Below are 70,284 nucleotides of genomic sequence, written 5' to 3'. Positions count from 1 at the left end.
GACATTTGTGTCCCTTTTCAAGTCTTTCCTGCATTCTGGCTCACAGCCCTCAGATTTCAGTGCCAAACTGGCGAATTTGAGGTAGAAAACTCATTTTTTCCCCAAAGCTAGAACTGTTCTAAGATGTCCCTGTTCATAGGGGTGTACTTTAGCCATACTTAGGAGGGAGAGGACTTTGAGTGCTTAATTTAATAACTTGTAAAACCCAGCAAATTTCAAAAACAAAGGGCAAAGTGTGCTCCCTCCTGTCCTCGAGTCTGTCACCAGCCCTGGGCTGGTGAAGTTTTTGCTCTCAGCACAGATGAGGAGCTGCCACAGTTGACAGTGCAAAGGCAAACACAAGGGCAAAGAAGAGGCAGGAGGAGCTGGGGAGGGAAAAGCTCCAGCCCCGGGGCGGCTCAGCACACGCTGGGAGCTGCAGTTTGCTCCTACACCTCCACAGAGCCTCCCAGCACAAAAACAAGAGCAGTTTGCATGTCTGAATAAATCAGCTTCCCGGGGCCAGGTTCTCAGCAGGGCCCAGCTGGCTGAGGCTCCGTGGGTTTATGTCAGCCCTACAAACCGGGGCCAGGGCCTGGGATGGGTCACATCAGGTGACAGGCCAAGAAAAGCAGACACACGATAAACCCTTGGCTTTGTCTTTTGCTTCACCTCTCAACGTGAGCAGCCTGAACCTGGCTGAAGCCAAATCAGAGCAGACTCTGGAGGCACAGAGGAAAATTCCTTGCAGTGTCAGATGATGACTTTTGTGCGGATTGGGAGTAACAAGAGATAGGGCAAGAAGAAACAGCCTCAGGTTGCACCAGGAGAGGTTTAAACTGGATTTGGAAAAATTTCTGCAGCAAAAGGATGGTCCAGCCCTGGCACAGCTGCCCGGGGCAGTGGAGGAATCCCCATCCCTGGAGGGATTTGAAAGATGTGTGGATGTGGCTTGGGGACATGGTTTAGTGCTGGCCTTGGCAGTGCTGGGGAGTGGTTGGACTAGATGATCTTAGAGGGATTTCCCAACCTAAACCCTTCTGTGACAGTACCAGATTTAATCCTGCCTCTGCTGCTTTTGGCTGGGATAGAGTTAAATCCAAAACAGGGTGGTCCTGTACCATTTGCCTGCTGGGAACAGTCCCCAGCATGTGCAGGCTCCTGAAGATCCAAGTGCTTGGCAGGACGTTCCCTGGGACAAGCCAGAACCATTCCAGGGTGATGTTGTTGAAACAACCCGGCCTGAACACTGGGGGCCGTGCTGAGGGTGATGGGGCTGCACATGCTGCATTTCATCCTCTAAGCACACAGCTGCTGCACTTCTTTCCTGCATGGAAAGAATCTCCACGTTCACCAGCTTTTGCCTCTTCGTTGGATAGGTGAATCCTACAGAACCTAAATAACCATATAATGGAATCACGGAATCCCAGAATGGTTTTGGTTGGAAGGAATCTTTAAGCTCATCTTGCTCCACCCTGCCATGGGACACCTTCCTCTATCCCAGGTTGATCCAAGCCACCTCCAACCTGGCCTTGGACATTTCCAGGGATCCAGGAGCAGCCACAGCTTCTCTGGGCACCCTCACCATCCTCACAGGGAACAATTCCTTCCCAATATCCCACCTGTCCCTGCCCCCTGGCAGTGGGAAGCCATTCCCTGTCTTCTGTCCCTCCAGGGCCTCATCCAAAGTCCCTTTCCATCTTTCTTGTAGGCTCCTTCAGGAACTGGAAGACCACAATTAGCTCATCCCAAAGCTTTCTCCAGGCTGAATAAGCCCAGTTCCCTCAGCCTTTCCCACAGCAGAGCTGCTCCATCCCTCTGATCCTCCTGGTGCCTCCTCTGGGCTCTTTCCATCAGCTCCAGGTCCTTCCTGCGCTGGGCCCCAGGGCTGGAGCAGCTCTGCACGCGGGATCTCACCTGAGAGGGACAGAGGGGACAGAGTTCCCCCTCCCCTGCTGCCCACACTGGGGGATCAGCCCCAGATCTGGTTGGTTTCTGGCCTTCATCTTGCTATGGAACCTTCCTGATGGCTTTGCCACCACAACATGGAAAAGGAAAAAGTGAGGAAAAATCTTGTCTGTGTTGGGATGTTTGGAAGCTTGTTCCTTTGTTTGATGAGAAACTGGATTTCACCCTTGAAATGTAATGTGAAATGCACCTTTTGGTTCCAGCAGCGTGTGATGGGATGGCCTGGCTGTGCTCCCTCTGCCTGCTGGCAGCTCATACCCACACTCGTGCCTCCAGCACAGCTATTGCACCCTGTGGGCAGTCAAAAAATTGCTCTCTCTTTTAGGGAAATTGTTCTGAATTACCAATCACGTCCAGATCCAGCACAGACTGGTATAATTAAGCGGCTGGGAAATGGAAAGTGAGGAACAATTATGGTTTGCTTGGCCTTTTCTCGTCTTTAAATTAAACTTTCAGTTTTTGACAGATGGTGGTTTAGATACCACACCCCGGTCTGAGGGGTAGAATCAGACTCTGAGACAATTTGTACTTCCATCATGGGCAGAGATTGAAAGAAAACCCCAAATCTTTTAAAATCCAGGGTACTGAGAAGGAAAATCTGAGTCTCACTCTTTGATCATGTTGAGATTCAGGGTTTACATCAAGAGTGAATTTAAGATTGCACCCAGATTCAGATCACAGATCTGGAGCTGAGGTTCTCCAGAGCATTGAGGGGTTGTAGGGGATAATCTCAAAGCTGATCCTAATAGTCCTGAATTCCTGAAAGCCACGATCCTGAGAAAAAAATTCACCAAAATGCAACACCCAGAACCACCTCTGTAAATAAATCCTCAGGGGACCAGTGGAGTTGGGAAATGCAGCAAGAGAAAGTTGGCAAATCAACATCATCTGAAGCAAAAGTGGCAAAGAAATCTTTAAAACCGTTATTCATTTTTTGTCAGAAGATTTCCTCAAAGATTTCAGAGCTTCTCAAAAACAAATGGTCTGCACAGAAACATTTTCACAAGTGTTGGCCACAAGTGATGTCCCAGCCCCTGTTGCGAATATTCCTGCTGGGACTCACAGGCAAAATTCCAACTGGGCAACAGAAACAAAGCCACGTGTCATGAGTCACTTCCAGTGATTCGGGCCAAATAATAAAGACTTTTCATGCCAGTGAGGAGAAGGGAAGGATCACTGGGAAGAGTGCTTTTGGTGTCTGATTGCTTCTACTCTTGTGAAGAGCACCTGAACTCAGTCTCCAGCTCCCCTGGCAGGGCATCCTATCGATCCTATCCTATCGATCCTATCGAACCATCCTATCGACCTCCAGAAAATCACAGGATACCCTGAGCTGGAAGAGACCCACAAGGATCATTGAATCCATCTCCTGGCCCTGCACAGGACAACCCCAAAATCACTCAATGTGCCTGAGCTGGGTCAGGCCCAGGATAAATGTGTGCCAAAGACCATGATAGCAAAGTGACAGAGAAAAGGTGAATTCCAGCCCTGTGCCCTGGCTCTGGATTTTCCTTGCACAGGTTCCTAGAAAAGACAAAGCATTTTTGTGCTCTCCTTCTCCGTGGCAAGTCCAGCACATAACCACCAGAAATAAACAGATGTGTGAGGCAGGGCCCCAGGCTGGGATGGGAGGATGACTGAAACATGGACTGGATTTGAAGAAAAAGAAAAAAAAAAAAACCAAAAAAACAGAGGATAGACCTGGAAGAGCCAGGTGTGGAAAATGCAATGATGGAAAACACGTGAGTGATGGAAAATACAATGACTGATTGTTGCCTTTCCACCTGGGGCTGAAGGCAGGTAGGAACACGGAGCTTCCCCTCTCTTTCATTTTTTTCCCCTCTTGAAAATTTGTGCTAACAGGGACAGGCAATCACTTACCAGCTCCTTCCTGAGCCACGTCAGAGCTTCGTCGATGCTCTCAAAGCCACCTATTCTCCCTGAGGTGACAGACCCCTTGTCCTGGGCAGGGCTCCCGTTGAGGTGCAGCTGCACCTTCCTCATGGGGACAGTCTCCCCTGGGGTCTTTCTGGCCTTGGTGGCCTCGTCCTCCCCATCTCCCTCAGGCTGGGGGCTCTTCCAAGCCTGCTCCTCCAGCTTTGCCTTCCATTCCAAGTAGGAAGGGCGCCTGGTCTCCAGTCTCAGTTTCTCTGTCAATGCCTTGAGGGTCCTCAGGTGATCATCTGGAGGAGGAACCCCTCCAGAGCCAGCATCCGTGCTGTCCAGAGCCTCTTCTATCTGGATTTTGGGCACAGACATCCTCTCTGGGAGTCCAAAGGCATAGAGGTGGGCTGGAAAGGGCCAAGGGTGGAGATGAGAACCCTCAAGGTTTCACCAGGTGTCACAAGGTGCTCAGCACAGCTCCCTGGAGGACAGCTGAGGTGTGAGCCCCTGCTCAAGCACCAAACCAGCCTTGGATGAACACCTAGAAGGGGGAAAAAAAAAAAAAAAAAAAAAAAGGTATTGGTTTTGAGAAGGAAAAGGGAGTGAGGAAAGAGAGACAGCTCTTGCTGGAACAGGGGAGTGAGGTTTTGGGAGAGGCTCAGTGCCAAGGTGCTGCTGGGGAGGGTGACCTCACCTCGGTTATCTGAGTGCTCAGGGGCAGGAACAGACAGGCTCTGGCTTTTAGCAAAGCTCTGGTTACCTGCACCTCCAATCTTAACTCCAGGGGCCTCAGAAGGATTGCCAAGAAGGCCGGGACATATTTCCAGACCCCCAAGTCCTCTGGAGGCAGCAGTGGCTGATGCTGAATGTTGGGCTGTCTGGTTTTGCTGATTTTCTGCCTGGCAAACCCACATTTCCCCATTTGGGCAAATCAGGTCCAGATGAAATAGGACAACGTGAAAGAGGGGAAGTTTCAATTAAATATTAGGGAGAAATTCTTCCCTGTGAGGGTGGTGAGGCCCTGGCAAAGGGTGCCCAGAGAAGCTGTGGGTGCCCCTGGTTCCCTGGAAGTGTCCAGGGCCAGGCTGGACAGGGCTTGGAGCACCCTGAGATAGTGGAAGGTGTCCCTGCCCATGGCAGGGGGTGTAATGAGATGAGCTTTAAGTTCCCTTCCAACCCAAAATATTCTGTGGTTCTGTGAACCCAAACTTCTCCCAAGAGTTTGAGTCAAAAGAACTGGAGAAAGGGACTTGTCCTTCCCCACACCACACCCCCGTCCAGTTTTACAGGTCTGGGTTTGGTTCTGGGTTTGCTAAAGCTGCAGCCTGAGGATTCAGCTCCCTCCTGACCCTCTGGCTCCAGTCAGGAACATGGTCCCAGCCATGTGAGGAGCTAACTGGGGTGCTGGCACGGTTTGGGTTTAGACACTCAGGGAATCTTGGACTTGAGGTTTTCATCACTGGCCATGTCCAGTTTGTCCGCAGGGAATGGTCCCTTGCAAACACCCCGTGTGAGCAGTGGCACGGAGAAGCCAGGAGCTTCCTCCCCACTTCTCCTCCTGTCAGCACTGATGGAAGCTGTGCCCAAAGCTGGTCTGACAAACCCTGGCACATGGAGGGGCAGAGGACTCAACTCTCGAAGAGTTAAGCTCAGGCAGCTTCCGTATTCATTTGCCGGCAGGATCAGGTAAGAGACATTCTCAAGGTCGATTGCTCATCTATAGCTGAGCTAGGAATAGATCCAGAGCTCTCCTCAGAACTTCAGGCACAAAACAAAATCCTTTTCTGCCTGCCTGGTGAGATGCCTGGAAAACCAGGCAGGATGTGTGCAGCTTCTTAGAGTTACCCAGCCATTCTCCTCCCTGCCATTTCCACACAGGCATGTGCAGCTCTGAAATCCAGACCATAATTACACCTCTCCAACCTTTTCAGCAAGAAGATTCAATTTAAAATAAACACGGAGTGAGAGCGAGACTTATCCCAACAACTGTGTGGGGGCACATGAGCTGAAGGAGGAGCTGACAGTGTACACACAGACAATGTGGGGGTGGAGAATCAGTCATCTCGTGGTCTCCTTCCTGCTCCTATTTACGTTAATGAGAGTTTTACGGGGAGAGGGAGCACTCACAGGCACTCTGTCAGGTTGAAGCCAGCAGCTCTCATGCCTGGAACAGCAAAAATTTTCCTTCTTCTGTTGAAAAAGAGAAGGGGAAGCCGTGGGCTGCCCTGTTGGAGGGGTGCTCTGAAGGGCTCAGGGCATGTCGATGAATTTACCTTTCCTCCCATTCCTCCCCAAACCAATAAAGGAAAACAAGTAATGTCTTTAAAGACTCCATTTCTGAGCTTTTTTTCTCCTGTCCTATGAGACCTCGGTGGAGATTGCTGAAGGTGGCCCAAACCCAGCAGTCCAAGAGTCTGCTGCAGTTCCACACCGGGCTGCTGGATTTGCCAATCTCCAGCAAAGATCATATTTTTATCGTTTTCTGAATGCCACAGCCACAAAACAGAGCCCCACACCAACTCCTTTGTCCTGCTCCTCAGCATGCATGGAATCCTCAGGGTAGGAATGGCCCCTGCTATTCGAGCACTGGGCACAGCTCAGTTAACATTTAGAGCATCGGACCGTGAAAAGAGGACAGCAGCTTGGAGCATCCCCTTTGTCACAACCCCGCTGTCATCTCCCCCTCCCTGTCATCACGACTACCAGCAGCCTTGGAGGAGATTTGGTTTTCCTACCCTAAAAGCAGCATTGATTCAGCCCATCCTTCACTTTCTCCCTGGTCTAACATGAAACGTCCCATTCGCTCTGCAGGGACATCTCCTAAGTCGGCAGCTCTCTTCCCCAGCCTGTCCAAGCTCTGAAGTGACAGAAGGGATCCACCTCTAATTCCCTATCAATATCTTGGACTTGGATCAAAGACCTGCTGTGGAGAAAGAGATCTGAAAGTTGCAAATGTGTGAAAAATGCCCTTGTACTGTAACACAAACCCTTTGGGGCCTGAGAGTTACCCAATTCCCAGGAACAAGCCTTTGGCTCAAATCCACACACTCCCAGTCTCCCTGCCCCAGGCTAGGCTCCCCCTGGGCTGGCCTGTGTGAGGGGATTTAAGTGATTAATCCTTGATTTGTCTCATTACCACACTTGCCACAGGGAGTTCCTGCCACCCCTAATTAGGGGTAACGAGTTCAGCCCCAAAACAGGGTGAGCGTTTGCTCACACCTCCCTAAGAACCTCTGCTCAGGGGTTCCCCCTCCTCATAGATGAATCCTGAAAGCACAGAACACAACAGGTCGCTGAGAAAAAACAACAAAATCCCCTTTAATTTCTTTCTTGGGTTAGGTTTCCGTTGGAGAAGTCAACTGACCTACCCCAAGGGATCAGCAGAAGCACAAGCCTGGGATGGAGAAATAATAGGAATGTTAAAGTGGGAGTTCAACCATTAGCCAAGGTGGAGGTGTGGGGAGCAAATTATTCTTCTTCCTTCGCTATTCCCTGTGGACTGCGCATTCCTGTTCCACTATTTCTTATTGCAGGGGAGCAGCAGTGACTGCAGGAGCCTGTGTTAGAGGAATTCTGCTCCTCTGGAGGCTGGGAAGACAAAAAAGCCTCAATACGAGACAAAACCTCAGCTGACAGAAGCTCTTTTGCCCACACAGACCACGGGAGACACTCTGGCACGGAGCAAACAGGGCAGAGGCAGTGGTTCATCCTGCGAATGACCTTCAAAAAACACCTCAGCCCCTTTGTGCCTCAGTTTCCCTCTCACTGAGAAGTCAGTCCTTTCAACTGGCCTTCAGGGAAGAAGCTCTGGGGATTTTCAGAGATGTACAGAGTTTACCTCTGGTGTCTCCAGGTCTCGTGTGGGTGTCCATGCTCCCACTCCAATCAGTGCAGGGACACCCCCTACGATCCATGGATAGTTTGGGATGCACTTCCCCTGATCATTTGCTCTGGAGGTTTGCACAGGGATCACCCAGATACCCCCCCAGTCCTACAGAGGAAACCCCTGGAGTCAATCCAACCTGCCAATGTCACCATCCAGCTCTGCAGCTCCCAGCAGCAGAGGGGGACCCTGAGCCTGAAAAGGTGGGATGGAGGAACACTGAGGTGGCGTGAGAGGTGGGGGAGAGCACCTGGTGTGCAGGGAGAGCTGTGTTTGCCTCCCTCCTTGCACAGCAATGATACAGGGATGGGGTGGGGGTCACTGACTCCCCCCCGAAGGTCTCTGACCCCCCCCTGGGTGTCTGCGGCAGGTTGGGAGAGGGGCAGAGAGGAGGAGGTGGCTGTGAGAAGGGGTTGCCATAGCAATGGAGTAAGGGAGCTGGATGGATGTTCCGGAGCATCCTCAGGGCAGCACAGACTCAGAGGCCTCAGGAACGGGGTGAGGGAAGGAGAAACCCATCAGGATCAACACTGCAGGCGCCTGGGGCTGGTGGTTCCCTTTCAGGGTGGTTGCACATCACTCATTCCTTCCCCCTGTCAGGAGAGGAGCTGCTGTGCCGTGTGCATTTGGTGAGCTGGGGGATTCCTCTCCCTGCCAGAGCCCCCCCATCCTGCTGCTCTGCAGAAGAGCCCCGCAGAGCTGGAGAACAAATCCCCAGCCACGCCACCAACACCGAGGAGAGCTGGTTTCCCTGGATTTTATTATTTGGTGCTTACCCACCCAATCCTTTTCTGTAGCAGCTGAAATCCTCTCCTGCAGAAAGCCAGCCTGGTCCCAAAGTGACCTTCAGCTTCCCTCCCTTCAAAAGGACAAAGTTCCAGCACCGTGAAGAACTGTCTGGTCCTGAAGCCAGGACATGCTCCAGGGCTGGAATTGGTGCTGTCAGGATCAGATGCTCTCTGCCTGCTCAGGATGGTTGGGACAGGATGGAAAGGGCTCTGCCCGTGCTGGACGAGTCATGGCAGAGCCCTCGGTGACACTGAACACAGTGCCCGTGGAGACCTTCCGGCCACGCTCCTGTCTGTGAGCTTGTTCCTTTCCCCATGGAAAAATGGTGAATCAACATTGATGAGACCAAAATGGGCATTGCAAGCATAGATGTGGATATGGCTTTCACAGAAAAACTGGGAAAATGGGAAAAAGAGAGGCTTTCCATTCGTGTATGACCTGGAGCAAGACTACGGTTTGCTCCGGCACATCCTTCTGCCCAAACGGCCTCCAGAAAAAGCCCTGAGCACTGCAAGGGAGGAGGGGAGAGCAATGGGGGCCACAGGAATTCCATCAGAGGAGTGAAGGGATGCAGAGATGTCTGCCCCAGCCCTGGAATTGTCCAAGGCCAGGCTGGACGGGGCTTGGAGCAGCCTGGGATAGTGGAAGGTGTCCGTGCCCGTGGCAGGGGGTGGATGAGCTTTATGGAAGGGACCTCCCTTCCAGCCCAAACCATTCTGTGACTCTGTGAGATTAGAGCGGACCAGTTTTCACTCCCTGCCTCGAGGCACTTCTCCCTGGCTGATTTCCAGCATCACCGGTGGAGTCAGAACCTGTTTCAATAAACACATCTGCACCTTCCTGCCCGACTACACCTCACCCCTCCTGCGTCCCCCACACAGCCCCCGGCCGGCTCCTGCTGAGGGAGCAGGGCTGAGGCTGCTGCCTGCCTCAGATGGACACTTGCAGCTCCATTTTCAGGCCAGCTGGGCTCCCCTCGATCAGCAGATTTCCAGCCTTTGTGTGGAAATCTTGCATGAAGAAGTGCTCGGCATTCCAGCAAACCAGTCTTCCAGTCGGCTGGAAGTAGCTGCAAACTGGGAAGCTGAATGGGGTCAGTGCTTGCAACCCATCAGCCCAAACCAGGTAGGATTCCTCTTAGGAGGGGAAGGATAAAGGAGCAGAAGCAAAGGCAAGTTTTCAGGCCCTTGGTGAAGACACCATGTCCACCCTCGGTGTGTTCTGAGGTCTGTGGAGCCGTGGGTTATGGGCAAGGGCTTCTTCTCCATGCACTGCCCCAGGCTCCCGGCAGGTTTTGGAGCTAATCTCAGAGGTGGCACAGCCAACCTGTTCCCAGAGATGCCCCCAAAGGACTCGTGGCTTGGCACAGCCGGTGGCTCCCCCTTTTCCCCTGCTGCCGTTCCAAGCACAGCCGCGTTTCAGCAAGGAGAGGCAGGGACCTCTGTGCCCGTGTGCCCAGGGTAATGAAAAGGGCTGGGATTCCTTGGGAATGAGCCAGGGCAGGCTGAGAAATGCTTTCTTCCCAGGAGACCTGTACGGGGAGTTATTTTTTCCCCAAGTGCAGCATGCAAGGGTGTGTTTTCACAAAGAAAGGGGGAAAAAAATATCACGGAACCTTTTTCTTTTTGTTTTGTTGAGCTCCAATCTGCCCAGCACCGAGCTCAGCCCCTGCAGGGACAATGCCACGGCCAGGTCCCACTGGAGACCCCCAGGCTCCAAGTTAACATGATCAGGAGAGTGGGGTCAGCCCCTCGGTGACCCCCTAATCCCCTTTACATGCCCCCTGTCCCATCCAATTATCCAAACCACGATCGTTCAAACTCTGTCCTCAGACCTGTCTTCTCCCAGTGCTGAGCTGCACTTTGGGATTTTATATCATTTAAAATCAGCTGGTTGCAAACAGACCCTCCTCTCCCTCCCCCCCAGAAGGTCTACGCTGCTCTGAGGCTGATTTTTTTTTATTATTTTTTTTCCTCCTCCCTGCAGTGTCTCTGCTACATTTTGCAAACACCTAATGGCTGCAGGGCTGTTGCAAGCCCAGAGCCCGGCAGAAGCCGGATTCCTCCCGTTCTGCTGGATTTTTGTGGCGCACAGAACGCCCCCCGTGAAGGATGAGGGGGGGGGGAGAATTTAATGGGCACTTGAAAGCAGAGACGAGCTGGGATGCAAAAACCAGCAGCGGCTCCCGTGTGCTGAAACGATGGCTGGCACAGAGCAAACCCGCGGCAGCCAAGACAGCCTTGTTCCCGCTGGAGAAGTGGGGAGTTCCTCGGATACAGGGGATGAGCAGACAAAGCCAGAGGAATCCGCTGGGCACAGCTCCTCGCTGGAAGCCAGGATCTTGGTTTTCATCCATTCCCCCCGCCTCTTTTCATCATCCCCCCTGCTTCTTTTCATCATCCCCCCCTTCCCCTCCGCTGAGGTCCCCGATGTAGAAAAGCTCTGGAGGGTGCAGGATCGTGGAATAACAGAGGAGGAAAACGGGGAAACAGGGAGGGGTGTCCTTAGAGAGGCGCCTGCGGTGGGAGAGGTGTCAGCCCGCCCGGAGCGGAGCGGGTCCGGCTCTAGGATGGGGATGGTGCCCTGGTGTGCAGCACCCCGGGGCGTTCGGGCTGGGCTTGCACAAACACTCGTGCTGGGTGGGGTGTGGGCTGGCGCTATTATTTTAACAATTAGCCCCAAGCTGTTATAAAGGGTTCTGAAGAAGTTCTGACTGATTTTTTTTGTTTGTTTGGTTGGTTTTTTGTTTGTTTGGCTTTTTTTTTTTTTTCCCCTCCTTGGTGTAGACGTGAGCCGCGAGGGCCAGACCCGAGCAGGTGGAAACCCGCTCTGCTCGGCACACGGTGCCTGATTCAAAAACCCGAGGCAGCAACGCCCTGCCCGGCCACCACGGCTCATCCCACCATGTCTGCACTGCACAGCCCCACAAAGCTCCCCAGGGCTCCTGCTCATCTCGGGCTGGGGGCTGAGGGAGCAACAGGTGATTGCCCCGAAACCCGGCCAGCCTCTCCCCCGCTACACCTCACCCAGGGCGGAAAAATCCTCCTGGAGAGGGTGAGAAGCCCCACGCTGCTCCCAGCTGAGAGAGAAATCCACAAACATCACGGGAAAGGAGGATTCAGACATTCCCAGTCAATGGGGAGCCGGCCATCTCCAGGGAATGTCGGCGAGGCAGGAGGTTGTGGCTGGGGGGACTCTTCGCAAACCCCAGCCCCGCCACACGAAGCAGCGCCCGGGTCCCCGTCACCCCTCACTGCCGCTCCCCAGGGACATGGTCCTTGCCGCGGGTCCCCTCCCACAGCTCCCGTGCCCGGTGTCCCCGCGGTGGCTCTGTCCCCCCAAGGCACCGCGAGCACCAAACTTACCGGGGCTGGAATCAGAGCGGGGATTGCACGGGCATCTTGGCTCCCTCCTTCCACCTCGGGTCCCCAAGTTGGTGTTTGCAGAGCGGTGTCACCAGTGCCTCCCGGAGTCTGTCTCATCCTCCTGCTCTGTGTCTCGCTTCAGAAATCTGTGTGTGTGGTGGCTGGATTGTTGTTTTTTGGTTTGCCTTTTTTTTTTTTTTTTTTTTTTTTTTTTTTCATTTAAGGGACTTTTTTTTTTTTTTTTCTTTTTTTTTTTTTTTTTTCTTTCCCCAGCGGTTGCGTCAGGGCTGTTGCCTGGAGACAGGCGAGCTATTCCAGTTTGAGCTTTTCAGCGCCGATTTCCTCTCTCTCTTTCATTCATACCACCAAGCCCTGAACCTACCTCCCACCAAGCAATAACCCTGGAGAGACCTGAAAGGGAGGAGCTGCACGGCCTGGGTCCTAAACATCCTCCGGCACCCAGGAGAGGGAGGAACATCAGCGATGCTCCTCTCGGCGTGGAGAGCAGAGATGGAGCGCTCCGCTGGAGGACAGGTGCCCTCGAGGCTTGCAGGAGATGCCCGGAGAGCTGCTGCGCTCCCGAAGGAATCTGTGGCTCTTCCCGACACCAACCTGCTGGTGTCCCCATGCTGATGGTGTTTCTTACCATGGATATCACCCCCCTCCCCGAAAAGAGTTTGGGGTCCTCCGGCACTCGGGAGAGCTTTGGGATAGCGTTTTCCAGGTGCCACAGCTTGCTCACGGTCACTGTGTGTGCCGAGGGGAATTTCGCAAGGATGCCACAGCCTCGCTGGGAAGCCCCAGGGTGGTGCACCCCGGCTGGTACCATCCATCCCCGGGCAGAAACCAGCTTAGGAACCAGCCTGTGCCTGAATTTTGTGCTGGGCAAGCTCCCGTTGCTTCCGCAAATGCCCCGGTGGGGCTGGAAACCATTTTAGCTGCTTCCGAGGAGAGGCTGACCCCGAGAGACAGTGCCCCGGCTGCTGGCTGAGGGGGTCCAGGATCAAAGGCAGGGGACAGAGGGGGTTTCCTTCCTTCCTTCCTTCCTTCCTTCCTTCCTTCCTTCCTTCCTTCCTTCCTTCCTTCCTTCCTTCCTTCCTTCCTTCCTTCCTTCCTTCCTCCTTCCTTCCTTCCTTCCTTCCTTCCTTCCTTCCTTCCTTCCTTCCTTCCTTCCTTCCTTCCTTCCTTCCTTCCTTCCTTCCTTCCTTCCTTCCTTCCTTCCTTCCTTCCTTCCCCAGAAGTTGGAGTTTAACCCCTCAAAGCCTGGGGGCCACCATCCAAAGCATCCCACACATCGCCCCTCTGGGGGCTCAGAGCCGCTGCCCGCGTTTGCAAAGCTGGGGCTGTGAAGGGTTAAGCCTTGGCCAGCGACCCCCAACCATCCAGGGCCCGTCCCACATTCCCACGTTTCCACATTCAGCTTTTGTGACAGAAACCCCTTCACAGCCTTTTTTTTTTTTTTTTCACCCTTCCCTTCTCCTGCCGGAACCATCCCTCCTCCTGCCGCGGGCAACAAGGAGAGATTTACAGCCCCTTCCTGAGCTCCAGCATGGAAGGGCTGGGATTTCCCACCTCCCTTTGAATGCCGGGGGTACCCCAGACCCCCGCAGCAATTTAGAGGCTGTGCCTGCCCAGGGTTTGGAAGTTTGGAGTGCAGAGAAGGGGGATGCCTTGGCTGCAGTGATGCAGACTCAGAATGAGCAGCAGCATTTTCACATTTCTGATGAAAATGCAATTTTTTTAAATTTTTTTTTTTTTTCCTGCCAGCATCCATTTTTTTTGTCAGATTTCACATCTGCATATGCAAACTCAGCCCGGTGATCAGCTCTCGCTGTGCTGCAGGGAGGCACCTGAAGGCTGATGATGATGGAGAGGCACCAAGGGAGATGGAAGAGCTGTTGGCTGCGTGTTAAAACTGTCTGAAAGACCTACAGGAGCTCTCAGCAGCAAAAAGGAATCCCAGAAACCCAAGATGGATCAGGTTGGAAGGGATGGCAGTGGGTCAACTGGTGCCACCTCCCTGCTCCAGCAGGGCCATCCCAGAGCTCAGGGCACAGGATTGTGTCCAGATAATTCTGGAATATCCTCAGTCAGGAGACTCCACTCCCTCTCCGGGCAATCTGTTCAGTGCTTGGTCACTGCACAGGAAAGTTATTCCTCATGTTCAGGTGGAACTTCCTGGGCATCAGTTCCTGCCCATTCCTGCTATCCTATTGCTGGGTCTCACAGAGCAGAGTCTGGTCTATCAAGCACGTGGATGTTCCACATTTTCAGCAAAATCTCATCCAAATCAAAACTGGGCCTGTGCCCATGAACCAAAGAGCACCAGGGAACAGACAGGGACACGGTGAAACAGCCCTTGGCCTGGTTTTGGTGTGAGATGAGCAATCCCAGGACATGGCTCGGGAATGACCAAGGCTGGGGCCCCTTCCTGATGAACAAGCTGGATTCAGCCGCGCAGATTTGACAGCCCGGAGCATTGCAGGGCAGGGACGTGGCCAGACAGGGTCAGTCGGCCTCAGAGCCAGAGCCCAGGTCTAGCAGGATGAGTTCACAGCAGAGGTGCTGCTCCCAAGGCTGGATGTCTGTCTGTCTGTCTGTCTGTCTGTCTGTCTCCCCACAGGAACAGACCACACACTGTCACTCGCTCCCTCTTCTGTAAATGTTTATTTTGAATTCGGTTGCGTAATGGATTTCAAATGAGCTGCCATAAGATAGCAGTGAAAGGCTGCAGCCACGTCCCTCTGAAGCCAGCCCACAGGGTTTGAATGTTTTTTGGCCTGGGTTTATCTTGGATAAATTGTCTTCATACAAAAAAATACAAACTGGTGGGGAGCAGCTGAAGAACAGTGGTGCTCCCACTGGTGATGCTCTAACATCAGCCACCTGCAGTGGACCCCTGAAATCAGGTGTGCTCAGTCAAAATAAACCTGTGCAACACCAGCACTGTCCACACCTATGGCTCGGTATTTTTTTCTTTTCCTCAGACACAAGGAATCATTTCTGTTGCCCACAGAACTCCAGAGACTGCCAGTTCCAACAGCATCCCTGGGCACAGGACCTTTTCCAGAGGACTGCTGAATTCTTGGGAACGCCCGGATCCAAGCCTGAGTTTTTGCTGGGATGAGATTTTGCAAAGCCCAAGCTGGAAATTGCTTGCTGTAGTGGTAGTTTGTAAAATCATGAGAGGGTTTGTGTTGGAAGGGATCTTAAAGATCATCCAGTTCCATTCCCTGCCATGGGCAGGGACACCTTCCACTATCCCAGGCTGACCCAACCTGGCCTTGGACATTTCCAGGAATGGGGCAGATGGACATCCTTGGGATCCCCTGTGCTGATCTGAACACCACAAACTCTGTAAGGTGCCTTAGAGCCCCCTAAATCTTACCTGGCTGTTCTGAGCTGCCTCTTACCACCCAAAATAGGCAGAAATTACCATTATTTTATCACTACAGCAGCAGCTCAGCTCAGTTTGGATTTGAACCTTCTGCTTCTTGTCCTTTCTGCTGGATTTGGGTGATTTCTCCGTGCAGGTATCCTGCTAACAAAGCATGGAGGAGCTGGATCTCCTGGCAGGGTTATGTGGCCATTCTATGGGACCAGTGCTGGAATCTTGCAGGAGCATCAATAGTTTCTTCTCATCTGGTCCCCAAATAAACACTTTTCCCCTAAAGCAAAGTCCTTCTAAAGAAAAATTCCTGAAGTACCTGAAGGGAACATACAGGAAAGCTGGGACAAGAACATGGAGTGACAGGACAAAGGGGAAATTTCACTCAAATTGAAAGAGCATGTCTTTAGATGAGATATTAGGAGGAATTTCTTCTGTGTGAGGGTGGTGAGGCCCTGGCACAGGGCGTCCAGAGAAGCTGTGGCTGCCCCCAGATCCCTGGAAGTGTCCAAGGCCAGGCTGGACAGGGCTTGGAGCACCCTGGGATAGTGGGAGGTGTCCCTGTCCATGGAGGGGGTGGCACAGGATGATCCTTAAGGTCTTTTCCAACCCAAACCATTCTGTGACCCTATGGTTCCCTGGGGCTCAGCCTTCCGAGGATGGGAAGAGGAGGCTGCGATGATCCCAACCATCGTTATCCCATCCCAGCCAGGAGCAGCCTCCATGCCCTCCGCAGGGACTTGCACCAGGGGTCCTCTGGCATGGCTGGAGGATCCCCTGGGAGCAAATCAACCTGGAAACGTGGCAGAAGCACCTCCAGAGGGCAGCAGGTCTCCAGGTGACACTGTCCCTGGTGTCCCCAGGGGCTGCAGAGGTCAGTTGTGGTCGCCTGGCTGCTCCTCTCCATGGATCACTGAGGGACCTGGCGCTGGCCTGTTCCGATCTTCACAGAATCCTTGAATGGTTTGGGTTGGAAGGGACCTTAAAGGTCATCTAATTCCAGTCCCTTGCCATGGGCAGCGACACCTTCCACTAGATCAGCTTCCTTCTGTGGGGTGTCTGCTTTATTTTCTCCATGGGTTTCTCCTTGGTGAGTCAAACATCAAAGACCAAACAAACGAGAATTGTGCCTGAAATCCTACCAGTCATGGGGGGAATTCTCACCCCAATTTTTTTTTTTTCAAAGGTAAAAGTAGATCCATTTGGTGATTCCATAACCAACTTTGGAAGGTTGTGTACTGAGTTAGTGAACTATTCTTCCCTCAGCTCAAAAAATTCCCAGGACCTGAAGAACTGGAAATCATTTCCAAATAAAAATCAGACCCTTTCCAAAGATTTTGACTGATTTGTAATGGCTTTCCTTTGATAAAGCTACTAACCCAATTCATTGCAGCAATCCATGAAAGTAAAAAGCATTTAAAATCTCAGGACTGATAGATGCTTTTTCCACCTCTCTTCTTTGCTGAAAATAAGGGATTTCGGTTCCACTTTCACTCAAAATATTTGTTGTAAATTAACTCCAGAAGTGCTAGTGAATAAAAATTCCTGCTCCAGTGTTACCTGTCCACCCAGTAAGGCTCCATCACCAAATCCCACAGGACTGGAGGGGTCTTTAAAAATGCTGTGATTGCCCTGAACTAATTTCCTAGGCTTTGTGAGGAAAGGAAAGGTGAGAAAAGCTCATCTCAGACTCTGGCTTTAAGTTGGGGTGAATGAAGGGTGGAGTCCAAGCTGCAGCTTCCCTTGTCACCCCAGAATCACTTCCTGCTCACTCCTCCAGCAAGAGCTGGGTGGAATTCCCTGGATTTGTAACTGATTTTCAGGGAACACTGTTCTACTCCATCTTGATGAGCTGAATCTGGGCAATCTCCTCAATCCAGGACAAAAAAATGAAAGACCAATAATTGGATTTTTGTAATTTTTTTCTTTCACTCCAGCTGTTAGATTTTTTTTTTTTTTTTTTTTTTTTCTAAACCCAACAGAGTCTTTTGGGGACATTAAAATGCAAACAGCACTTGAAATGTGTTTGCTTGTTAGATTCTTCTGTTTTGCTTTTTGTTCAGACTGATGAATGAGCCGTAAAATCAAATGTTTACAACACTCCCGATGTCCACTATTCCGGAGAGATTCATGCTTTGGAATTTGCCTCCAGACAACTTCCCCTGCAGAAATCCATCAGAAGAAGGGTGTTAGCTCAGCCAGCGGTGATCCTTGAAACTGCGGGAACAAGAGTGAAGATACAGCCTTCTCTTAAATAATATTTTCACCCCTCATCTCAAAAAAAAGCTGATAAACATCCCATTGCTCAGCGAGTCTCTGACAGGATCCCTGTTGTCTTGCTTAATGAGGCTCTGGCTGGTTTTCCTTCTCCTTGTCTCAATGTGCAGCAGCTTTATCCAGAATCCAGCAGGATCGGGAGGTGAAACTCATCAACTTCCCGGCCTTCAGAGGAGTTGGTGGGTCTGGAACCCAAGGGTGAGGGTGAAAATGAGGAAGATGGAGCTTCACAGCATTGCACGGTAAAAACAGGAAGGACAATGAGCTTCTGGAGTGATTCCAGAGGAGGCCACGGAGATGCTTCAAAGATTGGAGCCCCTCTGCTCTGGAGCCAGGCTGGGAGAGATGGGGGTGCTCATCTGGAGAAGGTTCCAGGGAGAGCTCAGAGCCCCTTCCAGAGCCTAAAGGGGCTCCAGGAGAGCTGGAGAGGGACTTGGGACAAGGGATGGAGGGACAGGACACAGGGAATGGCTTCAGACTGACAGAAGGCAGGGATAGATGGGATATTGGGATGGAATTGTTCCCTGTGAGGATGGTGAGACCCTGGCACAGGGTGCCCAGAGAAGCTGTGGCTGCCCCTGGATCCCTGGAAGTGTCCAAGGCCAGGTTGGATGGGGCTTGGAGCTACCTGGGATAGTGGGAGGTGTCCCTGCCCATGGCAAGGAATGGAATAAGACAAACTTTATTTTCCTGTCCCACCCAAAGCACTCTGTGATTCTCTGGTGCCCAAAGAGCCTTTGGAATGGAAGGCCCCGAAATCCCCCAGCGCAGTGAGATTTGAGCCAGGCCTCTCCCACAGCAACTCCAGATGGGCGCTGGGTGCTCAGCACCGTCAGAGCTTTGTGCAGCACCACAAGCAGTTAACTGCACGAAACAGAGGGAAGGCAGAGCTCACGAAATCTCACACACAAGTGATAAAGAGATACCAGGATGTGCTGCCAGCTCTCTCCTGTGCTCTTCCCCCCATGCCCTAAATGGCATCAGCTGTCTTGTTCTTGTTGAAGAAAGGAGGAAGAACATGACCGGTCTCTTTAGGTGAGGTCTGAAGCGGAAACAGAACCTCAAATGGAAAGTGAGTGAAGTTACAGCCCGGTAACCCAGCTGATTACAAAAAAAGAAACTTCTCAGACTCGAACCTGACTGGTGATAAGCTCTTTGAAAGTCAAGTGCACGCAAATAAATAACCCCACCCCTTCTACTGGCCCAGACTGCTCTGAGCTGTGAATGGGCCAATTTAGACAACTCCAGACCCAAGTTTCTCCTCCCATTTTCAGACCAGCCTTATACCCTGAGGCTCCAGGGGACGACTTTCAGCTCACCCCAGCCTGAATAAGGGCAATTCGGGGCCCTGTTTGCAGCAGGACCGGACTTCTAACAGCCTGAGGAGCCTTTGTGGGTTCTTCTAAGGTAGACCCCGTTCTAATATTAGTAGTGTGTGAGAAGTGTGGTCACATTGCTGGGCCTTCACTGCTATAAGTGTAACAAACCAGCTCCATCTGTCATTCAGTTGTTGGCAACAGGAAACCACCAACAGCAGCTCAACACACACACGACGACAAGAAGAATTAGGGTTTTCTCTTTCCGTGTGCTCCAAGGATTGGAACTCATCAAAAGGAGCTGATGGTCCCAAGCTGATGATCTGGAAGGGGTTTTTCAGCTCTGGTGGACAGCTAAGATTGAACGGGATATGATTTAATCTGAACACAGGGCTCTCAAGGTAAGTGCAAATGGTTTTCCAGCAGTTTTCCCTCCTTCCTGCTGCCTGTGTGTTGTCTGGAGCTCCGCTGGGCATATTCCCGTAGGGTATTTAAGGATTTGGCCCATCTATGGACCAATGATTATTGGAGCCTTTAGGGTGGGATGTCCAATGAGCCGAACTGGTGCTGTGGATAGGGGGTGTGTCTGTCTTTCCTTCTGGCAGCTTCCCAGTGCTGGAATTGGGAGCGCTCTGAGGTGGGATTGTTGCTCCAAGTCGGACGCTCACCCAGTGGGTTTTTCTCTCAGGCAGAGGCCAACCTTTTTTCTCCTAAAAATAGTGAAAGTAGATGATACCCGGGAGTGAATGGGTTTCATCCAACTGAATTTCTTGGAAATGAGAGTGACAGGAGAAAGTGAAATCAGGGCCCCAGTTCTGAAGCTGAGGGGAGGTGGAAGTTTGGGTGCTCAGCCTTTGGGCTCTGCAGAGAGTGCGGGGAAGGGCTGAATCTTTAATTCCCCGTTTCTAGAGATGCACATTTGGGCTTTTGGGGAGTATTTGCTTTCTTCCACCCCGCAGGTGGTTTAAATGGTCTCACTGGATGCAATATTTTGTTTTTACCAGCTCCTCCACTGAAGCTGGTAAAACCACTGCAAAGTTAGTGCTGGTTGTAGACAAAGCTTCTGGCAAAGCTGGAAATCTCCAACAGAGCTGCAGGAAGAGTGGACTTGCTTCTTCTACCCTGGTCACTTCCCAGGATCTGCACTAAGGCTATAACTTTCAGTCCTGATTAAAATTTAGGTCAGGCTCAAAATTCCAGAGCTCAGAATTCCAAGTTGAAGCATGGCTATTTCAGGAAATCCGTGCTTGCTGTGGCACTTTTGGGAGGGAATAGCATGTGCTGGGTTGTGGGGTATTTGCATCTCAGACCTCCTCAGGTGTTTCCTCGGGGCTTTGTGGCTGATTATGCCCCACTGAATGCTCTTCAAAGCTCTTTAGTTACCTCACTCATGATTTGGGGCTGTTTCTTGCCTCTCATGATGGGCTGCTCTGATATTTAATAGATTATGGATCTTTAACAGCACGAAACCAGGACACTGCCAGCAGTGAGGGTTCCTGCTGCATGCAGAGCACACGGTCCCGGCTCGGGTACGTGCTGGAGATGGAGAAGGCAGATGGAAATGAGGAATTAAAAAGGACAGCTGCAGGGCAGCCCAGGCACCCTCATTAATATGCTCGGTCAGCCATTCTGTCAAGGTTTAGGTCATTTTTATCAGAAGATTTGAGGGCTGCAGAGCTTGTGATTTCTTGTTCATATTCCACTTTCTTCTCCCAGACCTTCTGCAGCATTTTCATTATATTGGTACCCAAAAGTCGGTGAAAAAACCCTTCTGGCCCATTCTTGTTTTGTTCTGCCAATACAGGGCTATTGCTGCCCCGTGAGGATTGCAAAGTGAAAACCTGAATTTTCTGGTGGAGGAGGAAAGGCCCAAGGCATATTTAAGTGAAAATTTTGCAATGATGCTGTTGATTACTCTTCATCTTCTTTTCCAATGAATTCCCATGTTTGGTTTAATCAGCATGGGGTGTTCTGGGATGCTGTAATACCCCGGGCTCCCAGTTCCTCTTAACTAAACCCACAATATCCCAGGATGGGCATCCCATTCCCTCATAATATGGGCTGTGTGTCCCTATTGAACACTGCTATCAGCTCCCTTATTTCTGCTCTGTGAAGAAATAAAATTCTTCCTGACTGACCTTTCAACCTTTAATTCTCTGTGGCGCCTTGATGGGCACATCGGCATCTGAAAAGGTCTTGAGGATATTTTCAGAAAGAGCCAGGTTTTTTTGTCGTCTCAAGCAGGTGTGGAAAGGGGGGATTCACATGGATGGGTTTCATGGGGATCACAGGGATGTGCTGAGCATTGCAGGAGCTCCTGAGCAGAGTGTTACTTCATCGTTATTTGCCGTCCTTCCTTCCCCTCATTCTTTCCATTCCATCTGTGTAAAAAAAGGAGTTTCCTCACTGCTCCTCCACGGTTCACGAGCCTCTGGAGGCAACCAAGCGTTGCCTCCATGTGGGTGAGTTCCCTTGTAGCCAACCATTTCCTGCAGGGGTTCTATCACGGACAAAAAATCTTTCAGGACACCTGGGGCTAAATCCTACTGGAATCCTCGCCAGCCCCAAAGATTCCGTCCATGTCTTAATTCCGTGTGGTGCAAGTCAGCTTTTTTCACTCGGCTGACATCGCATTGCAAGATCAGAAGTAGCTGGGTGGTTAAAAAAGGATGAAATTCCCCCTTGCAGAGGTCTTGGCAAAAAATTACAGCCCCAGGGTCCTGATGCTGCTTGTGGAAGGAGGAGTTGCACCACTGGACATCACTGGACAAATCAGGCTACGCAGGGTCACAGTTCCTGCTTAAAAATAAGTAGGAACGTAAACCAGAATTCAAATATTTCCTGCTGGACAAGACATTTGCTTCACATAGGTCAGCCTGTTTGCCATATCAGGTTTAAATTCATCACAATGTCTGGCCAAAAAATCTCCCCCACCACCAAAAAACAAGCTGAAACCACAGCAGTGCCTTGTTTAGAAGGAAAAAAAAATGGGGTTTGATTACAATTTTTTCCAAGAAAATGTTGCGACTGAGCAGGAGAACAATGTTCCCGTGGTTTTACGGAGCAATTTTGTCTTTGTTAATACTGGTCAGTTCTAATTTCAGAAATGTTGTGGCCTTGCCTATTCAAACTTCCAAACCCAGTGATAAATGCCTGAAGGAGAGGGACACGGTTGAGCAAAGGTGTGGGAAGTGTGAGCTGTGTGGAATTACTGCAAGGAATCATGTTGCTTCATCTGCTGGAGACGCAGCAAAGAGGGAGGGAATAAACTTGCTGTGCACCATGGAATCGTGGAGTGGTTTGTGTTGGAAGGGACCTTAAGGATTGGCTCATTCCAACTCCTTCTACGCCTTCTACTATCCCAGGATTTTCCAAGCCCTGTCCAACCTAGACTTGAACACTTCCAGGGGTAGGACACCCGCCATGGGCAGGACAGGCAGCCGTGAGCCTTTCAGTGAAGGAAATTAGTGGTGGTTGTTAAGAAGTAATTTTAAGGCTGTAGGAATTGGAGGCCTGGGATAGGCTGATAGGAAGCAGTGGGAATTTCCATCACTGAAAGCTTTGAAGTACAAGCTTGGGGGTCTCTGAGATTACTGCCCTTCATGGTGCCAGTTCTATGTTTCTGCCACCCTGTGAAATACACGTGGCTTCTGAACTGAAATGTGCTTTTCAAAATCATCCCCCTGCATTTCCTCCTCTCTATTTACTTGCTTACATACTTGTAAAAGAGTTTTCCAAATCTGACCCAATCTCACTGACGATTTCTGCTCCTCTGGAAGCCGTGGAATGTGTAACTGATCAAAAAAGCAGCGAGCAGCACCCCTGGGGTCCTGTGTGTCAGGCACGTAGGACACACAGCAGAAATAATAAACACATGGCTCACAAATGAATTCTTTGCTACTTAACGAGCAGAAAAGAATGAAAAACTACTCAGTGTCCAGGATGTCTGGTCTGCCTTGATGATGGCAGTCAGGGATGATTTTGGTGGACGAAGGTTGGGTGAAAAACTCTTTGTCCCTTGATAAAGGGACCTTACAGCCAAGAAGAAAAAGAGGTGCTTGGCTCCATGCCCAGGTCCCCATTGTCCCAATTTACTACAGGATGGTGTTTCCACATTCATGGAAGGTCCCTTTTCTCCAGGAGACCTGGGGTGGGAAAGAAAAACGGTGACAAAATGCCTGGTGCAGAGGAACTGCCGGACTTCTTTCACCCCAGACAGTTCCTTGCCCAGCACCTGAGCCATGGTTGTGTCCAGAGTTATGTGAATGACTTGGAACCATGAAATTCAGGGCAGAACATCTCAAAATGTGTCTATGGGAGGATGATGCTTGAGAAGTGGGCTTTGAATGAGGTTGTGGAAAAATCAAGGTGTCACCAGCAATGAGTGATTGAAAGGGGGAGAAGGGATGTCGTGCTAAGCACGCAGAGAAATTGATAGACCAGCTTTAAATTGACTTTTATCTCGACATTTTTTCCTGGCTGTCTCTTGCATATTGGGCCTTGACCATTTTAGAAGCAGAGGAAGAAAAGCACAGCTGCTTGAGGCATTAATGCAGCAAACGTGCACAATTATTATTCTTTTTTTCCAGTGAAAGGTGCCAATATTCGTGGTGTTTCTGTGACAGAACCTTTTGAAAGGTGGTGATTTCCCATGGAATGCTATTTTTCCCAAAAAATTTGTGGTGAAAAAGTTGGAAAAAGCATTCTAAAAGTCACTGGGTGGTCTGCCAAGGAATAATAACTGTGAGTGGAAGGGAATTGTGAATGTGGGACTGTACAAGACTGGTCCCTACCAGGTAAGAAAAATCCTGGTTGTTTTAGTGCAGTACTGCTAATGCCAGGCAGAGCATGGGCACTGGCAAAGCGAGGAACTTTAGGAAATAAGAATTATTCTGGCTCTGAAGCAATAAATTCAGTCCAGATCAAATGTGATGTAACCTGAGAGTGGATCAGCCCCTTCGGTGCCATAAATAATGACTTTCTGTAACAAACCTGGTTGTGAGGTTTGGCTTTGTTCTGCCACATTTCTGTCTCCTTTGAGCACCATAAGGATGTTCTGATATTATTTTAATTCTGAAACTCAAGCTAATCTTCCAATTTTGTATAAGGAATTAAAAAGTAACGGGTTCCTTATTTCTTTATGAGCATCAGAAAGGAAATAATATTGAGACAAGGTCTTGGCTGCTGTAAGTAGCCAGGAATCGTCATGTTGTGAGTGTGGGACAAGCCTGGCAGAGAGGACTGGTCTGGGTTGGAGTCACTTTCTCAGTCTAAAAAGGCTTTTCCTCACGGGATCCAGACAAAATCTCTTTGTGGCAATTACTAGCAGAATATCTCCCAGCTGCCATCAAGCAAAACCAGTCCCTGGAGATATCCCTGCAAAACTAATGGGATTTAATAATAAATAATGGTAGTGAAACAAGAGGGAGCCCATCTTCACCCAGTGCTTTGGGTGATCTGGTACCTGGTGCCTGAGTGTCATCCCAAACATAGGGATGGGATCAGGGAAAAACCTCTGTTTTCCTTCATAGCAGGGAAAAAGGGATAGCCTGTCTCTTGGAAAGTAGAGATCCAACAGAAGGGCTGGTGAAATCAGGATAGACTTTAAATAAATGTAATAAACATACATAAATATGATCCAGGAGCCACCACAGCTTCTTGGGACCACCAGCAGTTTGGATGCAGCCACAAAATATTTAAGAGTGGGAAAGGAGCACCAATATTGCCTGTTTTAGTAGCTGAAATGCTGCCTCAGCATTCAAAAAGTCCTCGGAGAGCTCCAGAAATGGACCCCCAAAATGGAGTCTGGTGGGTTGGTTGTAACACATCAGCGTCTTCCGAGAGCTGCAGGACACTGTCAGTAAGCTTTTGATCTGCTACAGGAGTGGGAACAGGGAGATTCTGGTGGCAAAGGAGACTACTCATTCCTAAAAGGGAAGAGAAGATCTTGGCCAGCCCATGAAAACAACATCGGGGGGGAAATGAGCTGCCCAGCTTTTGCAGCAGCAGGATGGGGAAGCAGTCCTGGGGGCCAGCTGGGAAAGCAAAAGTACCTTCATCCTTCTTGGAGGGTTTGGATCAAAGCTGGAGTCACCTCTGCAGCAGAAATCCCACCAGGAATGCCTTTGGCTCAGTGTGAAATGGATAAAATGCCACGGGATGGGCACTGCTGCAGAAGGAGGCCATACAGGGGGGTGGCTGCAGTGTCGTGCTGGTGGGCTGTGGGGTCACCTGGAGGGAAACTTTCCCAGGAATGGCTTCTCACTGCCAGAAGGCAGGGATGGATGGGATATTGGGAAGAAATTCTTCCCTGTGAGGGTGGGGAGGCTCTGGCACAGGGTGCCCAGAGAAGTTGTGGCTGCCCCTGGATCCCTGGAAGTGTCCAAGGCCAGGTTGGACAGGGCTTGGAGCAGCCTGGGATAGTGGAAGGTGTCCCTGCCCATGGGAGTGGGTGGCACTGGATGATCTTTAATGTCCTTTCCAACCCAAACTATTTTGTGATTCTGTAATTCCATGATTTCACACTCGTGTAGGGGTTTGCAAAGACACTGGAGAACATCTGGGGGCTGACGTATGAAAACAGGGTGGAAGCTGCCACCAGAAAGACCCTGCTTGGCTGGGTGAGATCAGAGCCTGTGCTTTCAGGCTGGGGGAACTGGGACAGATGGAGCCCATCTGGAGTGACTGGGAGCTGCAAATGAGAGACTTTCTCCCTTTTTAGTGCCCTTTTTCACAAGCTTTCTCAGGGTTCCTCCTCCAGCTGCTTTCAGAGGACATCCCTGGGCTGAGGAAGAAAGTTCTCTGGGCTTCTGGGCTCCAGAAACCCCATCTCATGGCCACAAGATCCCCAGGCTGGAGGAAACAGAGGAGGCCCAGCGATGAAGGGATGTGCCCCAGATGACACACAGGATACCTTAGATACCAGAAAGACCCCTCTGGGATGCAGTAGGCAAACCACACCACATCCAATCCTTTTTATTTTTAATTCTTGCTTTTGAGCGGCTTGAACTGCGGCCATCACTGGGGCAGCCTTGGCAGCAGGCGGCTGCATCTGCCGGGTTTCCCCGCTGTCAGCACTGAGACCGTGTCTCAAATCAGAAGCAGGTTTCTGTCCCGAGCTGCCATGCTGTCTCCTTGTTCCCAGGATGACTTGGCAGAGGCAGCTTCAGTGCTCAGCCTTTGCTGCACCTCATGGTAGCTCCTCCTTCCCACCTCAGCGGTGGATGACAGCAGCTTTCTAAAAGAGCAGCTTCCCTTTTCATAAGGATAGGAAGTGAAGCTCATTTAGCAAAGAGAGGTCGCCCACCAAATGGTGTTTGGTCCTAAAGCTCAAAGCACTCCCCCTAACCTGACATCGTCCTCTTCTTCCCAGCCCCAAACCTGAGCAGCTCCACCTCCACCCCCTGCCCTTAGCTGGAGGAGAATTGGAAAGGGAAAATGCAAATTGGCAAGGGGGGAAGTTTGGCAAATCTGCAAGGGCTTCCTCATTTCTGCGTCTCTAAGAGCAGGCGCACCTGGCTGAGGCCTGCTGGGCTGTCTGTCTGTCCTCATTGTCTTCAGCGTCACCCAGGCTTGGAGGGTGCCAGAGGATGGTGCCAGGCTCTTTTCAGTGGTGCCCAGCCACAGGATGAGCAGAAATGGACATAAAACAAACCACAAGAAGTTCCACCTCAGCCATGATGAAGAAATTCTTTATGTTGAGAGTGTCAGAGCACTGAAACAGCTGCCCAGGGAGGGCGTGGAGTTTCTTCTCTGGAGACATTCTAAACACACCTGGTCGTGTTGCTGTGTCACCTGTTAGAGGTGATCCTGGCTTAGCAAGAGGGTTGGACTGGGTGATCTCCAGAGGCCCCTTCCAATCCCAAACTCTTCTGGGATTGTGGGATTGTGGGATTGTGGGATTGTGGGATCCTGGGATTCTGGGATTCTGGGATTTAGAGATTCTGAGATTCTGTGCTAACCCTCCATGGTGTTGGACTCAGTGTCACCCCCAAGGACTTGCAGGCCTCTGTGTATGGCCCAGACAGCCTTGCAGCCCTCCACAGGGTTGTCTTCCTTTGTCAGGAGCACAGCTGCAGAGCCAAGGCTGCTTCCCATCCCACATTTCCCGAGCGGGCACCAGCTACGTGCACCCTGGAGCAGCCATCCCCACCTCAAGCATCATTGTGTCCTCAGCCACTCTCTTGTTGTCCTCGTGTCCTGCGGCTGGTAAAGGTCTTCTGCCATGACCTCAGCTCAGATCTGCCCCGTGAAGCTTTCCCTCCTGTAAAAAACATCACCAGTGTGGGGTGACCTTTAGCTTGTGCATCACACCCGGCAGATGCTGGCCCGTGTTTGTCCTGCTCGTGGGGGGCAGCTGAAGTGTAAACGATGTGAGATCATCCCAGCCTCCAGCTGGCTGACACCAAGCGTCCTTTTCCCTCCTGCTGCCACTTACGACGCAAAGATGACGTCGTGCAGTTACCCACAGAGGTGACCGTGGTGGTTTTTGGGGGCCTCGTGTTTGCGACAGCTTAAGAAAATACGCTGAAAACACCCCAGGAGGAGCCAGCTCGTTACACACCCGCCATGGGAAGCCTCTGTAGAAACAAATCCTGCTTCTTACACCAACCCTGCTTCTTATACAACATTTATCTCACAGGACAGAGTTTCAGCCTCTCAATTGAACATGCTGAGGCAAAGTGAGAAAGTCACTTCCTCAGAGCCACCCACAAGTCCCTGACCAGGTCTTAATTTGTTAGACCACGCTGCCATGGTTGAGTAGGTTCATAGAGGGATGGGTCTGGCTGGAATAAGATGTGTTTCATCAGTAAAAGGTCTTTTTTTAGTCGCAGAAAGGAAAGATCATTGCAAAGCCAGTTTGTTGGGTTGTTTCCTGAAATTTGGTGGTTTGCATAGTGGAAGCACAATCCATTCACAGTCATTTTCCCTGTTTTTAATGACAGCTGTTAATAGCCTGTGGCATTTGCTGGGGTTTGTGTCTCGATTCTCTTCGTGTTTCTTGCCTTCCTCATTGTTATTTTCATGGGCCAGGTTGTCTGGGAAGTGCAACTCCCACCCCCTCCCAGGTGATCATTTTTATAATCAAAATAGAGCAAGGAATCCTTAGGGGGGGAGAAGAGAGTCAGTTCTGGCACAAAGACCTGATTAAAAAAAGAAATCCCATTAAAAGCATTTGCAAAACCAGGCTGCTCCTGAGATCCGGGGGTGCAAAGCTGTTGGTCTCATGGATGGTGTGGATGTGGTGGAAGCCAGAGGCCTCTGAAAGAAAAATTTGGGAAGGGCCTTCAGCCCCATGGAGCATCTGTCATGGGTCCGACCAGTGGCTCGTGCGTCCTCGGATCGTGTCCCCAGGAGCAGCAGCGTGGGAAGCAGGCAAGTCGGGAACATCCCACCCCCATCCACGTTCCCCTGAGCGGGGGGAAAGCCCAGCAGGTTTTTCCTCTGTCTTCATCCACTTCATCCCTCCTTGTCCTACTTCCTCTCCCCACAATCTGCGGGTTAAGGAGATGATGGAGGCTCTTCCCAGCGCCTGCTGGATCCGGCACCGAGGGATGGTTTGCGGGGATGCTGTTCCCTCGGTCTGCTGCAAAGGGAGGGAAGGACAAAGAAGTGCCAGGTGTGCATATCCTGGCACTCCCATCCTCCCCATTCTCCCAGAGCCTGCAGGGGAAGAGAGGATTTACACGTGGGAAAGGCTGACAGGAGCTGGACACAGCTGTGATGGGTAGGGAAGTGCTCTGGCATCCCATTGCTATTCCTGGCATGCAGTTGGAGGTGTTCAGGTGAGGAATTGGAGATGTACAGTCTTCCCCATAGCCTTTTGCCTCAGCTGAGTGTGGTGGGAGGGAGCATCATTCCCTCTGAGACCCGACCCAAGGAACTGATTTCCTGAGCACCAGCCTGCCACCAGGTTAATTTCTCCTCTGGGTCCTATAAAATGCTGTCCTCTTCCTAGGAAAAGTCATCCTGTGGGATGCAGAGCCTCCAGGAAAGGCCTTTCCCAGTGCAGAAGTTTGGGTGGCCACATACAAAGGAGTGGAATCCATCCATCTCCTCATGTTCTCAGAGCTGGGAGGTCCAGGACGTCCCCACATCCCTACAGATTCCTGGAACGTGTCCACCAAGTGCTGTGGAATGGAGCATCAGGGATTCTGGCCAAGGGACCATGGCCTGTGCCCACTTCCATAGGGTTTGGATGTCAGGTAGGGGTGGCCCTGTAGAGATGATTTCTCCCTGCTGTGCCCCAACTCACCCAGAGCCCCTCCACGATTTGTCCCACACCAACAATGGGCAGAGAGGGGTTTGAGTTGGAATTCGGGTGGAAATTCCAGGCTCTGCAGGAAGTGCTGTTGGGCAGTGCAATTTTGTCACAAAACCTGTCCCACCTGAAGAACCCCAGAGTGGCTGGAAGCACCCAGAGGGATGTGCCTCTTTCTCCTGGACCCCTCCTCCTCCTCCTCCTTGCCCACTCCAGTGCAACCCACTGCCCCGAGTGCTGCAGAGACATTCCCAGCAGGCATCCCTCCTTGCTGCCTGGGCTGAGCTCATGAGGGAAGCATGAAGGGAGGTGGGATAAGCAGTCTGCCCTCCTGCTTTTCCCCTCTCCAGGACCCTGATCCCTGGCTCTATTTCCTGGCCCGCAGCCTCCTGCAGCCCAGCCGAGCATCCGTCGTCTTCCAGCGGGGTGCAAAGCTCAATGTAAGCAGCCATTTTTCCTCCAGACAGATGTTTTGATTAGGGAATGACAACTCTGGCAACAGGAGGCTGTTTTCTTCTTCTGGAATGAGCAAGAAGCTTTTATTATCTTCTTCTCTTTATTTTTTTTTTTTTTTTTTAATTCCCTGTCAAAAAAGCTTTCTGCATCTGCTTAAACTCAAGGTCCTGGAAGTCTGTGTGCTCCCACATCCCCCCAGCCTCACACAGCCTTCTCCCACAGACTGTCCCAGCTCTTCAGAAAGGCCTGGAACAGATGAATTTTCTGCTTGGTTCGCTTGCTTGGGCCAGGCTCACCTGCAAATCATGGCCAAAGAAAAATGGTAGATTTAGGGCAGATATAAAGTGTAATAGAAATGGAAGGCAGGCTTGGATTGTAGCAGGAGATCCTAAAACAAGCCAGTGGGCTTCAGTCTCTTTCCTGAAACGTGTACCCCTCACTTAGGGATAAATCACAGGACCACGAAGCTCCTGGATTTGCTGTCCACCTGCCCTGGGCTGCCAGGGTATATTTCCAAGACATTTCCAAGATATTTCCAGATATTATCTTTCCATATTTTTTCCATATTCCAGATATTATATATTTCCAGATATTTCCAAGAAAATTTAGCCACACTGGCTGTGCGCAAGACTTGGACCTGGACAGAGTCCAAGCCAGAGTCCAATCCCAGGGAGGGATCCCTGGAATGGGAAAGGAGCAGGATATGGCCAAGAGAAGGAGGCAGCTACAGCTGCTTTGGCGTTCTTCAGGTGTGAGAGGTCTTATGATGGATCAGCCCCAACATCAGCACCTCACCTCAGCGGGAGAGCCCGGCTGCTCCGGGGGGTTCTTCACCTTCCCTTCAAGCACCTTTGGCATGGACCAGAGTGTTTGACAGAGTCCTCATTGCGTAAATACAACCTGGTACCCATCAAAGATCAGGACTGGAATGGGATCTGAACACTGCCAGCAGGATATTCCCAGTTCTCCAGTGAGGATGCAACATAGGATCCCAACATCTGCTTCACTCCCCAGCAAGAACCACAGTGCTTCTTGCTCTGGGCTCTCCAGCTCTTCACTGGGGCTTCTGGCAGTGCTGGAATCATGGAATCACAGAATGTTTTGGTTTGGGTCAGAAGGGACCTTAAAGCCATGGGCAGGGACACCTTCCACTATCCCAGGTTGCTCCAAGACTCATCCACCCTGGTCTTGGACACTTCCAGGGATGGGGCAGCCAGACTTTGGCCGCCATGTCACAGGGGATGGCTGTAGCCTGCACCTTCTGCCTCTGAGAAAGACCTTGTTCATGGTTTCAGGGCTCTTTTTAGCACAGCACGTTGGTTCGGAGTTGTCTTCTTACCTCCTCTTAGCAACAAAGCCGCAAATTATTTAAAAATATAAACTAAAAAGGACTTGACCGAAACCCAGCAGAAGTAGAAAACAGTCACAGCAAAAGCTACTTCAATAGCAGCTCTTCCTTCTTATTTAAGGAGCTGATCCACCAAGATCTTCAGTAATTCTTCAGTTTTGTGTCTTGCAAAGCAATCCAAGGGTGCCAGGTGAGGAAATGTTCTGAAGAGCTATTTTATTGAGGGAGAAGAGAATTGAATGCATCTGTGATGTGCTGAGAACTGGAGGAAATTTTTTCTACTGAACCTTTTCACTCCTCGCTGATGCAAAAATGCAAATCCGGAATACTTAAATTATTGCATCTAAGTGAATTGATTTCAGCAGTTCTTTCAGGACAGGGGAGGACTTGCAAAGAGAAATTCAGCATTTAAAACCCTTCCTAATAGGCTAGATCTGCATTTTCAAAGTAATTCTTTTAGGGCTTTTGAACCCATTTCCTTTTAAAAATGTGTTCTTTAAAAAGGAGACATTTTTAAGTTTTAAAATGAATTAAAATATCTGATCTTGGTGAACGGTTAAAACATTTTATTGCACCCACCGCAGAATCTGAATGGAAAGGGGGCTCATTTTGTGATTTCAGTAGGCTTAGGGGGTTTTTTGGAGCTGCCCTCAGAGTGAAACCCTATTGGCTTGCCTGGGTATTAACCTCTTTTTCCATGGCAGTTTCATGGGGTTGAGGCAAATGGTGAGCCAAGACTTCTGCTTTTCTGCTCGTTTTGGTCTTGTTTCCTTTCCTGTACCCGCCCATGCAATCCCAAGGCTGCCTGTCAGTGTCCTCCACATCCCTTTTGCAGAAAGTGCTGGATTCTTGTCAGAAATTACTTGAGATCTCTTTGGCCCTGGTAGAGGAAAGCAGCCAACAGCAGTAGGTGGTGCAGGGCTGCTCACTGTAAAAATGAGGTGGGCAAAGCTTTGAAATGACAGAACCCGAGGTAACGGTGTGAAACTGAGTCCTGGAGGGTTTAGGTTGGATATCAGGGAAAGGGGTTTGGGACACTGCCCAGGCTCCCCAGGGAACGGTCACAGCCCCAAGGCTGCCAGAACTCCAGGAGTGTTTGGACAATGCTCTCAGGGATGTACAGGGTGGGATTGTTGGGAGGTCTTGGGTAGGAGCTGGATCGATGATCCTTGTGAGTTCCTTCCAACTTAGGATATTCTGTGATTCCATGATCTTCAGAAGAGCTCCTTTTGACTCATCCCTGCAGAAACACCTGATCCTGCATCCACCTCTCTGTAGCCAAAATTCCACCTCAGCTACCCCTGCAAAAGCTGCTAAAATTGCATTCTATCATTCCCCGAGGTGGGCACCCAGCCCGTTTTAGTGGTTCTGCCCATACATCTGGTCTTCCTGTGACTGGCTGCACCACAGAGCTCATTGTCCTGGTCTCTGTTGGCTTCTTCAGCTTGGCTCTTCCAGGAATATCTCCACATCAAATATTTTTTACTCGTGACCAAGCAGCATCTAAGCTGGACTCATAAAATTGTAAAATATCCTGAGCTGTAAGAGACCCATAAACATCATTGAGTCCAGCTCCTGGACCTGCACAAGACTACCCCAAGAATTCCATCATTTTGTTTCTAAAGCTGGTTTTGCTAAATTTTTTTGTGCATATAGAATCATAAAATCCCAGAATAGTTTGGGTTGGAAGAGACGTTAAAGATCATCCCCTTCTACCCCCTGCCATGGGCAGGGACACCTTCCACTATTCCAGGTTGCTCCAAACCCTGCCCAACCTGACTTTGGACACTTCCAGGGATCCAGGGCAGACACAGCTTCTCTGGGCACCCTGTGCCCGGCTCTCCCCACCCTCACAGGGTAGAATTCCATCTGTATATCAGATCTAAATTTCCCCTTTTTCAGTTAAACCCATTACTCCTTGTCCTATCAGTACATTCTCTGATGAAGAGGGATATGGACAAAAAACTTTGTGTTACCTTGAAACTTTTTTGTTCTGCTTGTTCTGCTTTGATTTTTGGTCACTTTAGAAAAAAAACAAACAAACGTGTTTTATTACTTTGGAGGCATGAGGAAAAAAGTTTCCCACCTCTTAGTTATCAAATAAACCCAGCATTTTTAGATGTGCAAAACTATAAATTCACAAAATGAAATTTACATGAGTTTCTGAGTTATTGTGCTCTCCCCAGCACTCCTTTCCATTGGAAAAAAAAAATAAAAACAGGGTGGGAGGACTACTCTGAGTGGCTTTTCTAATTTGTTTCTTCTTGTGAAGACAATTTTTAAGAGCATTAGTCAGAAGTGAAACACATTATCATGATGTACACTCAACTCAGCCACCTTTATTTGTGAAAATAACAATTTTTAACAATTGAAGAGTCCACCAGCCTTGGACTGGGAGATCAGTATCCAACAATTGTCTGCAGGACTATTTTGGGTTTTGTAAAACACCTGCTGGCCCAAGGGATGGTGGCGTTGGCTGCCAAAGGTGTTGGAGGCAACAGGGAGAGTGTGACTGGTGGGTTTTGTAGGGACTGTGAATGCCCAGAGCTGTTCTAACCCCTTCTGTGTGTGGGTGGAAGCGAGTGACCTTTGTAGGAGGCTTGACTCGCGGTGGGCTGTGTTGTTCCCCTCTCTGAGCTGCTTTTGCATGGCTGCGTCTCTGACACGTGCGTGAGGACAAAGCTGAGCCCGTGCAAGGCTGCAGAGAGGTGTTTCCAGTCTCAGCAGGGTGCAGAAAAGGCTGCAGTGTCCCCACGGGGGTGCACAGGACAAGTCAATGTCCCCACTCCTCTCAAACTGATACCTTGGGAAGGCTGACCTGGAACAGAGACTGGACAGAGCTAAGAGAAAAAAGTAGATATTTATTAAAAGGCCTTTAAGGGTGCACCTAGAGCAGCACAAGAGCCTGCCTGGGCTAGACGCGGGAAGGACTCAAAATGGTCACAAAATGGACGACCAGTCATGAGGTCTCACACTTTTATAAGTTTTGGTCCATTTATTTTTATTTGGTCCATTTGCATATTAATTTATAAGTTTTGGTTCACTTGCATATTGGGGTTTAATTGTCTAATTACAGCTTCAGGTTATGAAGTTCCATCCTTCTTGTTTCTCTCTTCAGTCAGTTGTACTTTTGGGCCTGAAAACTTCTAAGTGTTGTCCTTGGTCTCCAGCAGGGAAAGGATTTGTTTTGTTTACCCACTCTGTGAAGAGAGCTGACAAACACTTAATATGAGGCTCAGAACTGCACATCTAGGCAGGACAGAGTCTGAAAAACATGAAAGCTAAAACTTAAGGCATCAAAACACTGCCAGAGGGACTGGGATGGCCCCAAGCCCCCGGTGGGACTTGCTGAGGTTGACGTTCCTCCAGGCGTTTCCCACCAGTGCCGTCACCAAAAGAGGATTCTCGGCCCAGTGGGAGAAGTAGGACACAGTGATGATGCGGATGATTACAATTAGATTTATAGCCAATAGAATAAATATTGCCAATGAATATCTAAATAGCAGGTCCTTCATCAATGGTTATAGTGTCACCAGGTCATAGTTTCTCCTGTCGAGTCATGAGATCTCCTCACTTTCTAAACTGCTCAAAGACATCTAAGTGTGGCTCACTCCACTGAGTCTCAGATTTGGTCAACAGCCTACGACTAAAGCATTACAGTGTAAGCAAGTTCAGCTATAAATATACAGATTTTCAGTCTTTGGCTCTGCAGAATCCACAACTGCAAAGCACCTATGGAGATACTTTAGGATTTATCTCTGTATTTGACCAGAACTGAGAGCTTTTACTCACCCACCCTCATCTTTGGGCTGGATGTCCTGCAGGTGTCCCTGCCAGGATGAAGGCCCATCCAGAAGCTGCCTTCCATCTTGGAAGATCAGTTGGTCCAGTGGGTCCAATCTCCAACAGCATTTTATACCCTTTTGCAGGCCCCAAAGTAATCACAAAGGTATATTATTATTATTATTATTGTTAATAATAATAATAATTTAATTATTTATTCCATTAATTATGTGAGCACCTGGCCTTCTTATGATTGCACAAATTACATTGCCCGATACAGAGCGGAAGGGGAGAGGGAGGATATGTGTGGGAGGATATATTTGATGGCCCAAGTATCTTTCGTTGCCATCACGCATTGAGAGCAACTGAAAACCCCAAAAGAAGCCTCCATGATCTTGCAGATGGTCTGTCAATCCTCTCATAAGATCATCCTTGTGACACGACTGGCAGTCAAAGCAAATTGCTGACTCGTGCCGTGTCTCACATTCCCTAAATCTGCCGAAAATGTGGCAGTTGCATGAATTATCTCTCATTTGAGAGCAGAGTATATCAAAGATCCCAGCATTTTCCACTGAGACCATAACAAGGACAACAAATCAAGGGGGATCTTCCATCTTTCACAGCTGGTAATGAGTGATGGCTTAAACTTATCCGTCATCCAGCCTTGACTTAGAATGATACCTTGCTGTTCCCTGCATGAAAACAAAACTCCAGCCACTCCCGTGGCAAAAGCCCCCACGAACGAGAATCTGAAATCCTGGCACAAAGTTGTGAGTGGAAGAGCAGGAAAAGTTCTCCTAAAAAGTCATGTGCCATTGTACCACCAGATCTGCTAAGCAGAGCAAGTTCTGGGTGCAACCTGGAGGCTGCCAAATGAAAATGAAATTGCTGCAGGAGCTGCTCTGGTTGATTTAATAGGTGAAACTCCCTCCCCGACCATGCTGTCCGTGCCTGGAGTGGAGCTGAGGCCTGGGGACAGATGGATGGGCCATCTGTAAAGCCAGGTCATAGGAAAGCTCAGAGATGAAAAAGTTTTGCATGGGGTGAAAGCGTGTATCAGGTTATCCTGAACTATTTCGCCAAGTCCTTCTATTTTGCACACCTTATCAGTGATAACAAAAGGAAAGCAGAAGGGAGAAGACATTTTTAAAAAAACGCCTTAAAATACCATGATGGCTCCATTAGAAACCTCATTTCAGAGTCCCAGATTTTGAAATAATAGATCTGTGCTAGAAAGCAAAAAATAGTTGGTTTTACTGGAATATTTTTCCCTGTGAGTCTGGCTTGCTAAGAGCTTTTCTGAGCACACTGGTTGAGTCTGACTACCAAGACATGGTGCCAGACTGACATTTGGGGGGTGTCCCTGGACCTGAGGTCCCTGATCCTCCATGATCACTGCAGACATTGAAGTATTTTGGCAAGAATATGCGTCAATGTGTCTCTGCACAGCTAAGAGTATTCAGGGTTTGATTTTGGGGGGTTTTTGGACATGTATCCCACACTCTCCAAATCTTTTGGTTCAAAGCAGGGGTGAGGCAGGCTTTGGCACAGGATGTTGCACTTCAGCAACTCCGGCTTCATCTGCTCCTTCATTTTTGAGGCTCCAAGCAGAGGTTGGCCATTTTGGCTACCCAGACCCATTATTATCCTTGAATTCCTGACCAGAGCTGAAATTACATTTCTAGGATGAAAGTCAAACAATCCTCAAGCCCAAGTTTGGAAACCTTAATGCAGACCAGATGATGATCCACGGAAAAGGCTTGATTCATTTGTGTCTAGTGAAGTTTAAGTTGTCCAGGAGGTCTGAGATATCCATAGGGTATGGAGAAACCTAATCCATGATTTCTGGGAGAACTACACCTCACGAGGACCCAGAGCACATCAAAAAGTACCAGAGTATTGCGGGAGGATGAGACAAGCCCTAAGCCCACACTTTACAGGAAGGATGGATGCAAGCTGCACCACATCCCTTAAACTCCTTACAGTATTCCAAAGGGCCAAAGAGGTCCTGTGTCTTCCTGGACAAGCCAAGTATGAGTCTGTGCTGCTGAAAGGTGAGGAATGGCAGGACTGGTTCCGTGCAGGGCGCGGCCACATCCGCGCACTGCCCTTGCTGCGTGGGAGGGACACGAGCTGCAGAAAGCTCTGAGCAGCCTGAGGTGACTCGTTCTTGGGCCAGGGACTGTGTGACCCTCCTGAAGTCCCAGTGTGGCTGAACAGCTCAGCACAGGACTATTGATAAATCCATCTTCATCCCTCCAGCACCACCCGGCTCTGGAGCAAGTTCAGTATCACGTGGGGATCTCTGAGTTGGAGAGGGGGGTATATCCAAAGCAGTCACTGGAGCCTCCTTTTTTTGTTTCTTCTGGTGACTTATAGTGTCTGTCTGAACCTCATTTGCAAAGTGTGAAACACCGGAGTCATGTGGGAACAGAAACCATGGGGCTCACAAGGTCCAAGGTAGCAGAAGCACTGGAAACAGGATGGTTTTTGACTCCTCTCTTCACTGTCCCATCGTCCTGCATTCTGATCTTCTCCAGCATGTTCCTCATGAATGCAAAGACTGTTTTGTCCCTCCGAGCCTGCACCTTTCCCCAGGAGCAGTCTCATTAAAACCAATTTCTGCTCTTCCTTCCAGGATGGGGTTGTTTGGCAGCAAAAATCAGCTGATGCCCAATGAGAAACACACTTCTGGAGTCAACCCAAAAACCAAGGGCAAACCTCCTCCTGCCCCACCCAAGGTAAGCCTGCAGTTTTGTGTCCCTTTGGGATCCCCCCCACAGCTCTGTTGGTATCTGGAGTGATGCAGGCAATATTTAGAATCACAGAATGGCTTGGGTTGGAAAGAACCTGAAAGCCCATCCAGTTCCACCCCCTGCCATGGGCAGGGACACCTCCCACTGTCCCAGGTTGCTCCAAGCCCTGTCCAGCGTAGCCTTGGACACTTCCAGGGATCCAGGAACAGCCACAGCTTCTCTGGCTCTGGGAAACCTGCTCCTCCCAGCTGATCCCTTTTGGACATGGATGGGAAGGGCTCCGAGGAACCTCTGTGTATTTAAAACCCCTAAAATACTGTGTGTTGGTACTTTGAAATATCTTCTCATCAGCACTTTGAAACCCAGGCTGATGTTGCTGACTTGCAAGATGGGTCAGATTAAGGCTAAGATTCAAAATTGCAAACCACAATGGAAACTTCACCACTCTGAGTCCTCAACGGGTTCAGTCAGGAGGGTCTGCAGCCAGTCTGTGTGGGGGTGAGCTGAGAATCAGAAATGCTGGGCATCTGCTGCTCCCTTTGCATTCCCTCAGCCTCTGCTGGCGTGGACACAGAGCAGGAAGGAACTGGGGAAGGATTTAGGAGACCTCAAATGACAAACTTCTTCTTTAAGCTTTGTAAGTCATTTCACCTCTGTTGCTGTCCAAAGGACAAGAAGTTGTTTTGCCTTTCCTTGCCCCTGCCAGCACTGCAGCCAGCAGCCAGCACAAGAGAACTCGAGGTGCAACTCTCATGTGAAAACCATCTCGAGCCCTGGGAGAGGGGAGGAATTGTCAATCACTGCTTTTTATGACAGCTGGAGATGTTTTTCACTCCTTTACTTTCATTTCTGAGTTCTCCAATGCCTGTTCGGTCCAATTTTCATGACAGTAGATGTCAGATTGACCAAGAAGATGTTGCTCTCCTAAATTTCATTCTCTCCACCTCACCGGAGAGGAGCCACTATCAGTATAAACGCAGCATCACTGACCACCTTCTGCCATTTGTTATTTTTTGCCACAGGCACTCAGCTCTCACTTGTCAGGGGAAATCCAAATTTCTTTCGCTAAAATGAGAAATGGCAGCAGATGAGCAGCTCTCCCACACCACGCTGCTGCTAAGTTGGGGTCAAAGGGTGGTGCAGGCAGAAAACACGAGGTGTTTTTAGCTTTGTGTCTGTATTTCACCACTTTCGCACGTGTATAAAAATACCTGGTGTGGTCAAACACCCTCCATAGGCACTGCAAGACCGGTCAAGGCCAGTTGCAAACTGTTATCCCCCAAAGGAAGGTGGTTCCATCCCAGCTCTTTTGGAATGATCAATTTGCCAGTTCCAGCAGCAGGGCCAAACCAGGGGCAAAGTCAGCATTTTAAAATTGTGCCCAGATGAGCTGCAGTAACTTGTTGCTATTTAATTTCACAGTCTACAGTTTCCTCCTGAGGGACAGTGGAGGAGCAGCTGCAATCTCTGCTCCCTGTGACCAGTGCCAGCACCCAAGGGAAGGGCTGGAGCTGTGTCAGAGGAGATTTAGTCTGGATATAGGGAAAAGGTTCTTCCCTCAGAGAGTGCTGGGCACTGAGCAGGCTCCCCAGGGAATGGGCACGGCCCCAAGGCTGCCAGAGCTCCAGACGTGTTTGGACAACGCTCTGAGGCACAGGGTGGGATGGTTGGGGTCGCTGCGCAGGGCCTGGAGCTGGACCAATGATCCTTGTGGGCCCCTTCCATCTCAGGAATCAAAGAATCATTGAATCATAGAATATCCTGAGTGGATATCCACAAGGACCATCAAATATTCCAGGATATTTACAGTTGTCTGATTAATTTGCTGTTACAGTCACTGCCTCTGTTTCTTTAATGTAATCTTGAGCAAAGGATATAAAATACCCATGATCCTTGGGACAATTATGGCAGAAAATATCTCTGGTTTCCTGCTTCAAACAATCTTGCAGTCGCCATTTCTCCACTGGACCGTTCATATCTCATCCCTCACTGATCCGAAATCTGGTGTCAGTGAACATGGGTTGGATAGAGCAGGCTCCAAATGGGTGGGCAGCAGATTTCTGCCCTAACTCAGAGGGAAGCCAGGGGTTATTCCAGCTTTCTGTGAAGACAGCTATGAACACCTCATGGTAAAATGTGCTAAAGCCATCACAACGTGTGGAGCCAGGCATGGGGGCTGCTGAGTGTCTGCCGTGGTCTCTGGGCCAGGCTCCCACTCGTCTGTGAAGCTGAAATCAGTTCTTCCTGAAACACAGCAAAGCAATAAACATCTCCTTTTTTCCTTTCTATTTCTATCACAGGGGAGACAAGTTATCAACAGCCCTCATCTAAACCAAGCCTCCACACAAGGTAAGGTTCTGTTTTCTTTGCCTCTGGGGTTTTGCGGGGTGGTGGTCCCCAAATGTCAGGGTTTGAGGATGAGCCATCATGTCACAGGCGTGTGGTTTCTGCATTTGCAGCCGTGCTCAGCAGTGGGTTTATCAGAGTGGTTCAGAAAACTCAGTTTACATCACCAAGCCTTGGCAGCTGCCAATTTCCCAAACTCATCAAAGAAACCGTGAGGGAAAAGCACTCCCTCTCCTTTGGAACCAGGTGATCTTTAAGGTCGCTCCCAATCCTGTGATTCCATGGTTGGAGGAGCAAAGGGAGATCTGAGATGGGAGCTGTGTGAGATTTCTCTGCCCTGCCTGCAGCGTGACAAACCACGGATGTTTTACCCAGCCAGCTGAAAATTTCAGAAGAAATAGCAGGCATCAGAGAGCCCAGAGAGGCTACAAAGAGAAGGAGAAGAAAGGAAAGAGCATAAAATAAGGATACACAGAGCCCCTGCCTGGAGACGGGCCGCTGGCTGCATCCACCTCTGCAATTATCTGCGGGTCACAGATGGTGTTTGGAGATTATTGTCGATTAGCAGGGAGCCCTCAGCTCCCTCTGCCCAGCCTCCAACAGCAGCTCATGTGTATTTCTTGTCAAAGAAGTTCTGCAGATTAAGGACAGGGAGAGAGAGATAATTAGAAGCGGGAGGGGGGGGAAAAACAGAGGAAGTTTGGAGGAGGGCAGTTAGCAACACATGGAACTTCCTCACATGGATGAAAGGGCAGGATTAGGGGAGAGGGTGTGAGGGAAGAGAGAAGGGGGGTGGTGAATAAATGGGATGGGTGGAATGACAGTGTGAGGTCTTCTTATGTCTTGTGGATGGTGATGGAGGGTCCCTACCATGGGCCAAGCACATGAACTCCTCTAACATCAAAATATTCAAATTTGGATTTTGTTATGGAGATCAAATTTGTGGGAGGAAGATCCTCAACCACGTGAGGTGGGGTGGGGTGTGTTTTCATGGAACTCTTTTTCCAGAAACTGCATTTTCTTTTGCAGAGTTGTTTTTATGGCACATTTCCAAGTGGCCGTGCTCTCCCACCTCCCCAGCTGAGCGGGGATTGACAGTTTTTTCACAGGATTTTTATCACAGGGTTTTTATCACAGGATTTTTATCACAGGGTTTTTTCCACTCTGGTCAGAGTCAGAGCAGAAATTGTGATCAGAGAGGCAGATTTTACTTCTCCTTCATGTCCAAAGGCAGAAGTGAAAAGATGCTAAAAAATGGATTAAGTAAAATATTAACCATTTTCAACTCTCAAAATAAATTTTGTTCATTAGATTCAGTTCCAGTTCTGGAGGAATATTCACAATGACAGTCTGGAAAACTTCCTATTTTTCTCTGCCAGTGTCTGAGTTTCCTGAAATGATGGTACATCTGACTGTGCCCTGTGTGGCAAAACAGGCTGATAAGAGCCATGCAAGATATTTGAGATACCAGAGACCTTCTCCTAAGTAACAGCAATTCAAGTGAATCAAAAGAGAAAGCACAAAATCCAGGCAATCACATCATATTAAAAAAATAAATTCAGTGAGATGAATTAAATCCTGTGGGATCATTTTAAATTCAATAAGGGGAAATTGTTGGCTATGGAACCATGGCATGTAATGTAAAATCAACCTTTTCTTTTTTTCTTTTGTTTTTAATTTTATGTGGGGTTTTTTGTTTGTTGGTGGGTTTTTTTGTTTGTTTGGTTGGGTTTTTTTTGGTTTTTTCTCTCCTTATACTTTGAGATATTTTTCTTTGTTTGATTTTTTTATCTCGAGTTATTGAAATTGTCTCACACTTTTCCAGCTTTCACACCCCTGTCTCAGAAATCATTTATTTATTTATTTTTAACTAAAACCCGAATTCCTCCTGACATCATTTGTCCTCATGGAAGTAGCACAAAGGCAGGCAAGGGGTGCAGAACTCTGGATCCAATGTGGTGCACGTGGCATCACCAATCCTTTTTTTTTGCTTGGGGCGGTTCCTCCGTGGTGTGAGTCTCCCATTCATTGTAATAGCGTTCCCTGAGCAATCACAAAGTCTTTAAGGCTGGTTTTAAGTCTCTATGGAGTCAAAATTTTAATTCTGAAAACCCCCAAAGCTCCTGGCACTGCAAAGTCCTGGCCCATGGTGGGCCCAAAACCCAGGAGTCCCATGGTAGAGCTGCTGTTTGCTTGCACTGGATGGATAAGACATAGAAAATTGCTGGAATAACCCCTGCCCTTGCCCTGCCAGCTGCTCACAGCTGGATTTAAATCTCATTGATGGAAAGAGCTGGTAGTTTTGGGTGCCTGTCCTCAGGCATTTTAATCACCTGTAACAGCAAAAGGAGTCAAATTATCTGCAAGGTCATTTCTTTTGGTGACGAACCACGACGTCTTCCACATCTTCGCTTGCTTCTTGCTGAACAAAATCTGAACAGGACCAAGTTTCAGGGTGTGGAAGCTTAGCATGCTCTGAAAATTGAGGTCTTTTGTGGCATCTCAATGTTAATGCCAAAATTCTTGGTCGTTTTTATTGTCGTTGCTTGAATGTGGTTTTGAGTTTATAAGGAATGCTGTCAGAAATGCGAGTTTGAGCTGAAGTGGGAAAAGGAAGGGTTGTTTCTACTGAAAAGGCTGAGTTTTCAGTGAGAAATTAAAACTTCTCAACAAAAATGTTTACCTTGATCTGGAGCACATCTGAGGAGAAAAGGCTGAAGGAGCTTGGGGGGCTCAGTCTGGAGAAAAGGAGGCTCAGGAGGAACTTTCTGGCTCTGCACAACTCCCTGAAAACTGATTGTAGTCAGGGTTGGGCTCTTCTCCTTGGTAAAAAGTGAAAGGACATGAGGAGGTGACTTTAAGTTGCACCAGGGTAGGGTTAAATTGGATATTAAGAAAAAAAAATCACAAAAATTTTTACCAATCTTCAATACCAGTATCAATCTTCAGATCTGGCTGCCCAGACAATGGAATCACCATCCCTGGAGGGATTCAAAAGCTGCGGGAATGTGGCACTTGGGGACATGGTTTAAGGGTTGCCTGGGCAGTGCTGGGTTCATGGCTGGACTCGACGACCTTCGAGGTCTTTTCCAAGTTTAGGGTTCAGTGGTTCCAACAAGCCCATGCCAGGCTGAAACAGAAAGCTGACCCCATTTCCAGCAGCAGTAACCCACAGCTCAGTGCACCCAATGTGTCCTGCAAGCTGTCACTTACACCACGACCATCCTAAAAGGGCTCCAAGCCAATGGATGATCCTCTGGGACACCCTGGCACAGCCTCAGCCAGGCTTTGTGGCCATGAGGCGGTTGCAAAGACGTTCCATTCAGGACAAGCCAGCGGTGGGAGGAGTGGTTGAATCATTCCTGTTGAGCCACCAAACTGGCTCTCAGCCTCTGCAAACCCTGCTGGTATCAGACTTTCCTGACAGCAGCTCTGAGCCAGGATGTGTTTGGCTCCCAATCAAAGTCCCGGGGCTGGCAGCTTTATCTGCAGAGCTCCTCACGGCCCCCACGAGCCTCTCGTGGCCTGAGTGGATCAAACTGGCCAAGGCAATGTTATCCACGTGTTTCCCGTGGGGTGATGGACTCAGGGACAGGAAGAGCCCCTTTCATCATTCAACTCCTGCTGGCTTAGGCAGAGAGAGCTTTTCTTCTGGCTCATTTCAGTGTGCAGTGTTCTCAGCGCCTATTTTGGGATAAGAGGTGATAAAGTATTTTTTCAGCATACAAACCCCTTTTGTCCTTGCTGTATCCCCTCCTTTTAATTTCATTTATTTTCACTTACGTCAGTCGCTTTGAGATCAAAACTCCGTTTTCATTTTCTGGAGTACACAGCCACTCTTCTGGGCTTGAGGATATTCGCACATTTGCTCCTATTTTTCCAATCACGAGTGTGATCCCTGCATTATTTCCCTTTCAAGACGACCAGGAGGGGGTGTGTGTGTGGACACCTCGCAGGAGGAATGTGCCCCAAACCCTTTCATGCCAGAACAGACGTGTGATAACAACTTTCTCAAGGAGGCAGACAGAGTTTGGGTGCACTGCTAATTCGAGCTGCCTCAAGGGGAAGCCCCCAACCGTGCCAGCTATTTTCAGACTTCAAAGCGTTCTCCCGTGTGACTGATCATCCTTTTCCCATCCTGGGAGAGAGGCTCTGCTGGAACCTCTCATGGATCTCCGGTTTCCTTCTCAAAAGCCTGAAGGGAGCTGCTCAGGGCTCTGCTTTCCAAAGCTGCCTTTCCTCCCACGCTGACCCTTTCTCCTCGCTAACAAATTGCCATCGGAGCAGCAGCCAGCCTTGCACAGACACGAACCCCAAGCTGCCCCAGAGACACGGTTATCTTGCTGTGACAAAGGGCCAGTCTGGCTCTCTTGCTGGTGGCATTATTTGAAAAGGTCACCCAAAGACAGTGGCTTGACAGGCTGTTTTGAAAAATGCTAATAATAGGCTGTCCATCGGTTTCAGTGCATTAATTAGGCTGAGCACAAGCTGAAGCCTTGCTGCAGCACAGTTCCCATTCTTTTTCTTTTTTATTTTCTTTTTCTTTTTCTTTTTCTTTTTCTTTTTCTTTTCTTTTTCTTTTTTCTTTTTCTTTTATTTTTCTTTTTCTTTTTCTTTTTCTTTTTCTATTTTCTTTTTCTTTTTCTTTTTCTTTTCTTTTTCTTTTTTCTTTTTCTTTTTTCTTTTTCTTTTTCTTTTTTCTTTTTTCTTTTCTTTTCTTTTCTTTTTTCTTTTTCTTTCTTTTTTCTTAAAATTTTAATTTTTATTCTTCTCCTTCCCTTCTTTCCCTCCTTCTCCTTTCCCTTTCTTTTCCACCACAGTGTTTTGGCTTGATTTTTGTGATCCTGTGCATGCGCTGATTCTTCATATAAATTTTGATTTGCCCCAGAATAGCTGCTCTGTTCTGCTTCAGCAGTTCCGAGCACGCAGAGCACAGGGGAAGGGTTGCAGCCCTTCCCCGAGAGCAGCCCCGGCACCTCTGGGGTTTGCAAACCCAGAGATTCAGCTCCAGCCCGCAGGGATCAGCCCTGGCTGTGTCAGAGCACCGTGGCACGTGGACAGGGCTCATAAAAAGGAGAGAGGGACTTTTTATATGTACAAACGGCGACAGGACAAGGGGCAGCAGTTTTAAGCTGGCACAGCATGGGTTTGGGTTAAATGTGAGGAAGAAATTGTTCCCTGTGAGGGTGGCGAGGCCCTGGCACAGGGTGCCCAGAGAAGCTGTGGCTGCCCCTGGATCTCTGGAAGTGTCCAAGGCCAGGCTGGACAGAGCTTAGAGAATCTGGGATAGTGGAAGGTGTCCCTGCCCTTGGCAGGGGGTGGGTCTGGATGAACTTTAAGGTCCCTTCCAACCCAAACCATTCTGTGATTCATTCTATGATCTGCAACGAAATGTGTTCAGGAGGGAGGGATGACAAGATACCGGATGAGCCCAAAGCACAGGCCATGGACCATGAGCCCAGGGAGAGCTAAATCCTAGAAACAGCCTCAAATCACAGAAACTGCAGTGAATTTATACTTTTTCTCTATCAAAAAACCCACATCATTTTGAGTCAAATTCCACAGCCACCCTGGGAAATGTTGCAGTTTTCATTTACCACCGTGAAACTCAGGCTGAACTCTGGCAGGTTATTTATGACCCTTCTGATTCTACACAAACCCCTTTTTCTAGTTGACACTCTGGGTTTTGCGGATGGGGGGTTGGTTCTGCAGTGTTTTAAAATACATACCCAGGAAGTGCTTGGTTGAATCAGAGTTAATCCTTGAGCAGAGCTTGTGGTGAGCAGGAAAGCTGGGTTGGTGGAAAGGTTGGATTTAAGGGTGAGAGGGCGACAGAGCCCCGTGTTTAGTGGCTGAAAACCCCCACCATACACCCAGGTGTGCATCCAGCCACTCAAGGAACAGTCTGGACCCAAAGGAGTTAATTCTTCTTTCAGATCCCTTGTTTGTGGTTGCACTGTACGATTTTCCTGCCTCAAGTGACCGTGACCTGGAGCTGGTCAAGGGGGAGAAACTCCAGGTCCTCTCCAAGTAAGTGACCTTCTGCCAGGAGGAAGTTCAAAGATGAGCACGGGGAGGCTGGGAAAGGGGAGACCTTGGGGTCAGCCACCGCTCTGCAGCTGACCAGAGCTGAGCCTGTGCCTCAGCTTTGCTCCAGGGCGTGGCTGTGGGTATCCCCCTCTCTCTGCAGGGTGACACTTCCGTGGGTCACAGACACTCTGGGGATGGGTATTGTCCCTGCCTGGATGGCACTGGGGCCCACTTTGCTGTCAGCACCTGTGGGCGCAGAAGTGGCATAAATAACAACAACAGAAAAAAACCAGCCCCTGTCCTGTGTTCGTGCTGATTCTGCTTCTGCAAAGGATGTGGGTTGGGTGTAGTCAGAGGAAAGGACAGGACTGAGCCAGACACTCGTCAGGTTTCATTTCAACTTCTTCTCAAACTCACAACACAAGAGGCCCAGTCCATAACGGGGAAGAGATGGGCTTGGGGCCTCCAGACCGTGTAGGGCTGCTCCATCCTTGGCTGCTCTGTCACTCCAGAGGTGACACTTCTCACCCAGACAATGTGGGTTGGGACATGTGGGACAAGGAGATGGAGAATCCCCAGGCATGGGGATGGCTTTGGGTCACAGCTGGTGGCTCAGTCAGCAGTGGGGCAGCAAGGTGGGGTGTCTGGAACACAAAGGAAGGAGCAGAAAGGACCCCAATGCCCTGTTCAAGAGACAAACCCCGTGACCCAGATGCCCCTCCTCTCACTTGAGGTGTGTGGCAAAGGTTTGGGTCTGTGGTTGCTCCACCTTCATGGAAAAAGACTGTCACCTCCACAAGTCCCTGAAACACCAACAGCCTCCAGCCTGGGTCCTAGGGAATCCAGAGGGAACTGCAGAGTGGATTATGGAGTCCTAGTCCATCTGCAGTGCTCAGACCCCACAGTCCACGTCCTCACAGCCTCAGCTTGTCACAAAACCTCCTCTGGGCACTCACACCTTTTCCTCTGCTCCCTTTGCAGCGAGGGGGACTGGTGGCTGGCAAAGTCCCTCAGCACTGGGAGGAAAGGATACATCCCCAGCAACTTCGTGGCACAAGTGGACAGTTTGGAAGAGGAAAAGTAAGTGGGAAAGCTTTTGAGAGGTCAACACGGGTGCAGTGCCCTGGATCTCAACAAGCTCCAGGAGGAGCTTTATTGATGGCGGAAAGATGTCACTGCTCGGCTGGATGGCAGGAGGTCTTTCCTCATCCCAAACAGTGCTGCCCAAAAGCTCAGGAGGAGTCTTTAAGCATCATAATGGTGTGGAAAGGGAGGATGAGGTTGTTAAGGGGAAAGTGGGCAAAGGTTCTTGTCCCACTGTTGGCATCTGCTGTGGAATACAAGGATTTGGGGGCGACAGCAGGAAGGTTATGGTGGCAGTGCCAGGGACCATCCACCCCCACAAATGGTGTTAAACCCCTTCACCTCCCTCGAGATTAGCCATATGTAAACTGGGAATCTCTGGATGCAGTGCACTGATCCAGGTCTTGGATCTGCCAGGGACCACACCAGCAATTTAACAAGACAGAAAACTGAGTGCTGGTGCCCAGACCCACCGTGCTGTTTTTTAAATGGGCCCAGATGCAGCCTCCTTGCAAGGAAGATCAAATGAAAGGCTGGAGTCAAATGAGTTTATTTTGCCTATAATCCAAACAGAAGGAGATTCTTTTTCCATGAGTTCTCCTCCTTCATGGGATTCAGCTCTAAATGATCAGTCCTGCCTGCAGTCTCTTCTTGGAGGGACCCAATCATCACTGAGTTCAGCAAATACTTAGCAGTGCACAGAAATGTGGCTGGGACATAAAAGCTCTTTGTATCCAAAGCCTGAACTTCTCCTGTGTATGGGATACTGCATATCCCATCTACTCCCCACACTGTCTGAATTTCCAGGCTGTGAAACATGCCCAAAGTGAACCAAATCTGGTGTTAATCTATCCAAAACAATCTATTACTGCCACTTTCCAGCAGATAAAAAACTACTTGCCGATAAAAACAACCCTCCGTTTCATAGTGTAATGATTTAAAAAAAAAGAACTTAGTGGAAAGAATTCCATGTTTTTTTAGACTTTTTCCTTTTCAAGCCATGATTTTGCCTTTTCTGTCCCCCAGGTGGTATTTTAGAACTCTGAGCAGAAAAGATGCTGAACGGCTGCTGTTGTCTTCTGGGAACAAAGTTGGTTCTTTCCTCGTCCGGGAGAGTGAAACCACCAAAGGTAAGATCCGTGGAGCAAAGTTAACTCCTCGTTGTTGCTCAGGCTTAGAAAACCTTCAGCAGGGCTCTAGGAGTGAGCTGGGAGTTTGGAGGACAAAGATTTGCTCATGATGCCACTGAGATGTCACCATCTGGCTGTGGCAAGAGTGTCTCTTCTACCAGAGTTCATGGCAGAGACACAGGAAAACAAATAAGCAAATTTTCCAAAACAGTTTCCTTCCCTTCCCAAGCAAATGTCCCTCTCTCCCTCTCTCTCTTTTTTTTTTTTTTTTTTTTTTTAATTTATTTTAAAAGATATTTTTACATACTCTTGAAGGAGTATTTCTCCCGTTTGCAACAGAAACTTGCAGAATTTTGGGAAGAAGTCATTTTCCCAGAGGAAGCGTGTTTTTCTGGATTGTCTGTAGCAAGAGGAATTCATACAAACCAGAACTTTTGGAAGGAGAGTGACAGGATCAGGAGAGATGGATTTCATCCACTTTCTTTCCATATGAACATGTCTGACTTTTGAAAAAATGATCCAGTGAGGATGGAAAGGCCAGAGCATTGTGGAAACTCCTCTTTGGCAGTGGATATAATTATTGACCATAATATGAAACAATGTAATATCAATTCCTTTGTTCTGTGCTATTAATTCATAGAGTCTGGAAGGTAGTTTAGCTTGTCCCATGGGAATTCCATATTGTTTCTTTCCTACTTTTTTCTCTTTGCTTCCTCTGGGCCATCGTGTGTGTTTACAGCACGGAGGAAATGATGCTCATGGTGTTCCCATGGTTCTGCTCTGAACCAGATCCATGGAGTAGTTCAGGAAAGTGTTTCAGTCTTGCTGTCACTTGGCTCCTTTCCTTTCAAATGGGTGCAGGAATCTTTCCTTAACACATGGGAAAAGGTGCTTTGTGTCTTCTCAATAGAATCAAGGAATTATTTAGGTCGGAAAACCTCTAAGATCATGGTGTCCAACTGTGACTTGCTCAGTAGAGAGCTGGAGCATCCATCTGAAATCATATGGAACCTTCTTTTCCTTGACTTGTTTCCCAAGTACTTCCAAAGGCCCAGGCAAGCAGTAAGAGAGGGAACACTCTGGTTCCTCCACCCTACAAATGGCTCTTGCCTCCTGTAGCGTCTCCTTCTTCCTTTCTTGTCTTTTTTTTTTCTCCTGTTCACAAGGGAGGTCTCCAAGGCAGCATCTGTTCCTTCCACCATTGCCAGAAAATTAAACAGTGCCAGGGTCTGGATGCAGCAGCTGGAATCTCATCCTCCTGTATCTGCCAGCAGGCAGTGGGGCTGTGTCAGACTGGAGCACCCTACTTTGAATTCCCCCTCTGCCCCGTGCCTGGACTCACCTCCACACATCCCTGCTGAGCTGATGCCAAGCAGGAAAACTGCTATCCATAAGGATTTGCAGCTTTCAGAACTTTTAGGGAGCATTCAGTTGAGGAAACATATAAGAGATTTGTTTCCAAGCATTTCTCTTTATAAGTCACTTTTTCTGCTGTAACTCGGTTTCCCTGCTGCCTTTGCGGTGCTTTTTGCAATGACCGGACTTGGACTTACCACCACGTGCTGCTCTTCTGTTTATCCCTTTCCCGCTCTCCCTTTGTTTGCTGGGATGTTTGGGGAGCTGGTGTGGTTGTTCAGTGCACACAGGAAGTGCAGGGAGCAACACAAAGCAAACGCTCGTGTGCTGTGTCTGAAGCTCTGTCCACACATGATCCTGGTCTCTGTGGCATCTCTAGGTGACCTTTCCCTACACTTGTGCAGGACAATTGTCCCCAGCTTCTGCAATTATCTGGAGTGTGGGTTGGTCTTGGTCACACAGGGCTCGAGCAGGGCTGGTGGAGCCCTGAAATCCAAGGAGAAATCACCAGATCCTCAATGCGCTGTCTCTGCTGTCAAGAAGAATGAGGTTCCCCTCCATGGAAGTCCCATGTGAGTCCCAGATGCTCAGATGTGTCTCTGCCCTGTGCCTGTTCTGGTGTTTAGGGTAAAACATGGGTGTTATTCCTTCAAACACCTCATCCTCTGAATCATCCTGTGTGCCCAGCTGCTACCTGAGCACCCTGTGCCTTGGGCTGCCTGAATGACCTCGTTTGATCCATCTGAGCCTCAGCTTCCTCCTCCCGAAAGAGAAAGGGAAAACACAAAGCCAGGCATCTCCAAAAGCACCGTGCAGCTGAATTCCCTGATGTAAAGCACCCTGTGGCCCACCAAGAGATGTCCAGAGCAATGCCATGGAATTAACTCTGCCCTTGCAGCCTGGCTGGGTTTTTTCGGTTTTCCTTCCCCATGACGTGTGTTTTCATTCACTTGGCACATCACCAGCAAAAATCTGACCATCAGGGACAAGCACTGGGCTGAGTTCACGCCCGTCATTGACTCAGACTGGGAGGTGGTTGTCTCATACTGGCATGTCTCAGGCACAGCGGGGTGGGCTCTGCAACCTGACTAGGAGCAGCACCCATTCCCAGCCCATCCTGAGCAGAGTCTCGTTTTCCTCATGGTTTGAGATGCGGGAACTCTGCAAATCTTCAGAGCCAACCCTTGTCAGAGTCCACGAAAGGCACATCCAGCACCCTGGGAAGAGGGGACAGTGCGGGCCAGCAGTGAAATCATCGGCGCTGCACTGTCCTTGCTGAAGCTGCTGCAAATAAACAAAGTCCCCCTGAAGTAATAATCATTCCCAAAGCTGCAGGGACACATTTCCCCAGCTGTGCTGAGCCACGGGCTCCTGGCTCCCGGCAGGATTCCTGCGTCTCTGCTCCCGGCAGGAGGGACCTCACTGAGCTCAGCCTCTGCATCCAGCTGAGCTCCTCTGCTTCCCATTGGGAAGGATTTAAAGGGCAGGAATGCACTAAACCATGTCCCCAGGTGCCAAATCTAGGTGGCTTTTAAACCCTTCCGGGGGTAGGGACTCCATCACTGCCCTGGGCAGCTGTGAAAGGGCTGGACAACTTTTTGATGAGGAAATTGTTCCATGAATTTTGTACTCTGGACTCTTTACCAGCCCAGGTCTGTGCCAGGATGTGGCCCAGGACTACAGAACAGGTGAATGTCCCTTGTGGCTGAGGAATGAGAACTCCTTTTGTCTATCCTGGATATCATCAGAGGGAATCAGGAGTCAATGATTTTCATTTTCTGCCATCACGGGGAGCAGGGACCAGGTTGGACAGGGCTTGGAGCAACCAGGTTTAGTGGAAGGTGTCCCTGTCCATGGCAGGAGGTGAAACAAGATGAATTTTAAGGACCCTTCCAACCCAAACCGTTCTGTGATTTTGTGAAGGAAGAATTGAATTATTCCAGCCTCGGTGCATTGCCTCTGCACAGCAGCTCCCAAGGGAACACCAACCGGCCATGGAGAATGACAGGGAAGCTCCACCACGCTCCCTGCAGCAAATTAAACTGTGGCTGGGGCTGAGATGCAGTCATTAGCTTAATGACAGGGCAAGAATTAACACTGGCAGCTGAGAGATTGGCCCTGTCTCTGTCTGAAAGGTGCAGGAGAGTTTAAAGCGTTGGTGGGGCCTGGAAAGAAAATTCTGTAGGAGAAAAGTATTTTGGGTGCAACCACGCTGTAAAACAGGGCAGGTCTCCTCTTCCCTGCTGACTCTCAGCCCCCAGACACGCCCTTGAAGATGTGTTTGCCATCGATTCCTGGATTTCCTTCTGCAGGACCGTTTGGCCTCAGGGCAGCTGCCTTCACACCACGTTTGGCTCGGTCCTCAAGCAGGCCTTGCCCTGTAAAAATCCCACACAAACCCTAAACTGTGTATATATATATATATATATATATATATATAGGTGTCATCATCAAATTCCTCTTCACAGAATCACAGAATCTTTTAGGTTGAAAAAGATCTCTTAAGATTATCAAGTCCAGCCTTTTGGCCTTGATGTTTATTATCATTATTTTGGAGCTTAGGCCCACGTGGGTACCACAGAGGAGCCAGCAGAGCCATTTCTTTTCCTGTATTTCCCCGCTGAAGAAGTTTCAGGGCTGTTTCTCAGTTGTTCAGCCACAGGACTGATCAAATCAAAAGGTCTTCTCAATTTGTTCTTCTCCCTGACTTTCATGGTAATGGAAACAGAATCAGAATCTCTTCCTCTGCTGAGGAGACCACCACGTCAAATTTGAGGTTCCCTGGCTCTGCATTTAAACCACCAGGTTTTTCCATGAATTTTACACCACCAGGTCTGGTCTCTGCAGGAAGGGAGTCCCCTCAAAATGATTGGGAAAACTTTAGACTCTTCCAAACTTTGCTTGTAAAGATTTATGATCACTCCAACAGAGCAATTATCCACAGAGATGGGGTTTTTTTTGCTGCTTTTTATAAATGCAAATGGTTTTCAGGCACAGCGTAGGGAAAACTGCTGGTGCTGGGATGGAGCAACACCAGCCAGTGAGGATTTAATGTTAAAAAACTTTGCCTTCACGTGCAGGATTAGGGTTTCAAAGCTGCTGTGGATGGCCCTGCTTCTTTTTGTGATCCTGCATGAACAGACACACACATTTTAAACATATATAGCCTTACCTTTTCATTAAAAAAACATAAAAAATGGGCAGTTTATCAGCCCGGGTGAACACATTAGACTTAGAACAGCCCAGCAGGCTTGCAACAACTCACTCCAGAAATATGATCCAGACAAAAGGGGGAAAACCCCACTGCTGAGCTGCATTGAACCACACTGACACAGGCTGGAAGTCCAGCTCTGCAGCAACATCTAGTGATGCTTTTGTGCACTAAACACAACCTCTCGGTTTAGATTCTCACAGAGGGAACAGCAGGTTGGAGTGGTGGATGGCTGAGCAGCTCCCTTGAAGCACAAAAGGGACAAGATTGCAGACGGGAATCTCTAGATCTGGTTCGGCCACAGTCAAAAGTTTGTGGCTGAACAAGACAATTCTCCCAAATCCCCATTCTGTACCCCCTGAGCTGAGCCACTGACAATGGCACAAGGTTTCATAATGTTTAATCCAGAGGAGAATGGCTTTAAATGGCTTTAAATGGCTTTAAATGGCTTTAAATGGCTTTAAATGTAAAGAGGACAGGTTGAGATTGGATATTAAGGAGAAATCCTTCCCTGTGAGGGTGGAGAGGCCCTGGCACAGGTTTCCCAGAGAAGCTCTGGTTGCCCCTGGATCCCTGGGAGTGTCCAAGGCCAGTTTGGATGGGGCTTGGAGCACCCTGGGATAGTGGAAGGTGTCCCTGCTCATGACAGAGGGTGGCACTGGATGAGCCTCAAGGTCCCTTCCAACCCAAACCATTCTGATTTCATGATGCTGAGGTTGGCAGAGCCCAGATGGGAATATGGAGCTGTGGAAAGACCATCCTGACCTTGGGAACATCTGATTGCTCTGCCTGGAGAAGGGCTGCTGATCCCCACGGTGCCTCCACGGGGCTCTTGGCCACAGCATAGGCAGGTGTTTCTCCAGGAAGCCTGGACAGGATCAGATAAGCTCTGATGAACTTTCATGGTGTATCCTTGCCTTGGAGAGAGGGAAGTGTGCAGCTGTAAATTCTGGGGGACTTGCCCTGGAAAGGCATCAGGCAGGGCTGGTTTGCAGCTGTAGGCAGCCAAGGGAAGAGGAGGCAGCTGGTTCCTGACTGGGGTGCAGTTTGTCCTCAGGGCTCCTTCTCTCCTCCCCCAGACGCCTACTCCCTGTCGGTGAGAGACAACAACTCCGCTCACGGGGACGTCATCAAACACTACAGGATCCGCGCCCTGGATGGTGGGGGGTACTACATCTCCCCCAGGATCACTTTCTCCAGCCTGCCAGAGCTCATCCATCATTACAGCCGTGAGTTGTCTGCCTTCCCTCGTGGATTTGTGTCCCGGAAGAGAGCGGGGACAGAGGGAGGATGGGCTTGGGAAACACCGCAGCTGCTCCACCTGCTCTCATGGGCCCGGTGTGACCCTACAACCAGAACCCCTGTCCTGGTTTGCATCCCAGGGAATTGTGAGGGTGAGCTCTGCCCCCAGCCCTAAAGTCAGGGAGTGTCTCCCATTAGGAAAGGAATGAGGTGAGTGCTGGCAGGATATACAGGAGGGAGGCATGGGAAGCAGGGTTTGGAATAACAGGGCAGGATAATTTGCTCCTCTGTGGCTCCCTTTGAGCTTTCCCCTTTGACTGGGACCGTTCTGGGTGCCTTGAATCGCTGTGGCTGAAACTTCTCATGAAACCATAGAATGATAAAGGTTGGAAAAGCCCTCTAAGTCCACTGAATCCAACTGTTCCCCCTGCACTGCCAAGGCCGCCACTAACCCATGTCCCCAAGTGCCACCTCCACACGGCTGTTAAATCCCTCAAGGTTTGGGGGCTCCACCACTTCCCCGTGTGGCTGTGGTGGTTTCCATGGGCTGATTTTTCCCGGCAGGTGTGGATGGAGGAGGAGGGGGCTTTCTCTGCCATCCCACTGAACTGTCCTGTGCTTTGTTCTCATCCAGAGAAAGGGGATGGGCTGTGCCAGCGCCTCACAGCTCCCTGCACATCCCTGGTTCCCCAGAGACCCTGGGCCCGAGACGAGTGGGAGATCCCTCGGGAGGCCCTGAAGCTTGTGAAGAAGCTGGGCAGTGGGCAGTTTGGGGAAGTGTGGATGGGTAAGTGGAATTCCCCCCATTCCAGGGAAAAAACCAAAACCAATACCAAAACAAGAAACCCCCCCCAAAAACCCCAAAAAACCAAACAAAGAAAACAAACATAAAGAGAGGAGGTGGAAAGCCCTTTTATTTCCCTAAAGCAAGACTATTCTGGGAGTGGGAATCCTTGAGGATGAACACGTATTTGTGGGTACACACACAGAAGCAGCTGCAGAATTCCTGGGAAGGACTGGAGAGCTCCAGTGTTTGCACAGATCCGTGGGTGAGCAGGGGTTTCACAGGGGATGGGTGTTGAAGTCGCTATTTACTCATCTCTTGGGATTTGCACTCATTCTTCCTGGGAATTCTGGGCACAGCTGTAGTGATGCCAGTGATCCTGTCACACCCAGTAGGGTACCTGGGTGACATTTTCCCACTTTTTCTGCCTCCCTGTTCCACTTTTTACCCCAGATCTCCATCCCTGGTTCCTTCCTGACTACTGCTAATCAGCAGGAGAGGAAGTGGGGGAGCTCAGCTTCCTTTGCCACCCACTTTGTGGCTGCTGGTTGCCCTGGAAATGGAGCTTGTGGACAGGACCAGGCTGAGTTCATGTGCTGACTGCACAGTCCTGCCTTTTTGGATGGTATTTGGATGATTTCAGAGCTTGGCTGGGAGGCCCCAGCAGTTTCATCCAGAAAGGATCTGGGAGGGTTGTGTGAGGAGGGGCTCACTGCAGGGACAACCCCTGGTGCAGCCTCATGTATTGACAGCTGTGACACGAGTGTCCCTTCTCCTCTCACACCTGTTGGCACTGGGATTTACCACGTGTTTCTTTATGAGGGATTTAAGATATTCCTGTGGATTTCTGCTCCACGAGCTCTTTTTCTCCTACACAACTCCATAGAGGCTGCAGAGAGCCCCAAATTCCTCAAAACACCATAATCTCTCTGCAGGCTACTACAAGAACAACATCAAGGTGGCTGTGAAGACCATGAAGGAGGGCAGCATGGATCCTGAGGCCTTCCTGGCAGAGGCAAACCTGATGAAGAAGCTGCAGCACAACAAACTGGTCCGGTTGTACGCTGTGGTCACCAAGCAGCCCATCTACATCGTGACAGAGTACATGGCCAATGGTAAAAACCCTCCCGAGCTCTTTGCTGGGCTTCTGCAGAGCCAGTTTGGTGATTTGGCCCGTGCTCCCAATGCAGAATGAGGGTGGGCAGGAGGGGTTGTACCAAATCTACAAGAAAGTGACCCAGAAGTTTGATTCTAATACTGAAAGAGACTTCCTGGGTGGTGAAAAAACCATGGTGATGCTCCGTTTGAAGAATATTTAAAGTTCTCCACTGTTCTCATTGGAAGTTTGTTTCAGGTTTTTACTCCCCTCACGGTGAAATTGTCCTTTCTTTTTCCCCTCTTGTTTATAACAGTTTGACGATGAATGCCCAGCAGTTTGCAAAGGATCTGTGCTAAACAGAGGGAAATTTGGGCTGTTTGGGGGTTTTTCTAATGGAAGATGCTCCAGTGGACCTCCATTCTTGTTCCTCAGATTTTCCTAAGGATGGAGGCAGATTTCTTGCACATATTCAGAGAAACACCAGGAAAAAACCAAATTTCTAGATGAGTCAGAAGAGTCACAGCAATCCCTTCTCTCCTGCAGGGTGTTTGCTGGATTTCCTGAAGACAGAAGAAGGAAGCCAGCTGAATCTCCCCAAACTCATTGACATCTCTGCTCAGGTCAGTGAACAGTCGCAGGGGAAAGGATCCGAGGTTTGGTATTGCCTCAGTGGAATTCCTGCATGTCTGAAGTCAGTCAGAGCAAAGAGTTCCTGGAGAAAAACAGCTCCTCCTGGTGTGTTCTCTCAGGGACCTCCTCATCCCTCTCGTGTCTGTGCAAATATCAGTTCCATCCTTAGGGCAGCCCTCTGATAGCTTAGTGCAGGGCTAGAGATCTGGAGTTCGGGGTTTTTTGGGGGGTGGTCGAGTTTATTTTGGTCTGATTTTATTTATTTTTATTTTCTGCCTTGCTCAGCAGAAAAAAAAAAAAAAATCCTATTTTTTTTACCAAAAAAAAAAAAAGAAAAAGCTCAGCAAAGAGACTCCCAGGGCAGGACCAGCAGCTCTGCCCTTCTGATGATGAGGCATAAAGGATGTTCTGACCCTCAAATCTGGGAATATTGCTCTTTAGGAAAACAAACTTTAACCTCTCAAGCATCCCCGGGCTGCAAACCTTAATGGTTGCTGCTGCACTGTAACGTCTTTGTTCAGAAGTGCCTCTAAACACAAATAGGGGAAAATAAAAGAAACCACATGAAAAATGAGAAGGGCAAAATCACTGCACTTTGGTGCCAGCCAGCTGTTGACAGAATTTGGCTCATCCAGAGCAGAGTTAGGCTAATTGGGAAATACTGGGGGGGGGGGGGGGGGGGGGGAAGAAAAAAGAAAAAGAAGGGAAAAAAAAAAAAAAGTCCTGAAGCATCAGGCTGAATAAAGGTCTGGGATTTATCCATAAAATCACTCGGTTTCTCTTGTTAGAGTGGACTTGAGGAAACAATGTGCAAAGTTTACTGGTTCCAGCCCTCATATAGAGTTACTTTTTAATGAATTAAAACTGGAGGATCTTAATATTTGGGGAAATGTTTTATGGTAGTGGAAGTCTTTCCTTCTTGCTTTAACCAGGATGAAAAGATTCAAATTCTTTGAAGCAGTGCCACCTTGTGTCATTTTTACTCTGAACCTTCTGTAGGGGTGCAGAGGAACCTCTTTCTGTTCCTTCCCTCTTCACTGCTGATAAATTCCTCATATCTGCAGCTTCATCATTGCTGTCTGTGGAATGTTATGGGGACAAATTCACCCTTCCTGTTTAGGGTATTTGATTTAATTACTTCCTTCCTTCCCTCCTCTCTAGAAATCCCTGCATCCCTCCCTCCATCTTTCATTGTTTCATTCCCTCTCTTGAAAATTACAGCCTGTGGTCTGTGTTAAATGCCTGAGGATAAGGAAAATGGTCCCAATGAATCCATTTTACAGAGCCCTTGGGTTTAGTGGGAGTATTCCCCAGAAATTGGCAAGATGCGGTTCTGTGCAGGAGGAAATTGCCGAAGCCAGAGCAATCTCCGGGTGACTCAGAGAAAAGATTTTGGTCAATGTTACTGAATTTTGGAATCACAGAATGGTTTGGGTTGGAAGGACCTGAAAAATCATCACATTCCAACCTCCTGCCATGGGCAGGGACACCTTCCACTATCCCAGGGTGCTCCAAGCCCTGTCCAGCCTGTCCTTGGACACTTCCAGGGATCCAGGGGCAGCCACAGCTTCTCTGGGCAAACTGCACCACACAGCAGGATCAGGATAACTGAACACAGACCAAACCCCCACACCCCAATCACGCCAAACCCACAGAAGTCACCCTCAGCATGGGGTAGGAAGGATTTTACCCATTCCTCAGGCATTGGCACCAACTGGAAGAACAACTTTCCTCCTTCCCTCTCCCACCCCAGCACCACCTCCCCAGGGCAGGGTCTCCAACATTCCCTGGGTATCTCTGGGAGGAGCAGCAGGAGGAAAGGGCAGTCTGCTGAGCTATTTTGCAATCTGTTTATCTGTGGTGTTGGGGTGACATCACAGCCCAACAGGCGCCCAACCCTCTCAAGCTCAGTTTCTGATCCAATGACATCCGTGGGAGTTAAAATTAGAACAGTCTGGGCCGATGCACTCGATCCTGTGGTCAGTCTTGAGGGTAAATGCTTGCAAACACTCTGGGCTGGAAAGGGCCAACCACCAGGTCCTATCTCATTAACATCAGAAAAGGAAATTACATCAATTCTTCCATTTTCCACTGCAGAAACCAGCCCTTGCACTAGAGGGGTGTTGACACAGGTTAGAAATGCAGCACTGGAAAGTATGTGTGAGTATCCTGTTTGAAACCACATGTGAGCGAGTTCTGAGGCTCATGTGAATCTGCATGGAGTGGAAAATTGCTCTGCCCTCACGCACAGCCACTTGAAAGCTTTAATAGGTGCTACCCCTTGCTGGCAGGGGCTGCACACATCCTCTCACCTTCCCAATAAATCACCCAATCCAAACATGAGATCAGCCTGGCAATCTCTGTCTCCTATCAATCTCCCATTTCAACCCCCAGCACTCGCCAATGAAACATTGCTGCAGTCATTGATAGAGGCTCATCACACACCAGGTACCTCCATTAGATTTTAGGAATAAATTGTTCCTAAATTTGGGTGGGGAGGCCCTGGCACAGGTCGCTTAGAGAAGATGTGGTTGCCCCTGGATCCCTGGAAGTGTCCAAGGAGCACCCTGGGATAGTGGAGGGTGTCCCTGCCTATAGGAGGAGGTTGGAATGAGAGGACCCTTAAGGTCCTAAGGTCCCTTCCAAACATTTTATAATTCTAGTTTGATATTTATTTTTTTTTTCCTTTCCTTAATTCACATATATTAACCTGGAATGTTTATGACTAAAATCCCCACTGGAGAGGTGAGACTTGTGGCAGAAACTGGGAATGCAGTGATGTGGTTTCAGCTTTCGCTGCAGACACGACTCAGGGCTGTGACTTCCGAGCAAAACAGAGAGTGGTGCTTCTGTTGTGCTTCACTTGGCTGCTCAGGCTGGTAAAGCTGAATATCTGCACCTGTACAAGGGCAATATCTAGGGCAATATCTATTTATTTACCTGCCTGCTGACCCACCTGTCCCTCCATCCATCCATCCATGGGGAGCTTAGGCACATCCATGATCACGGAGAGGTAACAGCAACCCTGCATAAATGCCGTGCTTTGCAAAGGTGGGTGAAAAACAGCCCAGATAAAACGGGGAGGTGGTGATGAAGACGGGCTCTTCCTCCCCTCCCAGGTGGCAGAGGGCATGGCCTACATCGAGCGCATGAACTTCATCCACCGGGACCTGAGGGCCGCCAACATCCTCGTCTCGGAGTCTCTCTGCTGCAAAATCGCCGATTTCGGCCTGGCCAGGCTGATCGAGAACGAGTACCTGGCGCAGGAGGGTGAGTGTCCTCCCCAGCACTGCCCTCATCTCCCAGCCTGCTGCCCCAGGAATGCCAGGATACCGGGCCGGCAGCAGGCACGGGGCACCAGAGCCCGCGGTGGCTGTCGGCACCAGGCAGGGGCAGAGCGTTATCGACACCTTAATGACGGGGTGGGACCACTGTCGGGCTGAAAACGATTTATTACTCCGATAAACATCAGCCTCGGAGGCCCTGAGATTTTAGAGGAGCAAGAAGTCGGCCATAGCTCAAGAGCAGTCACAAGTTTCTTCATTACAAGGCATTGTATAACATTCTAATCCAACAGAAATTTCCCACAGAGTTTATTTTGGTTTTTTGACCTATCACCTTTGCTTAATTTTGCTGCACTGTATATTCTTTTTTCCTACTACTACACATACACACATATGCTCCTATGATAACATCTAAACTCTTAGCTTACTCTATAAAATTACATTGCTACACTATAAAATTCTTCACTCTCTTACCTAATACAGTTTCTTATTACTTAAGGCATATTCTTACAACTATAGAAATGTAAGTTTATAAATTTTCTGCTTAATGTCTGTGCACTTTTATTTTTACATTAATCCAAGCCTCTCCCAAGGCTGCAAATCAAACCCTTCAGCAACTGTGGAAGTTTCTATCTTTCCATTTGCCACAGCAGAGAAACAGACACCCAAAAATCCAGTTCTGGGAGAGGCAGCAGCGCTTGGGGACAATAAAACCAGCTGAAAACTGCAGAGCAAAATGGGGCAAAAAACCTCTTTTGGTTCTGTTTGGGGCCGTCCTGCTGTCACTCCAGTCATTTGCTGGAGAAATTTGACCTCTGCTAATGAAAGCTGCTGCCTGTGGCCAGGCTTTTGCAGGGATTCAGTCCAGAGGGGAGGAGATAACAGAGCTGGAGCCACAAATCTGGATCCAGCAGCATCTTACAGGTGTGCCAGGCATACCAAGCCCTGACCACAGCAGAGAGACTACTTAGGGAACAATAAATCAGGGAATCATTTAGTTTGGAAAAGACTTCTGAGATCATCCCTGCACTGAGCTCTGACTCTGAGGACAGGTGTGAGATCAAATCATGCAGATTGCAAAGGGACTCTACAGAGCATCAGGGAAAGCAGCAGAAACAACTGAAATAAAACAAGTCAGGCATAAGTGGCACTTACCAGAAGATTTTCAAATTTTGGAAATCTGTCCTCTTCTAGAGCTAGGATGAGATAAAATTCTCCTTAAAATATACTCTGAGGAAAGGAATTTTAATAGTTATTTGGGGATTTTTGAGTATGATAAGAAGCATTTCTTTCAATTTCCTGTCCCCAAAATACTTTTTGATAGAAATTATACCCATTTCAACATGCAAAACTATTTCAGAGTGGTAAATGATCCCAAGTGTAATTCAGAAACTACCATGAAGGGGGATTTTGAGTTTGCTGCAAATTTTTAAGGCAGTTTTATCCTTAAGAGAAGCTTTGATACAATCAGTATAATTCTGTTAATAACCAAAGGAGCTGCTTTTCCAGCAGAAAGCAGCTCCCATCAGCATTTTTCCAGCTAGCTTTGCTCTGGAATAACAGCTCCCCTCTATCTGCTCTGAACATTTCTCACTTCACAGATTGCACTTCCCAGCCTTGTCGCTCAGAGTGTGATGTGCAACAACTGAGGCGCTTATTTCACACCCTGCAGTTGGATTTCCAGTCCTGCAAGGATGTGTATAAATAAAAATGTGGTTTGCTCTGCAGTGTGACATGATCAGTTCCCGCTTATCAAGATGGTTTTGCTGTTGGTTGGGTTTTTTTTTGTTTTTTTTTTTTTGTCTAAGCTAAACTGAAATTGCAGCCTTATGGTCATTGCTGTCTGCAGTGGGTTAAGCAAGAACTTGGTGGACAGAATAAAATGGGACTTATTTTGGTTTTAATGAAACTGTGCAGCTTTAAGGACTGGGGTATTTATATTTGCCGTAATATTTATGCATTTTGATAAAAGAACAACCCATTTCTAGTAACTAATTTCACAGAATCACAGAGTACCAGATTGGAAGGAGACCTCAAGGATCATCTGATCCAATTTTTCTTGGCAAAAGCTAGGGAAATTTTATGCAGAATAAAATCCCACTGTTGTTGTCCCATAATAAATCTGCCAAATTGGTTTTGAATATTCCATCCAGCTCTGGGATGGAGCAGGTCCGGAGGAGGACATGCAGATAATCAAGGAGCTGGAGCCCCTCTCCTAGGAAGAACCACAGAATCATGATCAACAGCCCAAAGGAACCAGGGATCAGTTTGGGGGAATTCTTGTGCCTGTGACAGGTGAGGGAGATGCTCTAACTCCAGGAGTTATTTCCTTTTGTTTCCTTTGGGACAGGTGCCAAATTTCCCATCAAATGGACAGCTCCAGAGGCCATCAACTATGGGGTTTTCACCATCAAATCTGATGTGTGGTCATTCGGCATCCTCCTGACAGAGATCATCACCTATGGCAGGATCCCTTATCCAGGTACAGGATCCCTTATCTGAGTACAGGATCCCTTATCTGAGTACAGGATTCCTTATCCAGGTACAGGATCCCTTATCTGAGTACAGGATTCCTTATCCAGGTACAGGATCCCTTATCCAGGTACAGGATCCCTTATCTGAGTACAGGATTCCTTATCCAGGTACAGGATCCCTTATCTGAGTACAGCATTCCTTATCCCGGTACAGGATTCCTTATCCAGGTACAGAATCCCTTATCTGAGTACAGGATTCCTTATCCAGGTACAGGATTCCTTATCCAGGTACAGAATCCCTTATCTGAGTACAGGATTCCTTATCCAGGTACAGGATCCCTTATCCAGGTACAGAATCCCTTATCTGAGTACAGGATTCCTTATCCAGGTACAGGATCCCTTATCTGAGTACAGGATCCCTTATCCAGGTACAGGATCCCTTGTCTGGGTACAGGGTATACAGGATGTATATCCAAACACTTTTTCTGGGAATTCAGGAGGAATGTCCAGGCACTTCCAAGGATCCCGTGCTGCTCTAGGCTTGGAGGCATTCCCTGAAGTGTTTCCAGACCCACACAGCTGTCTCTTTGAATCACAGGATTGATCAAAAGGCCTCTAAACTGAATTAACCCAGCCCTGCCAAGGCCACCACTGATCCATGTCCCCAAGTGCCACATTTATGCGTCTGGTAAATCCCTCCAGGGATGGGGACTCCACCACTGCTCTGGGCAGCTGTGCCAGGGCTGGACAACCCTTTCTGTGAAGAAATTATTTTTCATATCTGATCAAAATGTCCCTTGGTACAACTTGAGGCCATTTAATTTTGTTATCTCAGAGCAGACCCCGACCCCCCTGGCTGTCCCCTCCTGTCAGGGAGTTGTGCAGAGCCACAGGGTCCCTCCTGAGCCTCCTTTTCTCCAGGCTGAGCCCCTTTCCCAGCTCCCTCAGCCGCTCCTGGTGCTCCAGCCCCTTCCCCAGCTCTGTTCCCTTCCCTGGACACGCCCCAGCCCCTCAATGTCCCTCTTGTCACAAGAGGTCCTTCAAGCTGGCTTTCCTCCCCTCAGCTATACCTGTGCAAAGCCAAACAGGGGGAGGACAGAGGGATGGAGGGGAAGCACACCCCCGAGGGAAGGGATGAGTCCCAGGCACGGGAAACACCGCAGCCCCTCCGTCCCTGCCTGGGCGGGAGCTGCTGGGACCACTGACCCCTCCGGGTGCTGAGTAACTCCCGCTGGGCTGTGTTCCCCTCCAGGGATGACCAACCCCGAGGTGATCCGCAACCTGGAGCGGGGCTACCGCATGCCCTGCCCGGAGACGTGTCCCGGGGAGCTCTACAGCGTCATCCTCAAGTGCTGGCGCAGCAACCCCGAGGAGCGCCCCACCTTCGAGTACCTGCAGTCGGTGCTCGAGGACTTCTACACCTCCACGGAGAAGCAGTACGAGCCCGAGCCGCAGCAGTAAAGCCGCCGCCCCGCCGGCTCCTGGGGACAGCGCTGCAGGACAGCCACCACCCGGCCGTGCCTCGGGGCGGGCGTCTCCCTTTCTCCCGCCCGCGCTTGGAGATGGGGAATGAGGAGGGACGTGAGGGAGGAGGATGCTGCCGGCTCTGTGGTTGTCGCAGAGGCTGAAGAGGCGGCTGGGAGATGGCACAGCTCCTGGCCCGTCCGCCTCGGAGGGCTGCACCCACCTGGCAGGCAGCACCTCCGGCACGAAGGACAGAAAATTCCTCCGCGACCCACCCGGACAGAGAAAAGCTCCTCAGCCCCGCAACTGCAGCTCCGGGAGGAGGGGGCCGTGGCCAGGGTGGTGCTGTGGGGGTGAGGAATCTCTGCCCCACTCTGCTGGGGATGCTACACCCCCTCCGTGCGGCGGGCAGGGGTGGGAGCGTGTCCTGTCCGCGCCTCCTTGGGCCACACCAGCTCCGGAGAGTTCCTGCCGGGTGATGCTCCCGCTCTGCCTCAAGTCAGTAATAATAATTAAAAAAAAAGGATACGAGGATTTCCCGTTTCTTTATTGGGGCGTCAGGGCGTGAGCGAGCCCCTGTCCTTGCCGTGGCCACCGCCAGCCCCTGGAGAAGAAGGGAGAGGCCGGGGGGTGATGCCCGAGGAGCAGGAGAGATGTTCGTGGTGTGGCCGCGAGATGTCCCTCCTTCCCAGCGAATCTGGGCGGCTCTTGGGAAGTAAAAACTCATGTGGGGGAAAAAAAAAAAAATCTTCTTCCGAAGTAAAACCCTTCCTCGCCCGGCTGAACCTTCTCTGCACAAGCTCCCGGTGCAACTGCACAGCAGGTCCCGCTCCGCACCCAGCGCCGGGAGGGTTCAAATGCCATTTCCCTGGTTTTTGGTGCATCTCCAACCCGGGGGAGTGCCCGCAAGAGGCTTCAGGCTGGTCTCCGTCAGGAGTTTCACTGGGCTGAGGAGTGGAGGGCAAAGAAAAAGGGCTCAGATGGCACCTGGGAGGAGCGTGAGGACCACAGGAGTGAGCTCCAGGCTGGGGCACGGGGGAACGCTCCAGAACCATCTCCCCAGGGTGCTTCGTCTGCTGTTCTCTTCCCCGTGAAGGAGATTTTGAGTCCAGCTGTAGAGGGTGCATTTCACAGGGGAAAAGGAAATACGGGAAAGAAACAGCAGAGATGGGAAGAGAAATCTCCAGCAGACCTTAAAATATTCAAATGGGGTTTGTAAGAAAGATGGGGACAGACTTTTTGACAGGATCTGTTGTAGTGAAACAAGAGGTGATGTATTTAAAGTAAAATTGAGTAGATTTAGACCAGATATAAGGAAGACTTTTTTTAGAATGAGAGTGGAAAACACTGGCACAGGCTGTCCATAGAAGTTGTGGCTGCCCCTGGATCCCTGGCAGTGTCCAAGGTCAGGTTGGACAGGGCTTGGAGCAAGATAGTGAAAAATGTCCCTGCCCATGACAGGGGGCTTAGAGTGAGATGATCTTTGAGAATCTGTCCAACCTAAACCATTCCATGGTTCTAAGTCGTGTGTATCAGAGAGACCACTCAACCAAGCCCAAGACACGACACAGAATTACCTGTTCATGCCACGGCTGCAGGAGAGCCGGGGAGAAGAAGGAGCTGTCCCCCTGAGGGAGAAGGGAGGATTTAAAAATAATAAACGATCCCCCAGACTGAGAGAGAACAGAACTGGCTGGGATGACCCAATCTCAGAAATGTTGGATTTCCGTAGGGATGGTGGATGGAGGTCTATGGGAGACCTGCACCCCTCTAGGACTGCACTGGAGCTGGATGGGAAACCTTGAGCTATGGAAAAGATCTCTGTCCTCAGGACCTGAACCCTATGAACTCAAGGCTAGTGAGTCCTAGAAATAATTTAAGATTAATCAGGGTCGGTCCAGTTCCTCCGTGGTTCCCAAGGAACAAGTTACATGTACTATAATTACAAAAAGTCCATTTTCAACCACGGGGAGGAAAAGCCGTTTATTCAACAACTTCACTGGAGTTGAAGGAAAAGTCTTTCCCCTTGTTTGAACTCCAGCTTGTTGTCTCCCAGATCCCAGGAACTCCATGCAGACCCAGCAGATTCCTGTTAATGAGATGATAGCCAGGAAATAAATACAGATGAAAGCTATTTGACTCCTTGGCTGTTAATATTTTATTGAAGTGAAAACCGTGGATTATTTGTGCTGGAGCAAAGCAGGAAGAAGGGCTGCAGGGTGTCTGCTGAGCACTTGTACATTGCATTATCGCCCAAGGCCAAAGTGTCAAGTGTTGTAGCTCAAATTAGAAAGGAAATGGATATTTTTATGGCCAGTTGCAGCACGTGGCCAAGCCCAGGGTGAACATAACAAGAGGCTGTGAGCTGAGCTTCCTCTGCACTGGACACCACGGTCCTTTTTGTTCCTGTTGAACAAACATGTTAAATTTATTCCCTGCAGCAGACCTGGCTCCATGATCTCCTCCACGAAGCCACTGGAAACTCTTCCCTTGCTTTGGGGAGTGGGCTGGGGCTGTGCCACCAAGCCGAGCCTCTCCAGGGGATGGAGGGAGAGCGTGAGCTTCGTGAGCAGCTGTGGTTTTAGAAAACATCTGCAGTTTTACAAAACACCTACCAAAACCACTGGGAACTGGGCCCTGCAGGTCCCCCACCACAGCTGGACAGAAAAGAACCTGCCCTCCTGAGCGTGGACAGCAGGGATTGCAGTCACAACCCCAGGTGAGGAGTGGGGTGCTGTCCTCTGTGACCTCCAGCCCAGGATGTCTCCAGTGCCATCCAAAAGCTCTGCAAGAACCCTTTCATCCCCATAGCAACGCAGCAGCCTAAGAGCTGTCTCTCCACATGGGTGAGCTCCAGCCAGGGGCTCACAGGGGAGTCTTGGAGCAGGAGAATGGTGATAAAAGTGATCCAGACTCCCAAATTCAACCTACCCAAGAAGAATTTGTCAGGATGTGCAAAGGTATTTTACAAGATATGAGTCAATTCCTGCCACAGACAGAGCACGAACCCCTGGATGGCCCAGACAAGGATTAAAATGATTATCAGGTGATGTGTATCCTGCGTAATATCCAAGATGATCCTTTCATTTCTTCCCTGGGTGCCATTGGAACAGTCTTTCCAATTCCCACGCTGAAAGATTCACTCCTCCATTACTGGTCTCTGCTTTCCTGTGCAGCCTTGGTCCCGTTACTGCATCCCCATCTTCTGTCTGAAATTTCATCTCTGTGGTTAATGTCTGGTCTTGTGCTGAGTTTGTTGTCATTAACACCCTGCTTACGAGTGGTTTGAGGCTTTGGAGAGAAGGTTTTTGTGGTATTTCTCAACTCTTCACCTTGCAGATGTAGAAATAGCCCGTGGCTGCAGTGTAACACCTTCTGTGGGCAATAGCTGTGCACTGTGACATCTTGGCAGTCTGGAAACTCGTAGCCAGGGCCAGCAGGGGAGACAGGCATGGAAAAATCAGCAGGTGCTGAGGGGAGAGAGGTGGGAGAGGGAGGGAGAGCAAAGGAAAACCAGTGAGAGGGCAGGGCTGTGGGGAGCTGCAGCACTGAGTGGGTTTTCTGCTGTCTGCCTGGTAAGGTGTGAGCTCCAGCTTTCCCCAGAACCCGGGCACTCCCAGCAGTGTGGATTTTCTCACGTCTAATAAGAGATCCAGCATAGCACACACTCCATCTGCAGCTGGACCCTGGAGCTGCGGGATGGGCTTGGGGAGCTGGGGTAGAACAAGAGCAAAGCGGCATCAAAGTCACATCACAGAGCCGTGGAATCACAGAATGAATGTTTTGGGATAGAAGGAACCTTAAAGTTAACTTTGATCCAACCCCCTGCCATGGGCAGGGACACCTCCCACTATCCCAGGGTGCTCCAAGCCCTGTCCATCCTGGCCTTGGACACTTCCAGGGATCCAGGGACAGCCACAACTTCTTCACAGTCAAAAATTTCTTTCTAATACCTAATCTAAATTTACCCTCCTTCAGCTTAAAGCCGTTGTCCCACGTCCTGGGAAATGGGATTTTATTTCCATGCCATCCCATGCTGGGCTCTGGTTTGGAGCAGAACAGCACTGGCAGAAACAGCTCACCCACACGCACACTGCCACATTCCAGGAGCTCAGGACCTCTCCCAGGGGGATAAAGGGAGGATCCAAGTGTCTCCACCTGCTCTGTGCACGACAGGATGCCTGGAGCTTGCCTTGCTGCCACTGCCAATCGAGGCTGCCTGGGAAGGGAGGTGGTGAGGAGCCCTCACCTTGCTCTGTTCTATCTCCACCCACACACAGCAGGGTAAATATTCCCTGGCAAACACTACAGAGCAAACAAGGGCATCAATGTCCTGCCAGGCTGAGCTCTGGTCTCCGAGCTGCTCCGCCAAAGGGAACAATGACCACTTTTTCCAGCAGGGCCCCCTCCCTGGCCAGGCTGCTCAGTAGCCCAGTGCCAAGGGAGAATTCCCCGAGCTTCTCTCTCCAAGGAGGCCTGCTTCAGAGCGTCCCCAAGGGTGGTGACACTCCAGGCTGGCTCTGAAAAGCATTTGTGGCCATCCCTGAGCAACCTGAACCAAGGAGAAGCTGGGTCCGTGTGTCACAGCCAGGCTGTGAGGGTGGCAGAGAGCACAGATGTGTTCCTGGTGGGAAACAGAGACAGAACCTGCAACAAATCAGCCCAAAGGGAAGTCCTCTCCACCCCCACCGGCTGCTCAGGGCAACATTCCATCTCTGCCAGCAGCCAGGAAAACCCTACAGGGATAGCAGGGCTCGAGGGAAGCATTTTCCTTAGTCACCCAGGCTGCCCGAAGAGGTTTGCGTTGGGTTGCAGGCAGAGGGCTGGGGCTGTTTCTGGAGGATTGCTCGTGCCTCAGGGGGCTGAGCCAGGTGTTACAACACCATCCCTGGCTTGGAAAGTCTCCAAATCAATGATTTCCTTGTTCTGCTCTCCCAGGGCTCGTGCTGCATCTTTCCCCATGACATTTGGCATTGCCCAGCACTGCAGACAGGCTGTGACCTGCCACGGGCTCTCCTTTCCTAGGCTGCTTCCAGACCTCCTTTCTCCAGGGTTTCCTCCTCCCTCAATCCGCCCAAGGTCACTCCCAGCTGAAATTATCAGTTTATCCAGCGTTGGAGAGAAGGGATGGCCAGCTGCTCTGGCCCCTCACGATCCTGGGAGCTGGCAACAGGAGATCCAGCTCTGACCCACCCTGGAGATGAGGATGGCCTTGCCATCCTCCTGGTCACAAGGAAAGGATTCATAGCCAGCTTGTCCTCGCCTTAAATCTGAGCTACAGGTCTCTGCCAACAAAGCAGGAGTGAGGAAAAACTCCCTGAAGCCACCAATCCCTGCCAGATGTCACCCTGAGTGTACCAGAGCCAGACATTTTCCTGGCCATCATTGTCTCTGTGAGAGCAGGAGATTCCCCTCAGCCTTTCAAACGTAAATTTAACTCATCCTCACCTGAACCTTTTTTCTGACCTTATCTTTCCTCTTTTCTGAAGCCACAGGGTGGAGGCACAGGAAAGGCAGCTGTGGCAGGGTGGTGGGAGTTTTCTGTGGTCCACCCACCGCCCCTGGGGGTGCTCAGGATCATAACCAGAAATGGGAGTTAAAACCATATTGATGTCTGGGAATGCTGCTGGAAATGGGGTAACAGCCTGCCCAGGGCAGTGGCTGAATCACCATTCCTGAAGGGATGAAAAGCTGTGTGGAGGTGGCACCTGGGGGCAAGGTGAGTGGTGACCTTGGCAGTGCTGAGGGATGCTTGGACTTGATCATCGCAGAGGAGTTTTAGAGCCTAAATGGTTCCATAAGCACAGGGAGTCTCCAAGCCACCGGGACAAGCTGTGACAGGGGATTGTGCTCTGACAAGCAGGGGGATCTTCAGCTGCTCTGAACAGGTAAATGTGAGTGGCTTTGCCCACGTTTCCTTACCCAGATCAAACCTCCAGAAAAACTGGCCTGTCTCATCCAGGAGATCAGAAATTAATATCACACCTTGCCTCTCCCACCTGCAACTTTCATAAAAATCACAGAATGGTTTGGGTCGGAAGACATCTTAAAGATCATCCAGTTCCACCCTCCCTGGATAGGGACACCTTCACTAGACTTTGTCATCTTCCAACAAGGGCCTTGGGGGCATTTCTTTGGCAGGACAAACACTGCCAGGGCTGCTCTGTCTGGTGTTCACTCTGGTACCCTAAACTTCGGCACCTACTCAGTACAGCTGTGCTCACAAAAAAAAACCAAAAAAAACCAAAACAAAAAACAAAACAAAACAAAAAATCCGTTCTTTCCTGTTGGAGGCCAGTTGGTCTGCTCTGGCCACGTCCATGCTATTTTACACTCTCAGCCCCCAAAACAGTGTGGACAGATCCAAAATATATTTGGGGAGTTGTTCTTGATGTGTACTGTCTCCAGTCTGATGCCCAGGGATGGATTGTTTGGATTTCTTATGGTTTCTGGGAGGAACAGGTTAAGAGTTTAGCAGTGCAGATGATCAGATTCCTGAATCTGATCTGTTTTGAATTTTATACTACAGACATATCCAATAAACACAAATTTGCCTGAAATCACCAGCGCTGGTTTTCACCTGGTGGACAGATCCACCTCTCTCCATGGGCCAACACCACAGAGGGCATCAATCAACCCAACTGGTCAGGCTGGAAAAAGTCTCCTCTGCCACCCATGGACTGGCAGATGTTTATCCC

The 70,284-nt window shown here is 49.6% G+C and overlaps 2 protein-coding genes across 2 annotated transcripts in view; one reads left to right on the top strand and one right to left on the bottom strand.

The window, feature by feature from the left end:
- FAM167A (family with sequence similarity 167 member A) overlaps window positions 1-12,040 on the bottom strand; it is a 22,384-nt gene extending 10,344 nt beyond the window's left edge. Inside the window, exons 1-2 of the mRNA XM_040060863.2 lie at window positions 11,869-12,040; window positions 3,829-4,372 (exon numbers count right to left, since the gene is read on the bottom strand). Of these exons, the coding sequence (XP_039916797.1) occupies window positions 3,829-4,206 (378 nt within the window). The 5' untranslated portion in view covers window positions 4,207-4,372; window positions 11,869-12,040. The remainder of the gene's footprint in view (window positions 1-3,828; window positions 4,373-11,868) is intronic.
- A 16,104-nt stretch (window positions 12,041-28,144) lies between these two features.
- On the top strand, window positions 28,145-63,583 carry BLK (BLK proto-oncogene, Src family tyrosine kinase). The gene is made up of 13 exons (XM_040059892.2): window positions 28,145-28,224; window positions 37,336-37,438; window positions 39,754-39,802; window positions 45,736-45,829; window positions 46,811-46,909; window positions 47,939-48,042; window positions 53,689-53,838; window positions 54,486-54,638; window positions 55,571-55,750; window positions 56,278-56,354; window positions 59,484-59,634; window positions 61,999-62,130; window positions 63,375-63,583. Exons 1-13 carry the CDS (start codon window positions 28,145-28,147, stop codon window positions 63,581-63,583), a joined length of 1,581 nt encoding a protein of 526 aa, XP_039915826.1.
- Window positions 63,584-70,284: the final 6,701 nt, after the last annotated feature.

This window comes from Hirundo rustica, chromosome 3 (genome assembly GCF_015227805.2).
Source record: "Hirundo rustica isolate bHirRus1 chromosome 3, bHirRus1.pri.v3, whole genome shotgun sequence".
Classification (NCBI taxonomy): domain Eukaryota; kingdom Metazoa; phylum Chordata; class Aves; order Passeriformes; family Hirundinidae; genus Hirundo; species Hirundo rustica.
Note: the sequence above shows the minus strand (reverse complement) of the source record. Positions and strands in the feature narration are given on the sequence as shown.

Coding starts and splice junctions, on each gene's coding strand:
- BLK (XM_040059892.2), top strand. CDS start 28,145: ATGGAGCATCTGTCATGGGTCCGACCAGTGGCTCGTGCGTCCTCGGAT. Junction 54,639..55,570: donor GTTTGGGGAAGTGTGGATGG/GTAAGTGGAATT, acceptor ATCTCTCTGCAG/GCTACTACAAGAACAACATC. Junction 59,635..61,998: donor CGAGTACCTGGCGCAGGAGG/GTGAGTGTCCTC, acceptor CCTTTGGGACAG/GTGCCAAATTTCCCATCAAA.